The 65,355-nt window shown below is 34.5% G+C and overlaps 7 protein-coding genes across 10 annotated transcripts in view; 5 read left to right on the forward strand and 2 right to left on the reverse strand.

The window, feature by feature from the left end:
• The window catches only part of LOC125210921 (glycosyltransferase BC10-like), a 6,184-nt gene extending 4,502 nt beyond the window's left edge, over positions 1-1,682 (forward strand). For all 3 annotated transcript variants that reach the window (XM_048110554.2, XM_048110557.2, XM_048110555.2), the window contains exons 7-11: positions 60-140; positions 448-510; positions 625-747; positions 1,055-1,093; positions 1,173-1,682. In XM_048110554.2, the coding sequence (XP_047966511.1) occupies positions 60-140; positions 448-510; positions 625-747; positions 1,055-1,093; positions 1,173-1,301 (435 nt within the window). In that variant the 3' untranslated portion in view covers positions 1,302-1,682. The remainder of the gene's footprint in view (positions 1-59; positions 141-447; positions 511-624; positions 748-1,054; positions 1,094-1,172) is intronic.
• Positions 1,683-9,178: 7,496 nt separating this feature from the next.
• On the reverse strand, positions 9,179-13,390 carry LOC125216040 (oxysterol-binding protein-related protein 4C-like). The gene is made up of 7 exons (XM_048117642.2): positions 13,265-13,390; positions 12,234-12,404; positions 11,676-11,921; positions 10,780-10,876; positions 10,401-10,692; positions 9,980-10,082; positions 9,179-9,627 (listed from the first exon to the last, which is right to left on the reverse strand). The coding sequence occupies exons 1-7, from the start codon at positions 13,265-13,267 to the stop codon at positions 9,373-9,375; spliced, it is 1,167 nt and encodes a 388-aa protein (XP_047973599.2). The 5' UTR covers positions 13,268-13,390; the 3' UTR covers positions 9,179-9,372.
• Positions 13,391-24,612: 11,222 nt separating this feature from the next.
• Positions 24,613-29,264, reverse strand: LOC125197832 (protein SHOU4-like). 2 transcript variants are annotated; one of them, XM_048096350.2, is made up of 6 exons: positions 29,155-29,264; positions 29,016-29,053; positions 27,135-28,150; positions 26,264-26,419; positions 25,459-25,670; positions 24,613-25,255 (listed from the first exon to the last, which is right to left on the reverse strand). In XM_048096350.2, exons 3-6 carry the CDS (start codon positions 28,005-28,007, stop codon positions 25,063-25,065), a joined length of 1,434 nt encoding a protein of 477 aa, XP_047952307.2. In that variant the 5' UTR covers positions 28,008-28,150; positions 29,016-29,053; positions 29,155-29,264; the 3' UTR covers positions 24,613-25,062. The 2 variants fall into 2 exon arrangements, with proteins under 2 accessions (XP_047952307.2, XP_088925080.1); XM_089068954.1 differs by lacking the exon at positions 29,155-29,264 and having other exon boundaries at positions 29,016-29,154.
• Positions 29,265-37,569: 8,305 nt separating this feature from the next.
• LOC125197830 (uncharacterized) lies at positions 37,570-38,025 on the forward strand. Its single transcript, XM_048096349.2, has one exon. The coding sequence runs from the start codon at positions 37,645-37,647 to the stop codon at positions 37,846-37,848; it is 204 nt and encodes a 67-aa protein (XP_047952306.1). The 5' UTR covers positions 37,570-37,644; the 3' UTR covers positions 37,849-38,025.
• A 128-nt stretch (positions 38,026-38,153) lies between these two features.
• Positions 38,154-41,418, forward strand: LOC125216443 (histone-lysine N-methyltransferase ATX3-like). Its single transcript, XM_048118153.2, has 5 exons — positions 38,154-38,819; positions 40,305-40,387; positions 40,752-40,848; positions 40,942-41,041; positions 41,150-41,418. The coding sequence occupies exons 2-5, from the start codon at positions 40,382-40,384 to the stop codon at positions 41,226-41,228; spliced, it is 282 nt and encodes a 93-aa protein (XP_047974110.2). The 5' UTR covers positions 38,154-38,819; positions 40,305-40,381; the 3' UTR covers positions 41,229-41,418.
• A 4,032-nt stretch (positions 41,419-45,450) lies between these two features.
• LOC125212342 (SGNH hydrolase-type esterase superfamily protein) lies at positions 45,451-47,493 on the forward strand. Its single transcript, XM_048112477.2, has 6 exons — positions 45,451-45,663; positions 45,742-45,819; positions 46,225-46,368; positions 46,596-46,672; positions 46,775-46,939; positions 47,095-47,493. Exons 1-6 carry the CDS (start codon positions 45,565-45,567, stop codon positions 47,258-47,260), a joined length of 729 nt encoding a protein of 242 aa, XP_047968434.1. The 5' UTR covers positions 45,451-45,564; the 3' UTR covers positions 47,261-47,493.
• Positions 47,494-49,482: 1,989 nt separating this feature from the next.
• Positions 49,483-51,962, forward strand: LOC125210303 (uncharacterized). Its single transcript, XM_048109860.2, has one exon. The coding sequence runs from the start codon at positions 49,634-49,636 to the stop codon at positions 51,833-51,835; it is 2,202 nt and encodes a 733-aa protein (XP_047965817.2). The 5' UTR covers positions 49,483-49,633; the 3' UTR covers positions 51,836-51,962.
• Positions 51,963-65,355: the final 13,393 nt, after the last annotated feature.

Raw genomic sequence — 65,355 nt, forward strand, 5'->3', positions numbered from 1 at the left:
AGTCATCTCTAATGTATACGGTCAAGTTATTGAAACAGTAACTGTTTTGAACAATGCAGTGGTTCACAATGAAGCGGCAACATGCTGTTATAGTCATGACCGATAATCTGTACTATTCGAAGTTCAGAGACTATTGCAGGGTAACGGATTTAATACTTTGTTTGCATTGACGTTTTGATCGTATATAGTATGATGTTTGAAGAACTCTTGATATCTTGTAGAGGTCTTTCATTTAACTTTTACTAAACGTAGATAGATGGCTGCAAAATGGCCTTTGGTTTGGTTCAGGATTTTATCATTTTTGCTTCAGTTATGACCTTTTCTGATTACTACTTTATTTTTTTGATGCTTACCATTCTCATTATTTAATAGTAGCGCTCTCAACTGTTTAGAATATAAGTTCATTTTACTAAGTAACTTTTGGCATTCGCTTCTTTGATTGAGCAGCCAGGCATGGAAAAGGGACGCAACTGCTACTCTGATGAGCACTATTTACCCACCTTTTTCTATGTGAGAACTGAGAACCATTGTGCTTTCTGTCTGTAGTTATTAGTACTTCAATTTCTCCATCCTTTGCTTTTACTTCAACTTTTTGTGCTTGAGCATGTCCCCACTTTATTTCAGATGTTTGATCCAGTTGGGGTAGCCAACTGGTCAGTAACACACGTTGACTGGTCCGAAGGAAAGTGGCATCCGAAGTCATACAGGGCACTGGATGTGACATATGAGCTGATGAGAAATATCACAGTATGTCATGTTATTTTGAGATTTTACTCCCATTCTATTCAAGTATTAATCTTGACATCCACAACCCACTTTCACTAATGACTCTAGCATTCTTTAAGGTATTTTCTGCAGTCTAGTTATGATAATAATGCATTTTGTGAAAATATAGTTACAACTCTTCTGTTGCAACCTCAATTAATTAGGTTGGGTGCCTCAGCCTCTCACTGTGTACACTCTTCTGTAGATAGCACTGCTGGCTACTTTATTATGTACTGAAATTGGTTAATTAGTATGCACTAATGCTCTTCATTTCTAACTTCTGTTGCAGTCCATTTCAGACAGTGTGCACGTTACAAGTGAAGAAAGGGTTAGTTTTTGTATTGTACTGTGATTGCTAGTGCTGTCTATGTTCAGTTTTTTGATGATTATAAGTCTTTACTCTGCAGAAGCAAGTCCAGATTACACCATGTCTGTGGAATGGGAATCCACGTCCGTGCTATTTGTTTGCACGGAAATTTTTGCCTGAAACCCTTGACAACTTAATCCAACTCTTCCCCAATTATACGTCAATTTGAGTGAGAGATGACTTTAATACTGATTCTTTGTGGATTAGAGCGCATCACACCCTTTGTCTCCGCCTCAGTTTTAACTTTCTGCTCCGGGGTAAAGAAGCACTGGCTTCTTTCGGATAGCATGCAAGGGTAAAGGTGGCAGAAAGTGGTGGGAAGTCATCGGAAAGTAGCTGAAGGTGAAGACATGGGAAGTGTTGGGGACACAACTCTTTGATGTTGTTTAATTCTTCCCGCAATTTGGGATTTATGTTTACATTGAAAACATTGGGGACTCTCTAATGCTGACCTTTTGTAGAAGTTGGATTATCAAGTTGAAAATATGGCATTCGCAGTGGCAGATACAGATACTCTCTCTCATTCATTTATACATAATTGTTTAAAATTGTCAGGTTTCTTCCTCTCCTACTTAGTATGAATACCTTATTACAAATTTTGTGAGTTCAGTTCAGTCAGTGGCTTATGCCGCTTGGGTAAAGGTCAAAATACTCGCTTGAGAGCAATTACAACTTTTTTATTTACTACAACTAATTTTTGGCAATTAGCCTGTCACCTAATAGAATGTTAACATATGTAAACATTTTTGTATGCATGAACCGTCATTGGGTTCTACCTTTTAAATCTAGAGTTTAAGATTTTTAAATAATTTGTTAATTTGATGATCAAGACTTTTGCACTAAAGCAAAAAAAAACCATAATTTTATAAAAATTAAAATATAGAACTCTTTGATGCTTCACGGGCCGTTTTGCTTAAGTTTCCCTGAAGCATAGTTTGCTTATAAGTCTCTATTACTTCTTCCCATCGTTTCGGGCAAGTATCGCTTTTGTAGAAGAAGCTGAGTACATTTTTGGAGCAGGAAAATGAATCATTTATCTATGTTAAATGATTCTTCCTTTATCTTAGCCGACTCAATTTTTTAATTTACATCGTTTATGTTTCTGATTTTGTTTCTACATTAAATACTGATACTATATTTTAATCACATAAACTGGGAGAAAATCTATAATTATTCTTATTTCGTAGTTCGAAGATTACAAGACGATTCATATATGCGCAGTTTGCGCGGTGCAAATTCTAGCTTTCATATGCGCACCCATAATAATAATAATAATAATAATAATAATAATAATATTATAATATGAAAATCATGTTATAGAGTAAAAGTGCCAAGAAGATAGAAATATAATGTTGTAATAAAAAATTATTATTGTTACTATTAATAGTATTATATTCTATCTTTGGCCATTTTTAGTTCGTGGACGTAAAAAAAGTTATATTAGGTATTATTTACGTAGTTCACTCTTAGGGTATGTTTGATAACCCAGTAAATCTTAGTTAATGACCTATTTTCTTGGCTTTTCTATTGTTTGATGCACTTTTCCATTTTTTGAAGAAGCCCGCAAAAACACTTCAGCCCGCATAGGCCCAAGAGTGTAAACTGATTTATCAGTGGAAACTTATAGCTGCTTCAGCAGAGGTTTATTTTCCATTGCATCAAGAAATAAAATTGCATCCAAAATTAGCCTCAATCTTCCATCTTTTCTTCTCTCTTTCTCTCCGTCAGATTTACAGCTCTTCTCTTCCATCTTCTCTTCTATCTTCTCTTCTCTTTCTCTATTATTGAATTTCCGTCAGATTTATAGTACCAAACCTTCACCTCTGCCGTTTTTCACTTTGATTTTGGGTCAGATTTGTAGCACCACTCCATCTTCTCTTCTCTTTATTGTGAGTTTGTTAGATTGATGTTGAATAGCAGTTAGCTCTCAATTCAGTGTTATGATTCTTGAGAATATATATTCATCTCTGTATCTCATTTCAAGAGTAATGCGATTTCCTTTTCTCTGAAATTCCTAGTGTTCATTTTTCTCTCTCAATTCAATTTGGGCATTCTTCAAGTACTCAGCCCTAGCTTCAATTCTTCTGATTTTCTTGTTCTTGACAGCCAACATCAAGCACACATGAAATCGACTGGTTTATGTTTACAATGATCATAATTTGATACAAAAGGATCATTCTCGAAATGGCGATAAATTATACAGCATATTTCTAGTACTAGGGCACATTGTGGTATATTTGATAAAAATGGAAAAGATTAAGGGCAAATATGTCTACACAAGGGATATTTCATTCTTCTAGTGGTGTATCAAACATGTGCTGATTTTTAAAAAGTTTTTAATCGAGAGAAGCTTTACTACATAATTTGGTTTATTTTCTGAATTTGTTTATTCTCTTGGATTTTCCAACTTGGCCTATCAAACATACCCTTGGTAAAAATATGTGCTAGTTATTTACTATCAACTAAAATCCGTTTAATAGGACGGACTGTTGAAGAGAAATTAAAGATACAAAACTTTCAAATAGTAATATTTGACTGTGTTGGAATACATAGTATAAAAGAAAGTAAAGCAATCCATAACAACATTAATAGTTTGTACTTTCATACAGTATATTTACGCTCAACTTGATTCCTATTAAGTATAGGATTAACGTTTTTACTGTTTTTGACTACATATAAAATAATAAAGTGAAATCTGTAGCATGCCATTTGCCCTAAATATATAACATACTATAATATTAAATAGAATAGTTTGTGATTATTTACGGAAAAAATAGAATAGTTTAATCATTTTGGGACATCCCCAAAATTAGACCAAGTAACCAATTACCATTATTAATAAAGTAGATTTTATAATCCACTGACAATATTGTTGCATATAGTTGCAGTACATATTTAGCTAACGATATATAGATTTGATATCCAAGAAAATTTAAAATAGAGGTTTGAAAGATTCTTTGTTTTTGTTTTCCAAGTCAAGGTCTTCCAAATTGGCACTTTGTGCTCGCCGTAATCAACAAGTTAGGACACCATACAATCAGCAGCCAACAATTGGTTTTTAATTTATTTTGTATAGTAGTAATTAGTAATTATGTATTGTACCACTACTGATTAATTATGTATAGTAGTAATTAGCAATTATTTTGTGTGCATTCCGAATTAACTCTAAATTAAACTTCATTGCCGTTCGTCCTAATTATTAATTAACTAATTAAACTTTATTCAATCTCAATGACTTAATTATAAACCTATTAATCATATATATAACCCTCCTAAACAATTATAAATAGAAATTTGATTACGACAAATGTCTGGTGCATCTGGTGAAAGGAAAAACATAAAAAGTAAAAAATCAGATAAATATATTTTTCAAAACATGTGTAAGTAATTATTACTCCCTCCGTCCCAGATAATTCGACTCAGTATTCTATTTCGTGCCGTCCCACATAATTTGTTTCATTTCACTTTTACCATTTTTGGTAGTAGACCTCATATTCCTACTCACATTTTATTATAAAACTAATATTTTAAAAGTATGACTCACACTCCACCAACTTTTTCAACTAACTTTCCATTAGATTTCTTAAAATTCGTGTCAGGTCAAAGTGTCCCAAATTATCTGGGACGGAGGGAGTATAATCCAAGGAACATAGATTCTTTTCAAGAAGAAACCTTTTATTAACCTACTACTAGAATTTAATCGGACATTGGACTCTGTCAAACCATGTCCATGTTGATTAAAGTGAAGTGTGTGCCTTGCCTTCATTTTTGGGCCGTAAATCACATCTAGAAATGGATATGTGTTGTGTCTTGACCCCATACGACTCATTCAACTACACTGCTGACACGCTCTTCACTCACTATCTTAGTGATTGGTACACCACACTCAAAATTATTAAAAGTTATGCCTAATCTATTCACAATCTTATGTGTTTGGTACAACATAGACTGAATTAGTCCAATGAAGATAGAAATGAAGTGACCTTCTCATCAGCAAAGATTAAGAATGAAATATTAGGGGAAATATGCGTAATCTAATCTGTGGAATTAAAATAGAAATGAAATGAGTATTCTCATCGGTGAAGAATGAAATGTTAGTGGAAGTATATTCCCTAATGAAGAGTACTATTGAACTGTTCAAGGATTGAAAATATATATCAATAACTGAATATGATAACAAAAAATGCGAGTTTAAATTTTCTCATATTTTAGTAGTTTTTTTATTAGGATGGCAATGGTCACACCTATAGAATAGGCGAGCTAGCCCAATAGTACACAAAACCAAAACAAATAAAGCGTCTCCTTTGAGTAGGAATCAAACAATCAAAACAAGATACACACCAGAAAAGTAATTGAGGGGATCCCACGACTTGAGTCATTAGAAAGGTGGCCAAAACAAACCACAAAAGAGACCAGAAAAAGTAGACCAACATACTCCCTCCGTCCGTCCGCGAATAGGAGTTTCGTTTTTTCATTTTAGTCCGTCCGCGAATAAGAGTCTCGGTTCACTTTTACCATAAATGGTAATAGGGTCCCACCTTCCACTAACTCATTTCTCACATTTCATTTAAAACTAATATATACAGGTGGGACCCCTATTCCACTAACTTTTTTTCCACTCACTTTTCTTAATATTTCTTAAAACTCGTGTTCCCCATGAATATGACTCCTAATGATGGACGGAGGGAGTATATGTTAAGAAATCAACACTAGTAATCACTAACGCAAACCAAATTGATACAAGAACTGTCCACCATTTTCGCACGAGTAATCATGAACGCAAACGAAATAGATACAGTATTGTCCACCATTTTCGGTAAGATGTGTATCCAGTATTTATGTCTGGGACAATGCCAGACTAGAGATATCACTGTATAATTTTTGGAAAAAAAATTTATGATTAGACAATAAAAATATATTTAGGCAAAAGAAGTGAAGCATCTTGGTGAAATAATTTTCTTTACTCAATAAACAAATCTTGTGGTTCTATAATTTGTGCTCGACGACGAGTGCTTGTATATGTAAACTCTCTTTATCCATGTTTTAGCTATTGCATTTAAAGATTTTTACTATTATCAAGTAAGTCTAATTTTTCTTTGTAGTAGATTGTTCGTGGTCATGTTCGTCATAGTAGGTCATGAAACAATTGGTACTGCTTAAAAGAAATTGTTCTTTCATAACCTAGATAGGCTTTTACTATCTATCGCAAAAGGTTGCAGTGTCAGTCTACAAATTTTCTTACCTGAGGAAATAATAAATGACGCTAGTGTGGTATATCATTTAATGTATTTCGCAGTGAAATAAGTCTTTTTTGGCTATTTCCCAATGATTGTTATTTCTTAATCATTGTTGATATACTATTGAGCAGATTATTCAATACTTCGATGCATAAAAAGCTATGGAATTCGTAACCCAAGAATCCGTATATCTTGGGATTGTAATTACATTAAATTGTGTGTTAGATAATTCTGGTTTGATAATATCTTTAAGAGGTGTCCAGAAAGAAGTTTTGTTATTCAAAAAACCGGCCTGATAGAATTTATATCACAAATAACAAATAAAATTTCTGAACTAGACCTCCCTTAGAAAAAAAAATGTTAATTAATTAAAAGTCAAATAACAGATTTAGATAATTAATGAATATCTACATCTTGATTTAAACACGAGAAATAGTTAAATTAAAGTGGAAACACTGGATTAATCGTGATTTGGGATCGGACGGACATTTAATATTATTCTACTATAGTTGTTGATCATATTTACTTTGAGTTTGAATTAAATTGAGAAACAATTTAATTAGTGAAAGCTTAACTAGTGGCTCATGTCCAACCTCTCTAATACTTCCTCTGTCCCAGATAATTTGACTCAGTATTTCATTTTGGATTGTCCCACATAATTTGTCCCATTTCACTTTTACCATTTTTGGTAGTGGACCTCATATTCCATTAACTCATTCCTACTCACATTTTATTATAAAACTAATACTTTAAAAGTAGGACCCACATCCCACCAACTTTTTCAACTCACTTTCCATTAGATTTCTTAAAACTCGTGCCGGGTCAAAGTGTCCCAAATTATCTGGGACGGAGGGAGTAGTTAGTAGTTTTTCCCCCTTTGTGAACCCTCCAAACAATAGGTTTTATTTTGACCGTGCGAGGTACGTACTTATTTTTGTTCTTAATATTTGTTTTTAATTAATTCTTAATTTCAATTAACAAAAAACAAAGAGCATTCAAGTCTTTTTAACAAAAAAAGTAAAAACATTAGCTCTTTTATATTTTTTTTATTATTCTAGACTTGACTGGAATTAGGGATTGCCAAATTATATCATATCCCATCGTAGAAAACGTATACTCCATCCGTCCTAGATAATTCGATCCAGTATTTCATTTCGGGCCGTCCTAGATAATTCGATCCAGTATTCCTTTTTGGGCCGTCGCACATAATTTCTCTCATTTCACTTTTACCATTTTTGGTAGTGGACCTCATATTCTACTAACTCATTCCTACTCACATTTTATTATAAAACTAATACTTTAAAAATAGGACCCGTGTTCCACCAACTTTTTCAACTCACTTTTTATTAGATTTCTTAAAACCCGTGCCGAGTCAAAGTGTCCCAAATTATTTGGGACGAAGGGAGTATAATGTAACAAAGAATGGACTAGACTATCAAGCATAGAAAATTGTCTATATATACATTAGCATCACATGCATTTTCATCGAGAAAAATGGGGTGCTCATTGTCTTGCATAGTGCCAATTCCAAAGCCATCCCCACCAAAAATCAAGTCCATAAGGATAGTCCGCCTCAACGGCTCTGTGGAAGAGATCAACTACCCAATCACCGTCGCCGAACTCACCGGAAACCAACCCAAGGACTTCCTCTTCACTCAGGCCGAGCTTCTTGCGGCGGCGGCCACTCCCTTGAAGATGGAGGCGCCCTTGGAGGCTGGCCTCGTCTACTTCCTCCTGCCGGCTACGCTGTTCCAGTCGAACGTGTCGCCGGTGGAGCTCGCCCCCATTGTCAGGAAGCTCGCCTCCATTGCCCTAAACACCAAATCACAACCCAAATGCAGCGATCTGATTCAGCCGCTGAACAAGAAATCGAGGTCGTGGAAGCCGATTTTGTCGACGATTCGAGAGAGGTCGTTTAATCGGAGAAGTGAGTCGGATTTGCGTGGTGAAGAGGATTAGTAAATCCAATTTTTTTTTCTCTTTTTCTTTTTGGTTTCTTGTGTTATTTCTTCCGCCGACTGTCAGAGGACTAATCTCTCATCCCAATAGTCAGCACACTAAGCAATAGAGAACTATCAAATGGTTTGCTACATTCACGTGACCGAACGGAGATCGAATTCTAGTGGACAATCCACTTTTTATTTGTGCGTTTATGTTGTTGGATAAAAATCTTGTCATTCCAAATATATCAAAATATCAATTTTGATAATGTATTCATAAAAACAGAGGTGACACACTAAATACGTAATGACTAATGGGAAATTGTAATCAAGTAAATACAAATATAGAAATCAGTTTTTTAATTCAATACAAACATAGAAATCAGTTTTTTACTTAAAAATTGGCTATTATTTCTAATTTCCTTTTACAATATGAAAATTGGTGGAATGGTCCATCTTAACTCATTAGAATATCCGTAAAGATTGTAAAAATAAGTCATTTTTTATCCTAAAGTGTCATTTTTGCCGTGGTAGACTCCAATTTTTAAGTTGATTACGAAGATTCATACAGTCGATGTTTGAAAAAGTGGAAATGTTACATTAAGATCGATTGTGTTTCATTAATTCTAAATTCGTTTTTATTCTTTACTAATCTCACTCTAATGAATGAAAAACATGTACATCAAATATCACCCGATTGTATAGTGCACAAGCATGTTCTAAATAAATTTATTAAAGCATTTTTAACAAAAGTCAACTATTGCATCATTGAAAGATATTTTGTATTTACAGGTGAGATTATTTGTAAAAGTGTGTGTCACTCAACTATTGCTTAATTAAATCAAATATATTCTTCATAGTATGTATGATTATCCAAAAACATATTAATCTTTCACACGTGAAATAAAAATATCCATCATCACTTTAAGAGATCTATCATCACATTGAACTGAGACACACATCCTTTAAAATACATCTAAGGGAGAAGATTATTCAAAAAAAATTATAGAAAAGATAAGATCATTACTAAATCGATGTAGAACAAGAACGTGAATTTTAAATATTAATGATTAACAACAATTGGAGCAGGGGCAACACTGTTGTTTTCTGGTATGCAATCCCATCCACTTTCCTGGCTGTGGAACACCCTAAAATACTTGGGAAGCCACTCTTCCTCTTTGAGTTGTTTCTCTCTTGCTATCTCTCTGTGTTTCTCCTCAATCTCACTCTTGCATTCTCTCGCTTTATCCCACTTTTTCTCGAGTATGGCTCTGCTCACTTCACTCCATACTAAGCTCGACTCACTTCTACAAACCGCCTGCATTTACACACTCAAATACCTCAATATTTTTGTTTAGAACTTCAATTCCAAGTTCTACTACTCCCTCCGTCTCCCAGTGTATCTCCCACTGTGATCCGTCACAGATTTTAAGAAATATAATAGAAAGTGAGTTGAAAAAGTGAGTGGAATGTGAGTTCTACTTTTATATATTAGTTTTATAATAACATGTGAGTGAGAATGCGTTAGTAGAATATAGGATCCACTACTAAAAGAGGTAAAACTAGGATCCACTACTAAAAGAGGTAAAAATGAAGTGGGACAATTAATATGGGACAAACCAAAATAGAAAACTGGAATACATGACGAGGGACGGAGGAGTATATTTTACCTCTGGATCCACGACAACAGGAGTTTTCAACTCTGATAGTGCTTCTTTAGCATTGTAGATAGTTGTTTGCTGCCCCGTGGCAACATCCTTCCCCATTACGCTTCTAAACATCAAAAAAAAATTCTAGAATCGTAAATTACTGAACTTTGATCAAATTTTGATTCGCGCATCAACTTAAACATTAACTAAACTTTCAATCTCATCTGATTTCGCTAGCGAGTTGGATTATGCCCGAATTTAATGATGACATGACCCCTAAATATTCAAATAGTCCAAAGCATCATCGTGGTCAACCGAAGTTGCACACAATTAACTGAAAATGAGTTTGAATATTAGGTCTAGAATCAGATTAAATTTAAATGTTAAAGTACAAAATCATGCTTGAAGCAAATTGTACATACAGTAAATAAAATCAATTTACCTGTCCCAATGGCCATCGATCTCATATATGATGTGTGAAGTCGATGTTCTAACGATCTTTCCCTTAATCGACCTATGTAACGAGGGTCGTGGCCAAAACGAGTTTCCTCTGTAACAAAGTTGTGCTTCGAGGTCAGTTTCTTGGCATCGGATTGTTACATTTCCTATCCACTCAACGCTCGAAAAAGGCAAAAATCTTATGACGAGTTTGGGAGAGTTCATGGTGTATGTTTCGTGTTTGTCGAGCAGCTTTAGATGTCGTTTTCCGACCACTTCTGTCTCAATGCAACTGCCTGCGATGCATACAATTTTAATAATTCAATGTTTTTCTTTAATAGTGTGTTTGGATTTTCTTAGTGTGAGAGGTTTAGTTAGTTTACCACAAAATTTTGGTATGGGAGATTGACACCATATCATTTCGATGTTGTTCTTGTCATCACTGGCATGAAGTGCAGACACCGGTGGATGATGTGAAACCTTGGTATAACGTTAACATATTAGGCTTTTAAGACTCATTTATAAAGCAAACTCTGCATTCATTTTTTTAGGAAGCGTGGGGAGTGAAATAAAAATTATTCCGTCTGTCCACAATCAAATGTTTGCCATTTCGTTTGTCAGTCAATAAATATCTTATTTCACCTTTATTAATTTTAATAAGTGGATCTTACATTTTCACTAACACATATAACTCGTATTCCACTATTTTTTTTAAACATATATTTTACAAAGTTGAATAATTTTTTAAAACCCAAACTTGTAAAATAATGAGACTTTATTGTTGGACAAATGAAGAATTTTTAAGTAGTATAAATATCAAAAGTAATGGTAATTGCGCTTAAATACACATCACTTAATTCTTGCTTTGAACGTTTGTTGTCTTTAAAAAATTCTCTTTTGTCTCATAAAGTAGACGTCGTTGGAATCACGAGTTTTAATTCATAATTAGTAAAAAATAAGAGAAATAAAAATAATAATTGGAATATTGTTTGTAAAAAATAAGGTTTAATTGAGGACCAAAATAACAAAAATAGTCTTTAATTGGATGAAGTGAGTAATACTCCTACTTTGTTCTGAATTCTCAAATATATGAGCTTCAAATTACGTATATTTTAAAAATAAATATCTAATTTTCACGAATTAAAAGTAGTGAAAGTTTTACTGGCTGAAGTACTAACAGTCGAGTAGTAAATTACTGCTGCAAACCACGCAGCGTTAATTATGAGACAAATATATGAAAACGAAAGAATTAAATGTAGTTGGTTGAATTTGCAGTTACCTGCTCCACGAGTAAATTGAGTGATCCGACGGAAACGTGGTGCGTCTCCCCGAGAACCGGGTTGTAAGGCGCGACGCCAAAGGGCAACGGCCGATACATGGAGACGCACCATGCCACGACGCACACCATTCTGCCGAGTGGCGTCTCTTCCTTGCTACACTTGCTCAACAAGTCGGAGCTCACGCAATATACCGACTCCCCATACACCTGCAGCTGTGATTTCGGAATATTGAACTGCGGCGGAAGCTGCAATATTCAATTCCCGAACACAACAACTCAGTTGATAAAACGTCTCAACTTAATGGTTCAAAGATTTAGAGTTATTGTGTATATACTCCCTCAGTTCACCATTTAAAAAATCATTTTGTCATTTTGGTTTAACTGTCCATGATATATAGAACCCTTTACTTTATTTCTCTTTTAGTATGCAGACCCCAACTTTTTTCTTTACAAAGTCAAACAATTTTTTAAAACAATTGCCGAGTCAAAAGGGCTCTTTAAATGGTGGACGGAGGGGAGTATATATCTTTATACTTATAAAGCAGAGAAAAATGTTACGTGGAGGCACGTGAGATCAGAGCCGGGCTTAACGGCAGCAAGAAGGCTGAGAATCCGTTGGATGATGTTGGGAGTTCTGTAGTCGGAGTCGGAGTCGGATTCGTTGCCGTCAAGCGGTAACGGTGCAGTTAGAACTACTCCGCCTTTTCTTTTCAAACTCTCATTCTTTCCCTGTTTTTGGCCATGAAACTTGGATTATTTTCGAAAATACTCTATGTTTTAATATGGAGTAAATATAGTAAAATTGATTAATCGGAACTCAAATACATGTACATGGAAAAACAATTGATAATACAATAAAGCTGGAAGATATAAATTAATAAAGAACCCAATCTTTTTTTTTTCTTCTCATTATTTATGTGGGATGTAGATTCGGCATAGTGGAAAAACATATGGAAAAGCAAAAATATGATCCTATTTTTTTCCTGAAGTGCTTTTACGTGCAATTGATAAGCGTAGGAGAAATGGCCAAAAGTTAATACTAGAAGTATTGTTAGTGGATTGAGATCCACATAACCACATTATCGGCCGTGTTTAGTTGTTTAAATATTTCTTTATTTAGAACTAATATAATTTTGAGTGATTATTCAAAATGGTAAAATTAGTTTGGTCTATTATATTTTAATGGGCGGAGATAGTATTATTTTTAACATAATAAAGTGTTTTCAAGTTTTTACGGAAAAAATGTCATTTTTCACAGTAGTTTAGTTCTTATATATTTTCATTTTCCACGTATGTTAAACTAAAGTCACTGAAGAGGTTTTCGAATATACTAAACCGCGAGAATACTTCCAGGAAACGACTCTAATTTTAATCATGCCATTAGCATTACCAGCTTAGTCATCTATAAAACCACATACTAATAAGATTTTGAAACTAAAATTTTGACCCCTTTTTCTTTGCATGATTCGAAAATCAACCTTGGAGAATAGTATCAAACACAAATCACAGAAATAAGAATACATGCACACCTTGTATCACATATGAAAATCAAAGAGACGATAGAGGAGAAGAGAGAAATTTCGACGTACCATTTTAGAAGACTGCAATGATGTAAGTAAATACAACTTAGAGAGAGAGAGAGAGAGAGAGATTTGGTTTTGTTTAGGAAATAGTGATTGTGCAATTCGAATATACGATTGCCCCTTTTTAAGCCGTTGCATTGTGCTTTCGTTATATTTCAGCTACTCCCGGCTCACCTAATTAATATGTGTACCTTTGAACTTATATCCACGGGTAACTATATCATTTATGTAAAAATGTTTTATTCTAACTTTTTATTATTGTAAAATGTTTGAAGTTTTCATATACTCCCTCCGTCCCGCTTTAGCAGTTCCATTGACTTTTCTGCACTCGTTTTGTAAAAATGATAATAAATAGTTAAAGTGGAGAAATAATAAAGTAAAAAAGAGAATAATGTAGATAAGACTCTTCTCTATATTATTCTCTTTTTTACTTTATTATTTCTCCACTTTAACTATTTATTATCATTTTTACAAAACGAGTGCAGAAAAGTCAATGGGACTGCTAAAGCGGGACGGAGGGAGTACATGATAAAAAAAATTTATATACGTTTTACTTTAATGCATTCCGCCATATGAATGTGAACATGTTAACTCTTTACCTACATGGTGTACAAAATGTAAAATAATAACAAAATTTTTTGTATTGATATAAAACATTGATAAAACTTCTTCTACCCACTTGAAACAATGATAAAATGTTGTACTTCAAATCGAGAGAGAGTTAATGAATAACAAAATGTAATAGAATGAAATACGAATGAAATTTTAAAATGTAATAGAATGAAATAAGAATGAAATTTTTACATGATTATGTAAATTTTAAACTATTTGTACCAATATGAAATAACGATCAAATATTTTGTATAAGCTGTATAATTACTTCCCTATACCCACAAATGAAATATTTCATCCATCTCACCAAAGATAACCCACTTTCCTTTTTAGTTTGTCGCACCCTAGATGATTCATTACTGAAAATAAAAACCTCTTTTTATCGCTACTCTATTCCATTTCTGATACTTTATTCTCTTTACCTAACACACAAAATAAAACTGCATAAATCTTGTGCCGTCCAAAGAAGATGTCATCTTCTTTGAGACGGAAGGAGTAATTTGGTTACTCCCTCCGTCCCACAATAGGAGTCATTCTTATTGTGGGCACGAGTTTTAAGAAATGTAAATAATAGTGAGTTGGAAAGTTAGTGTGACTTCAGTTGTGGGCCGGAAGGAGTAGAACTTTTTTAACCGTTGAAGAAAATACTCAATTAGGAGTAGGACTGTTGTAAGTAGAAGCGGACGCAAAAAGAATACAAATAAAGATTATATTTCCTAAATTATTTAACAATAAAATTTTGATAATTTAAAAATAAGTATAGGATGTTTGCATAATAATTTATATAAAATTTAAATATTATTTAAATATTTTATAATTTTTGTTAAAGAATGACAAGCACATGCATGTTTATCCGAGACTATAGTGTCTCTCTCTCCTCCAAATCAATTTCAAAGATTAACGACAGTCTTGCTCGCAGGGCCGTAGCGCAGTTGGCAACGGAGCGACAGATCTTGCTGCAATGAGCCTGGATTCGAATCCTACTGCTATCGTATAGTTGCTTACCTCTCCCAAGCATAAGTGTGAGGTCTTGAGAGATGGGCTTCTAGCAACTAGTGGGTTAAGGTCTCCCCCTTAACGGACTACTGCGTACCCTGATTTAACCCTTCATATAATGTCGGGTTGGAGTGTGGGGACCGCTAAAGCGGCAGCATCACCTTTTTTGCTGCAAAGATAAATGATAGTCTCTCTCTCATTGATTTGCAGTTGACCATATAGTACAGTATATATTAATAAAGTTGTGTCATTTAAATTAGTACCGTGGTTAATTTAAATATTTTATTAATACTAAAATTTATTATATTAAAAAAAGAAAAATTATACTAAAAATAATTTCCAATCCTTTATAAATGAAGATTAAATTTAACACTGTATAATTTTATACACCTTTTTTCTCCACATGTAATCCTTCTTTATTACAATTCCGTATTTCTTTAATATCATTTATTTATCTTTAGTTTCATAATTATGTTTATGGTTTGTCTGTATATATTTTTAAGTATTTCATTTTTGTGGGTTTTTTAAAAATATTATAATAAAATTGTATTTAAATACAAATAGTAATATAAAAATATTTATAATGGTGTGGCTGATTATTGTTACTGTAAACCACTGGAAAACATTCTCTAAAAGTGATCAAGTGGATTTGCCAATGGTTGTAAGAAATAATCATGGAATTCGTTACAGTTTAATTTCTTAATATTCAATTTCATTGATTAATGGGTATTACGCATAATTATAATTATGTGATACGCACTTACCGGAAACCTATCCATATTAGATAACGCATAATAATATTGATTGATAATTAATGCTTGGTATTTGGCATACTCAGCGAAAACACTAATGCTCGGTAAATTATTGACAACATGATAAAAAAAATAAAATAAAAATCAAAACCATTTTCATTCTATGAATAAATCCACGCACACTTGTTGTGAAACAAATGAGATATTCCAAAGTTTGAAGTTGTCATAGTATGAATATTTTGAAAGTTATTACGAAATTCGCATTTATGATCCAGAAGACCAAATATCATCGTTTATATGAAACGGTCATATGTTAATTAAATTTGTGTTTAAAAGTAAGTTCTAAAATAAACCTATAACAACCAACTACACTATACCAATTAAATTAAAGGCTGATTTAAATGTGAGAGTGAAAGATGTTTACCCTCTCCATTCAATTAGTCAAAAAAAGGTGGTGTATCTACCAATTAGCTGCACATGGATGGGCCATCCATCTTAAGTTGGGTGTGACTCTGTCGTACATTGTCAATTTGAGATTGTTGATACGATCAAATTTGGAACTTGATCTAGCCTTGCCTTTATAAGCCATGGCCTGTTCCTGTCAATAATTGAACATTCACTCATGTTTGTCGACGAATGGCGACCGCAGCATGGGATGATCATACAATGCAAGCAACTCCAACGGTAAGTTTATAAATTCTCTACCAGAAACAATCATCTCTTTTTGTGTTTTAAAAAATATACATTACCCTAAAACAGGGGCAGATCTAGCTCATGGGTCTATTCATTTCTTTATATATTTATACATGGATTTTTTATTGTATACTTCAGCTACACTAAATGTCCCTTTTTAAATATTTAAATTTTTTCTATGTATTATATTTTTGTCCCTCCTTCAATAAAATTCTGGCTACGCCCCTGCCCTAAAAGACTTTAGCAAGAAAAGTTAACGCTCAACGTTGTAACTCACACTTAGTATATACCGACCACTCTACAAAAATTTACTGAGCACACAATAGTACTCCCTCCGTCCATGATTAAATGTCCCATATTTGACCGGCACATGTTTTAAGATATTGATTGACTTTGTAAAGTAAAGGGGTAGAAAAAGTTAATAGAATGTAGGGTCTACTTTTATATATTGGTTTTATGGGTCTTGTTAGATTGAGATTATTTAGCTAAATTGAGAAATTGAGATGCAATATGGGCCAATAATGCACAAGATTAACAAAATGTCAACAAATACCACATTATATCAACAAGGGGGTATAATTGTCTTTTCATTAAATTGTGTTTGAAATCATTTTCTAAAATCATCTCTAAAACTCTAGCTGCAAAGTCTTCAAATCTTCAACATTCATATCTTCAAATCTTCAACATTCAAATCTTCAACATTCAAATCATCAAATCTTCAAATCTTCAATATTCAAATCTTCAAATCTTCAACATTCAATAAAATAACACTTATAATTCACATATCAATACCGAGAATATTGAATGTCAACAACACGTATTAAAATGTCAAGAACTAAAAAATAACACTTACAATTCACATATTAATACCGAGAATATCAAATGTCAACAACTCGTATTAAAATGTCAACAACTAACAAATAACACTTACTGTTCACATGTCAATATCGAATGTCAACAATTCGTATTAAAATGTCAACAACTAACAAATAACATTTATAGTTCACATATCAATAGTGAGAATATCGAATGTTATCAATAGTGAGAATATCGAATGTCAACAACTCGTATTAAAATGTCAACAACTAACAGATAACACTTATAATTCACATATCAATAGCGAGAATATCGAATGTCAACAACAAACATTCAACAACAAACTTTATTTATGTCAACTACGATGTCAACAACAAATATTTTCATGTAAACGACGTATATTATTTATGTCAACAACAATGTTTTACTTATAATTCATGTCAACAACAATGTTTTACATATAATTTATGTCAACAACATTTTTCATAAAATACAACCTAAACTCAACCCTTCTCACCATCACCCACAGCTCCATCTCATCCACAACTCCCACACCTTCCACAACATGACTCTCCACATCTTTCTCCACCACCAATCACACTATTTCTATTCAATTTTTACAGTAAACAAACACTTCATTTATTGCTCAACATATGAACACAACAATCACTTATTATCTCTTTGCATCATCAACAATCATATACCACAAAAGTAGATTCTCTTTGCATATGTCAACAACTAAAAAATAACACTTAGAATTCACATATCAATACCGAGAATATCGAATGTCAACAACTCGTATTAAAATCTCAACAACTAACAAATAACACTTACAATTCACATATCAATACCGAGAATATCGAATGTCAACAATAAACATTATTTATGTCAACTACAATGTCAACAACAAACTTTATTTATGTCAACTACGATGTCAACAACAACTTTATTTATGTCAACTATTATGTTAACAACAAATATTTTCATGTCAACGACGTATATTATTTATGTCAACAATAATGTTTTACTTATAATTCATGTCAACAAACAATGGATTAGTAAATTTCTGTGTGATCTAGCCATCATAAACTAGGTTTGTTCAAGAACATGCACAATGAAATTTTCCCTAGGTATTTATGTTAAATCCTAAATCTATTCTTTAAATTAAATAAAAAGAAGAAAACCCTCGAATGAAGATGATGAACAATCCTCACCTTCCCTAGTCAGTCGCTGAATCGTTCAAATGTAGACACTTAATTAATTTAAAACGAACTAAGGGAATCCACAATGGGACGCCCTAAGCGACGCCCTATGCACAGCCACGTCAGGATTTTATCCTCCTCCCATTGCACCTGCAGCGGGGCAGACTATAGTCCGCCATAAGCGACGCTCTAAGCATTTTACTTCTATTTTGTGTTTATATTTTTATGTTTGCAAATGTAAATAAAAATAAACATATAAAAATAACACAATTAAAGGGAAATTCTAAATTTACTTAATTAAAAAAAAGTTACAAATTAAGAAATAAAAAAAAACAATAAATACAAAAAAAGAAGGCTAGTCTAGAGTAGTCCCAACTTGCGGCTGAGGCCATCGATCATCTGCTGGATGCCTTCGATTTGAGCCGGGTTGGTCGCCTGCATGAGGGCGGTGTGCGCGTCCAACAACGTCCTGTAGTCGGAGGAGACCGCCAAATCCGAGTAGGCATGGGCCGCAGTCGAAGTCGCGGAGGGCGTCGAACTCGGGGTCGGCGACGGGCCCTCTTCAGGCGGCGCAGCGGAGCAGGATGTGGCCTTGGCCTTGCCCTTGGCAGCCTTGACGCCAGGGGGACGCCGAGAGGACATCGGTGTGCCGGAACTCTCATCCTCGAACACCGGATTGTTGAGGTCCATTGGAGACGCGCCGCTATCGCTACTTGTATAATCAGCGAAGGTGCGCTTCGACGCCCTCCTCCTCGCCGCCGTCGATGGGGGAATCACACCACCAACGAACTTCCGCTTGTCCCTCAAGAGCGCCCAGCACTGGTTAGTGCTTGAAATCGCCTTACAATGAAATGTACGATTGCATCGCTTTGTCCCGCACATCTACGAGACTCTCGCCACTGCACTGCTCCCTCTCGCACTTCTCGTACTCCCCCGCGAACAAATTTACCAGCTTCTTTATTTGATCCCATTGCTTGCGGAGCTGCTCCCTGTAGCGCTTGTAGGCGTACGCCGGCTTGGTCGCGTTGTATTTCTCGACGATGAGCTCCCAATACACAGTCACCTTCTGGTTGTTGGCGTACACCGGATCCTCCAAAACATCAATTCAACATCTCGTCAAGACGATGGATTCGGTGTCGGAGTAGTTCATCCTTCCCGGGGCGAACTCTTCACACACCTCCGTTGAAGGCAACTTCTAGGCTCGTGCCTTAGTCCGCTTCTTCTTGGTGGCGGAGGGAGTGGTGGGGAGAAGGCTACATGTCGGACAGCCCGTACGAGTCGGTGCTAAAGTCGGGATCGTACTCGGTGTTGGTGTCGAATGGCCGGTATTCGTCGGGTTCTGTACCCGGCCATTGTGCACCACCAAACATCGGACTATTCGGATTTGGATAATCTCCAGAATCCATTTTGCTTGAAATGTAGAAAATGTAGTGTGAATTTGAGAGTGAATAGAGTGAAAAATGAAGTGAAAATGAGAGGTATATATAGGTTTTGAAAATTTAATAAAATTAAGAAAAAAGGAATCGCATTGCATCGTCTGCGTCGTCCACAGTGGCGGACGATGAGACGGACAATGGGGTATCCTCCGCGCATCGTCCGCGGATGATATATCGGGCGCGGACGATGGTTAACCCATAGTCCGCGATGCTGCAGTGGCTAACGATGCATTGTCCGCACCATTGCGGATGCCCTAATACATAACAAACAAAATCCCAACGATACAATTTTCAAGATTTGTTTCATCCCCAAACTATACTACACTAATTTAAATTACTTAAGCCTATACGCATGCAATTTAATCGAATTCAACATATATACAGAATTCCTTAATCATGAGCCCTAAATAAGATTCGGGCAATTAGCCCCAAGAACAAATCCAAGCAATTAGGATTCGCCCCCTTTTGTTTGAACAAGCAAAATAGAAATCCAAGCAAATGAAGAACTACAGTAGCGGATTAAATAAAAAGGAAATTAGATAAAAATTATTATTGTTTTGCAAAGCATTTCAATTCTCCTCTGAAGTATTTCATATATTTATCTATTGTATTTATAGTGCATATATTTTTAAAATACCTTTTAAATTCATGAAACTTTTCGTAAATAAGCCAAAAGATATTTTATAAAAAATAACGCACTTTGCCAAGTTTAAATAAACTATCCCTATTATATAAATAAAAAAAAATTATTTTAGAAAATTATCCTTATTATATAAATAAAAGAATTTTCATTTTAAACAGTGAAAGTCGTTTAAAAAGAAGATATTGAAACTCTATCGTTGTGAATTGCTCAAATTGAATTGTCAAACTGATCCAGCTAGCCAATGGGTGTCCTTTTTACCTGCGAAAATTCGGTAAGTGGATCCAGTGAAATTCAAACTGGTCAACTTGACTTAATCCGACTTAGAGTGAGGTGAATGGAGGAACTCAGAGGCGTTTCAAAACCTTAACCCATAATGCTAGTAACTAGTATAGGGAAGTAAGGATCGATCCCACAAAGACGATGTGTTTTACATTTGTTGCGGACATGAATGGGAATAGCTGCTGCCACGCTTTACGGGGTGGGTTAAGTTAAACTATATGACTTGAGAAAATAAACTAACTAAACTGATCCACTTGCTAAACACAACTAAAATCTACTTGATCAACTCATCATGCAATTCCCAGAAATGGACAAATAGAATAAAGTGGACGACTGTCGCCTGCAAAGTGTACAATAAAGTAAAACTTTTCTAACAATTTCATCTTCTTCACAAAATCAACATGAAAAACAGAGCATAATCAGATCTGAACAATTACGAACAACGAAACTATCATAACAGCTTGTAAATTTAAATCTACCCCTAATAACTAAACTGCACCTACGTAAATAAGAAACTAAACCATAGTCATGCAGAAATCACAAAGCAGCCTAGATCTAAAATCCTAAAACATTTTATCCATAATTTTCCTTGCTATCAAGCAGAAACATCAATCGAAAGCTTAAATCCAACCAAATCAAACCGTAACAAAACGTTTTAGCTAAAATATGCATCATAAATCAGAAGTCGAAAGTAAATTAGAGCATTCATGCATGGTAAACAAGACATTACAACGAGAATCGAAATCATAATACTAAATTTACTAAATCAAAACATCAAGAGTCTGCAACATCAACCAAAGAGAGAAATTGTTTCATCGCCTCTTCTCGAAGCGGAATTACTGAACCCAAATGATTAAAGTGATAAAAACCAACACCAAACCACGACTAAACTAAACTAAGATAGGCATCAAGTGTGTATGCAACGAAAATTAGAAGTTTTGAGTGTTGGGAGCCCCCATTTCAGCCCTAGAAGAGATCTGAAGTCTACTGAGTGTCAAGAACTGGAAGCTGCCTCCTTCCTGCTTCTCTATTTCCATTTATAGGAAGCCGTGAGGTCTTGATCCCTAGAGCAACTATCCTTTGAAAAGTCTTTTTTACCCTTCACCCTTGGGGATCTTTCTTGTGTAACACTCAATCTTCTAATAGAGTGCTCATGTCGCATGCCATTTGATCCAACTTGAGCTGTTTGCACAGCAAATAACTCCTTAATCTGTTCGTCCGCTCAACTGATCCACTTGTTTTCTGAATATGGCGGACTTTCACACACACCTGGCTCAAAGTTATGCGTTAGATTACAGATTTGAATGTAGTTTTATCACCGAACACATGCATGAAAAGAGCCTCATCAGGGTGCATGGGTGTGAGAGCATGGTTTTTAGCGGAAGAGCTAGCTCATAGTACTCTCATTTGTTTCTCTTCAATTGAAACAACTTTGAAAAAAAAAATCTTCAATTGTGATGATATTTTTCTCATTCTAAAATGTTGAATCACTTAACAAATTTAGTTTCAGATTGGTGGTCGCAGGATGACGAGGAAGCGATCGACTTTATATTTTGCTAGTAAGAACATTTATCAAACATATACTCCCTCCTTCCCCAGAAATTGACAAAGCTAATGTGCACTTGGTAATGTAAGAGTGAGATGGGAAAATGTAAGAGAGATAGTGGAAGTAGTGTTAGTGGAATGTGAGACCCACGTTATTAGTAGTTCAAAACTTTCCTTATTTAGACTTTGTCTAATTTTTGGGACGACCCAAAATGAAAAAACTAGTATATTCATGACCTATATGTTTTTCTCATGTACTCCATCCGTCGCAATGAAGATTAACCCCTTCGTTAGGTGGCACGAGGTTTCATACAACTTTGTTTTATGTGTTAAGGAGAGAATAAAGTAAGATTGAGGGAATAAAATAGAGTAAAGTTGTTTTTATTTTCAATAATGAATTATCTTGGTTGAGATAAACCAAAAAAGAAAATAGGTCATCTTCGATGGGACGGAAGGAGTACTATTACGTGCATTAGGATAGTGATTTCTTGCAACATATTTTTCTCGTATACGATACATTTTATTTGATAATTTCCCTTCGTTATTTTAACATTCATCATGATTTAGTATTGTTTTGTTGATTTATACGTGTTTACATTATCATATTGTCATGACTCATTGATGCATTCAAAGTATTTAGATATTGATACCAATTAACTCTCTTTATATAAATGTAACATTGTATTGATACATTTATATTTTGATACAATCAAATTATGTGGACATATTCAGCCAAATATGATGATATTTGACTATCCTATAATTAAGTACGTGGAGAGTGTTATATTACTAACTCAATTCTTAATTATTAATTATAATTAAATGATAGCCAATAGATATTGAAATTAAGGGTCTAGATCATAGTCTCGGAATGTCAATACGATAAAAAAAATGTCAATAAGGGTATTAAAGTCAATTTACAACAAATTAGTTATAACTGACTTTTAAAAAATATCTCATAACTTTAAAATTCATATAACTTTCTCGATTTAAATTATGTTTTTGCACAACATATATCAAATTAAAGATAATTTCATAAGGTTTACAACGAGATCTCACTTGCATATGTTCCGATGTCAAAATTTGAAAAAAAATTTAAAAAAAATTCAATTTTTTCGTACAGCAACAAATGTCAATATAGTATATAAAATATGTCAATATAAGCAATGTGTTAACATTCTCAAAGCATTTTGTTGATATTTTCGAAACACTATATTGACATTTTTATCTTTTTCGATTTAATTAATAAAAATGAAAATTACACGTGGCAAAATTTAGACCACAAGATTTCTATAATCCTATGGTCTTAAATTAGTTGTAGTTAGCAATAAAATGATGAGTTGGCAATTGATCACTCCCCCTAAGTACGTATTTATTATATACTCTCTCTGTCCCATTAGAAATAAAACGTTTTCCTTTTTAGTTTGTCCCATTAAAAATGAAACGTTTCTTAAAATGAAAACATTTCTATCGCTACTTTTTCATCTCTCTTACTTTACTCTCTTTTTATTAACTCACAAAACAACACTATATAAAAACTTGTACCAATTCCCAAATGTTGCATATTTAATGGGACGGAGTGAGTATTTGTTGTATTCATATATAAAAAAACGTCCAAATAAGGTTATAATCAATTGCTAACTAATTAGCAATCCCAAATTAAGATCAAATCTTAGTCATTAGATTAGTAGATCTAGTGGTTGAAATAATATCATGGATTATATTTTAAATTTAAAAAAATTATTAAATAAACTTAAAGGGTATTAGAGTCAATTTTGTGGTTAAAATTAACCACTTTCTCTCTCCTCAAAATACTTTTAAAATTTTAAATTTGAGTAACTCTCTCGATATAATTTTTTTTTTTTTTTAAAATATATCAAATTAAAGGTAATTTCATAATAATTCTAACGAGATATCAATTACATATGTTCCGACGATGATCGGATGATGAAATTTTATCATTTTTATTTCAATTTTCGTATATGTTCATAAGCAGATTTTATATCAATAAATGCATCAAAGAATCTCAATATAATGCATGTACAATATCAATAAAACTGTGTTGATTTTTCTGTTACTTAGTGTTGAGATTCTCACGTCATTGTGTTGATATTTATAATATGTTCATATAAAAAAAAATTTGTGAAAATTATTATTATGTTATAACAAATTAACCATTTTACCCTTTTGTTGATATTTTTATCCACTATATATTGAAATCCATGTACTTTCAATCCCATCCACTCATTTTAAGATCTAATAGTATAGGATTGGTCTTAGTTGTGGATTGGATGCTATATGCATTTTAACATGACGCATCCAGGTATTTATATTTTTAAATGTATAATCAAATCTGGTGCGTTGATTTCAGGATCCAATATATCATGAACAATAATACATAGGAGTACTTCATTTCCAACCAAATGCAAAAAAAGTGACCTAAAAAGGCCACAGAGAATATCTCAAGCCAATAAACATTCATGAGCAAAGGTACACTTCTAATTGACCAAAGCAACTCTAACCAAAAATTAAGGGAAAAAATGATGAATGAAAATGAAAAATGAATGTTCAACTTGTTAATCGCCCAGTTTACCCTCCACTGTACTATAATAATTCACACTGATGACATACCGAGATATATATAACCCCTGGACCCGAAAGAGACCGAAAAAAACACACACGGAAAAAAAAGAAACGCGAAAAACTATACATCTGGTCAAGACTAGACTCACCTTTGATTTCCATCCATTTGATGAGAAACGATATTTCTTTTGGTTGTTTCTTGTTTTTCCTCGTAACGGAACGAACCAACTCAGTGAATGTCAAACTGCTAAACTGGTATGACATCTACCTTAGATGTGTCCTCACATCTCAACACGATCCCTTCTAGACTGGCTGGAAGGATGCATTTGTTCCACTGGCATCCTGTTGAGAAGGGTTCTGATGGGGGGACTATCATTAATACATTTTCGTTCCGTTGCACGACTCCCATAACGCTCACAGTGCTACCTTCTTTGATATAACTAATCATCAATCAAGAAAAACATTGGAAACTATGAGTGAGATTCTAAGAAGTAGAATCCAAATAACATGCTTTGGCTGCATAATCGAGAATATTATTTTGTGTGGCTTGTCACGTGCGATCAGTGTGATGTGTACATAGAAATATATTTGACAGAGATAACAGGATAAGCAAGGTTGTTGGGAGGTATCGTAGGATCGTTACCCCTCTTTGAGACGCATTTGGCGAACATCACTAGAAAGATTTCTTCCTCCTAACCATCTGACAAACTCAGGAGACATGTCACGGTTAGATGGATTGATGTCGACCACAACAGACTCGTCCACATATGGAGTTACCCTGGCACCATAGCCAGTCTTGACCAATGCCCGCAAACCAGATTGGAAGTCAGAAATATAGAAATCAACAACATGCCTCTGCAGCAAAGATTGCAACAAGTCATATTTCATTATCTTGGCCTGACCCAAACAGTAGGGTTTAACAATTCATGACAGTACGGTTTAACAATTCACGTAGTCAACTTTAATCAAATGTCACATGCAGGTCCTAAAGTCCCATAGGTTCAAAAAGGGCAAAATGTGAACTAGTAAACTGTAAACACAAACTATTTGCAATTAAAATGAAGGTTAATTATCAATATACAAGAAAAGACCTTGGGCTTTCATATGCATAAAACTCGCTAAGATTTTACACTCGGTTAGATTTAGCCTCTTTTATTTTTTTCTCTCATGCAATGATCTCAATTTCTCAAATACAATCAAGAGTAAAAAATGCTATGCCCCCTCCTTGCATGTTATTTAAACCGTTTTGTGCGATTAGTTGAATAACGACTAAATGTAGAGGAAAGCACTGTAATTGGACAAGAGAATATCAACACTAAAGAAAGAAATATCGAGAAAGGTATCACTTAAGCATGATATAAACAGACGAATTTTGTTCATTGAAGAAGGCAACAAAAGCTTCAAGAACAACTTAAGCAGCATGTAAACAACAACGTATTCCTCCTCACCTCTAATGTCCGGAGGCCCCAGGTAAAGCGACGATGTGTCGGGTTTGCTGCTTTCGAATCCCATCCCCGATACTCATACAAGCTTGTAGATGTATAAACACATCGAGGAACTCTCTGGAATGATGACTCAAGAGGAACATTTCCGCAGGTGACAACCTTCAAAAGGAGAAAGCTAAATTTGCTACGACAACACTGAGGTTTTGAAGCTAAAACAAGCTGCATCAATGCTCTATTTCTGAACAAACATTACTACCATGAGGCACATACGTTGGGCAAATATTCTCCATACTAAGGATAGGAGATAATTATGCTCACTCACGTTTATAATTAGACAAACACATTGCTTCACCTATATTAAAAGTTGTAAACCATATCACATTTAGTCACCCAAAATCGAACTTTAGAAAAGGTTTCTTGATTCATTTTCAAATTTTCTTAGGATTTTATCTATTCACACGTTTCACTAAGATTTTCAAAAAAAAATTAAGTGCAAATACATGACTTGCAATATCCTTTAAATATTTATATTCATCCCAATACTTGATTGAGAGTAATCTAGTTTCCTAGTTAAAAACAATGCAATGCAACATGAAACATGATGATTGGGAAAGACAGATCTTAGCCTCGAAACCAAATTTTAAACCAAATGCAAATGCATGCATAAAATGTCTAGAATGACATAAACTATAGCATCATAGCAAGTATTGTTGATCTCAGGACATGTTTCTTAGGATTCCATAATTGCTTCAACAAGAAACCCATAGTTCTCACTTCTCAAGTTTTTATGCATTCTATGAATGCGGAAGAATCTTCGTGTAATGCACCTGAATAGTCAATACTGTATATATTCTAAATGAACATATTGACATACCCCAGAAACCTTGACAAATTGGCCATCTTTTGCAGTTCGTAACTCTGCATCTGGATAGCTAGCTATAAAACTAGTAATAGCTCTTCTTCCCCAGCACGTATTCCAGGTGAATACAGAAGCAACTGCAGCGAAAAGAATAACAACAACAACAAGTAGAATGGGATTGCGAACAGCTCCAAGGATAAAGCCACCAGCAATAAATCCCATCACAAAGAGGAGAATGATGGCCCAAAGAATTGGCTTTGGGAAGCTCTTGCGAAATGAATATTCATCATCCTGGCTAAGATGAGTAACAGCCTGGTTATTGACTAAAGAAGCATTATGCATCTTCATTGAGCCTGTAGAATCCAAAGGACCAGAGGCTTTGCGTGGAGCACCCGATGAATTTAGAGGACCTGACGTAATAGGCCCGGACGTAATGAGGCCAGTGGTTGGCAGAACTGGAGGAATAGGACCCGAATTTTGGCGAGATGCAGCAGTTCCACCTCCCTGCGGACCAGACGACTTCTTCAATGGCTCACCGTGTTTATTAAGTGGGCCAGAATTCGTTTTCTTTAATGAAACTGATCCAGAAACCCCACCAGCTGAAACTGAGCCACTTCTCACGGAATTCAACTGCCCCGAGTGAGAAGCTGCCCCACCAAAAGAACCTGACCTTGTTGGAGCATTGTTTATGGGACCTGATTTGCGGGACCTAGAGCCATCCGTAGGGATGTCGAACATTTTACCTAGCTCTCCAGATTTTTTAATATCACCTCCAGTATACGGCATGGCAACTGAGCTCATTGTTGGAGTCTTCTCTTTCGGCTGCTCAGGCCTGCCCGATACATAAAGACCATTGCTCAACTGATGAGAGGGGAATCGAGAGCCCATATCTTAGGTTCAGTTCTCCAAAGAAGCCACGAGATCCAATACCCCGGCAACGAACCAATATATAAAGACAGCCACCAATGAGGACAATCAGAAGTACTTAACTCACTAGATCAATCTAGGGATGTCAGGCCAGAATCTTATTCCTACAAGACACCAAATCCAGTATTTAAAAATGTGAGCAGCAATTCACTACAAAAAGTGAACATGAAAGCAATTCACTCTGCCTTCTTACTCCACCACTAGTATGCTACTTAGCAGCCATTAATTTCTCACTTATACACATAAAGGTTGGAACAATTTTAAGAATCAAATATCAATCAAACTAAGAAGTAAACCTAGAACTTCAAATTGTGAAAATTAACACTGATTTAAGCTGCAGAAACAACAAAAACTCATCAATGGCAAGCAAGTTTCTTTCAAGAAGCTACGCTGAAGACCAAACACTTCACTCACAGAAATCTTTGACTTTCCTCACTAAACCACCAAAAGCAAGAACCTCAGAAGTGAAAACAGTACTGCCTAAACCCAGATCTAAGAACCACCAATTACAAACATTGTGCACACAGGAAAACCAAAAAAATAAAAAAAAAAGTAAAGACTTCTACAGTTCCGCACTGACAGCACTGATAACATTCACGAAATTTCTTGAATACCCACACGAAAATCGAGCCTCACACTATCAAGCACAAACAGAACTCCACAGATCCAACAAAATAGAAACTTTAGCACAAATAGTAGGCGTTCAGAAGCAAAGGCGTGAGATCAAAACCCTAATCAGACATTTATGTTTTGAGAAAATGTTTAAGAAAAAGGAAAAGAGGAGAAAGATCCCTTCATCCGAATCCCCGAAAAAGAAAAAAATCCCCAAAATATGAAATTGTAGAAGAAAATCTGGAACCCATTTTGAGAAATCAAGCAAATGGGAGAAGCCACATTTCCAATTTTGACCAAGAGTCAACAAAACAAGAGATCACAATACCCAGAGATAGAGGGAGTGAATAAGCGAACCTGAAGATAAGACATTTTGGAGATCATAGGTTGAGAGCCTGGTGAAGAAAAAGTGGGCAAATTAGGCAGGTACATTTTGCAGATTGAGGGAGAGAGAAAACAGAGAAGCAAAACTGTGAAACGGAAACACACACTTCACCTTCCTGCTTTTTGCTGCTATGCTTTGAAATGTTTTTTATTCCCTTTCATCTTCCATGTATAATCCTCTCCTACATTTTTAAATTTATTTTTTAAAGTGAACTTGGATGGAATTTGGTGTACGTTATTTGAACTTTGCAAAATCATAATCTTGAAAGCATATTAGTATTGATCTTTAAAATTATGTAAAAATATCACTTAATGTTTTTTTTTAGCTATGAGTCTTAAAAAAGGTAAAATGTCAAATTCATTACTACTACTTTTTACTGTATATACCTATCGACCTCCACCAGGGAATGAAGATTTGTTACATAATTAAAATTATTTTTAGTTGAGGATGTCATATTTTTATTATTTATATTTTTATATATTTATTTGGATAGAAAATATCTGCTACTATGTTTGAAATAATGGAAAAGATATTTATTTAAGAGTACAGGCTAAAACTGGTCCTGAATATATGCTCATTTTACGATTTTGGTCCTAAACTTTATATTTTGAATTTTTTGATCATGTACATTTCAAATCGAATCATAATTGATCTTCTGTTAACAATTCTGTTAATTTTATAACAGTCAACGGGGTTTAACCCAATTTTAACCGATTAAAGCAGTTAATTATGCTTACTTACACCCTAATTATGCTTAATTACACCCTAAATCCCCAAATCGTCCACGGCGGCTGTTGCGTCTTCATCCACCAACACGACCACTGGAATAGGACGGCTCGCCGCCGATCCTGACATCGGCTCATTGTGATTCGTGTTTCTGTGCCCGTGGTACTAATTTGCATTTCCAGCTCTCGCTCTTTTATGCTGATGTTTGTTCTCTGATTTCGATTTTGCTTCAATTTTGAGCTGAATTAAATTCATATATGGCCATCTGATTTGATTCTGGCATTTTGCAGATGATCTTTAGTGCATGATTGGTAGCAATCTTGGGCTTATATTCATTTCCCAGATAACGATTTCCCTCAAATGTAGATAGTTATTATGGGCTTTAATGGTGTTTGGTAGCAACCTTTTTAGGCTTAATCCATTGTTTGGTAGTCCAAAGTCAGTTTACTGGATCCTCACACTAAACATTGTGATGCCCAATTTGGCCTTCCTTTTACAAGACAAATGACCCCCTTGCCCTCCTTCAACCTTGCGTCTCTGCACAATTGGCGCAGAGTATTTGCCCATTTCGCAGTTACAGAACCACATAGAATGCAATCGCAGTTACATAATCACATCAGATCGCAGGAGTGAACTATCAATATTCATCACCTAACCCTCCATCATCCTCGACAAAATCAGAAAATGGCTTCGACCCTCCATCATCCTCGACAAAATCAGAAAATGGCGCCTACTTTACCCTGATTCGCGCCAACTTCCTTTTCATCTAAACTAACGCCAATTTCTCTATCCATAACAGTCAAATCTTGCAATCTCCATCGAATTTTGACTCTCCAATTCAACAAGAGCGGCAAACAACCCCCAACGAATCAACATTCCAATTTCTATCCCTTTTTTTTCTACGATGACGACTAAACTAGAATGAAATGCTTCCACTTCACCACCGCCGAAGGGGACGACGACGAGGAGGTCTCGTGGGCGCGCTCCCTCAGCGTGGCGTCCACCAGGCGATCCGAGTTCGACACTGAGTCGCGCCGCGACTGGGCCGACTCGTCCGACCTGTTCCAGGATTTCTTAACTCATGGCCGCGCTAATCATCTGCAGGTATTCTCCTTAGCCGACCTCAAATCGGCTACCCGCGGCTTGAGCCTCTCTCTCGTCATCAGCGAGGGCGGCTTCGGCAGCGTCTACCGGGGCCTTCCGGGCTTGTTGTTTCTGGCTAGCTGCGTCTACAGAGTGGAGTCGTTGGAGGGCAAAATAGGTACACATATGCACTTCACTTTATCGGAGATCTTGGCAAAAACTAATACCACAAATCTTTGAAGATAAGGAATTGCCAATATCGCAGAAATCAGTACGAATTTGTCGAAGATCCAACATTTTTCTTCCGGGGTTGCTGACTAATTCAAGATCTACCAAACAGGAGAGAAGTTAGTAAAAAGGATGTCTTTTTGGGTTTTTTTGGGGTTTTATGGCTTAATAAGAGCTACCAATCATGCCTTTAGTGTAATGTCAATTTTTATTTTTCCGATTAGCCAGAAAAAAGAGTAATTCGGTTAATATCGAATTTTGTGCTGAATTGAATCAATCATTGTTGTGGATTTCGTGAAATTTCCATTGATTTGTTGGTTAATAGCTTAATAAACAGTCACTCTTTACGATTACGATTTCCTAATTCCCAATTTTCGTTGCGTGATTTTGATTTGGAGTTCTTTATCTTTGTTAATTAAAAAAAATGAAACATATCTTCTGTAATATCATTCAGATTTCCATCTCTGCAGGTGAACTCTATTCAATCAAAACTCTTAAAAAGGACATTTCCTTGTAGAAGAAAATCGATCCGGACGCTGGGGCGGCGCTGGCGTTTGGGGGGGTTGGATGCGGCGGCGGCGGCAGTGGTGGGGCTGTCCACTGGAGGGGGGTCTAATTAAAACAAATAATATCAAATAATTTAGAATAAAGTTAAAAATCATAATTAGAGCTTTAATTGGTCCAAATTGGGTTAAACCCGTTGACCATTATAAAATACGGAATTATTAACGGAGAACCAATTGTGATCTGATTTGAAATGTATAAGACCAAAAAATTCAAAAGATAAAGTTTATGACCAAAATCATAAAATGTGTATATGTTCAGGACCAGTTTTTACTTTTACTCTTTATTTAATACTCCATTTGTCCCCTAAAAATAAGACTTTCGGAATGACAAGTGTTTTGATGCGAAATTAGAAAAGTATGAGAAAGCTTGTTAGATTTTTGAAGTGAACTAATTTTGTGTGACAGGTTAAAATAAAGAGTGAATTACATAAATGGTACTACCTGATCTTTCACTTTCGCACATAAATGGTACTCCCTCCGTCCCATAAAAGTTGAGTCGTATTCCTTTTTAGTCCGTCCCAACAAAGTTGAGTCATTTCCTTTTTTAACAAAAGACAAAACATCTAATCACTCTTACTTTATTCCATCATTTACTTTACTCTCTCTTATCTCTCCTACTTTTTTCATCTCTCCTATTTATTTAATATAAATTTTTAATCTCTGTGTCCAAAAGTTTTGTATCAACTTTCATGGGACGGAGGGAGTACCTGATCTTTATTTTATATCGTTTTTTATATTTATTAATCACATTTTTAATATCTGATAAGATTTTCACCCCAAAATGCCCTCAAAACAAATACATTTTCCCATCTGTGCCATGAAGAATATTTTGAGCATAAACAAAACTAGTACCAAAAGTGATATTATAATATCTTCTTTCATTCTAATCACTCTTTATACTAGTATTATTATTAATTAATATTAATATTATTATTTTAATGTTATAAATTAATAATTAATATATTTTTTAATATCATTCAAATATACTTAAATATAATTATAGTTATAAATTAATAATTAATTATAGTTAAATATAATTATAGTTATAATTATATTTACTTATTATAATAATATTATTGTTATAATACTAAAAACTAGTATAGTAATTAATAAATAATTATAGTATAATTATTTAAATTATGAATTATATAGTATTAACAATAACAATTATTATTAATATTTATATTAAATTAATAACTAATCCAATAGTCTTAATAAAAATTTAAAATTGTGAATTGTATTTGTAATAATATAATGAGTTGAATATTTTTAGTTAGGTGTTTCAACCCTAAAATGTGTATTAAATAATTTAATAAAAAATATTCAATTGATTAAATTTTCGTAACTCTCTCAATTTAAATTATTTTATCGTAACTCTCTCAATTTAAATTATTTTTTCGCAAAAAATATATCAAATTAAAGATAATTTAATAAGGATTCCAACGAGATCTCAATTGCATATGTTCCGACGATGTCCGGGTGATGAAATTTGATAAATTATATTTCAATTTTCGTACATATTGATAAGCAGCTTTTATCAACAAATGCAACAAAAAATCTCAATATATTGTAGGCAAAATCTCAATATTATGCATGTCCAATCTTAATAAAAATGTGTTGATATTTTCTTGTCCTTGTGTTGATATTCTAATGTCATATTGTTAATATTTGTAATACACAATGTTGATATAAAAAAACACTCACGAAAATTATCATATGATAACATAATGACGATATTACCCTTTTGTTGATATTTTGTCTACTATTCATTGAGATTTATGAGCTTTAATCCCATCCACTCATTTTAAAATCCAAGGGTGAAGATTTAGTCTTGATTTTGAATTAGGGTGCTAGAAGCATTAGAATAGGACCCTATTATATATATTCATAAATTATTTAATCTATTTATATACTACTACATAATTATTTTAGAAAATTAAATTACTATAAAATAACATGCTTTTGAAAAAATCTTTTTACATTAAAAATACTCCTCTTAATCTCAATAAAATAATTATTGATTTTTAAATATGATATAAGAAAACTTATGTGTTTTAAATTATGCATGTGTTTTTAATTTAGACAATTATTTGTATTGAGTATTTCGTCATTTGGATCTATAAGGCATTATTTATTCCAGTTCGTCATCTGTATTTAAGTATTTATGACTATGCTTGATATTGTATGTTCTAATTATTAATTATTACTTAATAAGTAGTTGTAACTTGTAACTAAATAATTTACACATCCGAAATTTTAAAATATTTTATTTTACAATATATTTGTATATCTGGATATCTGAAGTTTAAATCTGAATGCACGATCTAAAATTATTTTTTCTTTAAATTGCTGCTTATATATAACGTGGCAAAAAACGATGATCATTAAAATGATTTTTTTAATAAAAAAAGGCATTTTTTCTGCAATTACATAACCTTTTGAAATTTTCTTTTTTTTTCTCGAACTTTTGAGATTATAATTTCCTCCAAACCTTAAAACATTTTATTTTTCGCACAATAATAGATATTTCTCTTAAAACATTTAATGTTCAATACTTTGTTTGAAACTAGGGTATAAAGGCATATATTTTCAGTATGAGTATAACAAACATACGTACCTCAGTAGCGAGATGAGTTTTCAGATTGAGTCGAATTCAAAACTTAAGTTATTGTATTTAATCAATGCACATGTGCCCATAAATCATAATTCTCCTATAATGAATTGTAAATGCGCTAAACCAAATTATTTTGCAAGACAAAATTCACAAATATCTCATAAAATTTGTCATTCATTCAAGATACTACTAGACACATAATTACATGTAATTTACAAAACAATTTTTATCTAGAAAACAACAAATCAATACATTTCAGAAAACAACTAAGTTAGTATACAAACAGTTTTAATTTGATCCAAAATAGACCATTGGGAAAGAATCAGAAAATTCCTAACTAAAAAATATTCAACTCTTTATATCATTATGAATTCACAATAATTTTTTAATAAGACTATATTGATTAGTTGTTAATTTAATATAAAATAATACTCTCTCCGTCCCAGTTTAAGAGTCACATTTTGTCATTTAAGTCTGTCACAGTTTTAGAGTCACGTTTAGAATCAACCATATTTGGACATAAAATTTAACCTCATTATTCATCAAATTTACACTCAAATGCCATTACTTTCATAAGAATAAAACAAAACAAAATTCTAAACATACAAAAAGTCAAAAGAGTCTCACTTTCCACTATCGCACTTCAATTATTACATACTCCAACAACCACTACTACCTCACTTCATTTATTACACACTCCACCAATTTCTTAAAACTCGTGGCATAACTAAATCTTACTCTTAAACTGGGACGGAAGGAGTAATAATAATAATATTATTATTATTATTATAATTAAATATAATTATAACTAAGTATATTTGAATGATATTTAAAAATAATTAATTATTAATTTATAACATCAAAATAATAATATTAATATTGATTAATAATAATAGTATAAAGAGTGAGGAGAATGAGAGAAGCTATTATAATATTCCTTCCGTTTTTTAAAAATAGAAACATTTAAAACAGCACGGGTTGTAATGCACAATTTGGTAAAGTAGGAGAGGAGAGAAAAAATTGGTAAAGTAAGAAAGAGGGAGAGAAAAATTGGTAAAGTAAGAGAGCGAGAAAAAAAAAATAGAATTAATGTTAGTGGATTATAGGGTCCACTTTATTAGTGGTATAAGTAGTAAACAAATTGATGTATATGGGTGTAAAGATTTCCTTAAATAGAAAGTTTGAAAATTGCTATTTTTAAGGAACGGACTAAAATGGAAAGTGTTGCTATTTTTAAAAAATGGAGAAAGTATCACTTTTGGTACTAGTTTTGTGCATGCCAAAAATATCATCTATGACATAAAAGGAAAAATGTATTTGTTTAGAGGGCATTTTGGGATGAAAATCGCACCGGGAACTAAAAATGTGATTTTTAGATACTAAAAATGATAAAATAAAGATAAGGTATCATCTATCCCTTTTAAGTTTGTCACAGAATGTAAAAGAAATTGAGTAAGAAAAAATAGTGAAATGTGAGACTCATTTTTATTAATTTTATTATAAAATATGAGTGAAATAAATTAGTAGAAAGTGAACCGAAACTTTTAATGACAGGCGGACTAAAATGATAAGTCAGGACTCCCAATAGTAGATAGAAGGAGTAATAAAAAAACAATAGTAAATGGTGTATCATAGACAATGACGAATCTAGGCGGGATCAGATGGAGTCGACTAATCAACTCCCTCCGACCACACCACCGGCCCGATGAGAAACTCCATTAGTTCCCGTCTTTGAAGTCGCCGTCAGCTCCACGACACTGGCGGATCCAACTAGTAACTAGGGGAACAACTGTACCCCAAAATAATTGTCCTTAATATATAGTACTAACAAGGAAGCATTTGACAAAAGTGGTAACTAGTCCACTGGTTTCTGCGTCACTTTTCCACCGATTTGAGCAGAGTTCAACTCCCCCCTTGTCTCATATTCATTTCTTCTTTTTTTCTTCCTATTTAGTAGGTTTATCATTTTAATTTTTATATACTTAATCTGTTTTATATATATTAGCTATGGTTTTTAAATTTGTAGTTTTTGTATGTTCTCTTTTTTTATATATTTTTAAAGTATTAGGTAATTTATATTCCTATTATATGAGTCTAGTTTTTTATCTCATTTATATTTTAATGGGTGAAAGAATATATTTTTCTATTTTCACTTGCATTTTAGGGAATACTATATTCTTTTGTTTTGTGATTATATTATAGTTAGTTTTTTAGCGTAATAATACAATATTTTGTTTAATTGTGATATAAAATGAGTGTTATTTGTATTTTAATAAGTGACTTTAAAATTGAACCTTGTTTTAAGATGCTAATTTTAATATATTATGTAGTTATTTATTATAAAATGTGCACTCCAATTCAAAAATGTCTGGATCCGCACTGCCCCACGGTGTGTCGGGGCAGAGAAGATAGCAGATGCGGTGTTTGCGTTGATATAAGTTTGAGCAGAGAAAATAAGGCATTTATTGTTAAATTAGTTATTAGAGTAGTATAAATGTAGTAGTAGTAGTAGTTCATATGAGTAGTATTTTTCAAAAAATAATTGATTCGTAGCTATGGATATACTGATATAGTATCTTATTTCGATGGCATCTAATAAAAATAGATTATTTCAAAATATTTAAAAGGAATAATGTTATGCGAAGTATTAAGAATTTGTTACCTGATTCTAATTGAAAGTTGATAATTAGGACACGTGATTGGATAAAATGATTTTAGCATTAGTTTAACTTTCAACGTTAATAAACTTGTTCATTTTGTCATTTTAAACTAAAAGAGTTCTTATTTTACTTTATCAATTTCAAACTTTGGTAAGTGAAACAAAGAATGAGATGTTGCTCGATAAGAATATTGATTCATAGTCATATGCCATATATTTCGATGAGGTATTTAACCCGAAAAAAAGTTTACGATGACGATATTATCTAAGGTACATAATTTAATTACTTCGATTGTAATAATAAGGGCAATATATAATAATAACAAATGAAACCACGGAGAAAACTTCATGGGTATCAAAACACAAGAACAATACTCTTCGCTGCGTCTAACTCCATGAATTTCATTTTCTGATTCTGTCGTTGATCATAGATCATACTCCATCACAGATATAGATACAATGATAATGATGGAGATTTTCCAAAAAATAAGTGGTGTAAAACGTAAATCTGATTAAAATTCAAACAATAAGCTTCCACGTGTCTAGCAGGATGGGCCCCACGGAAAAACATTTGACTGAGCTGAAACCAAGATTGATGGTTCTGGAAGCAGCCACCAATGCACCGAATCTTCTCGAAATCCGCACCTCTTCTGCATATAAATGCTTCTCTGCGACAGAGAAAAAAATCTGAATCTGAAAGATCAAAAAGATTGGTAACTGTATATATGTGTTTTCTAGGGTGCGACAAGGTCGAGACGGAGGTGGCGCGGCAGCAGGCCCCGGGATTCTGTCCTTACTGCGGCGGAAAGGTGCAAGCATTCGACCTCATTAGCCGCTGCCGATTTTGTTTTCTTCCCATTGGCTTCAGATTCAAGCGCAAGTACTTCTGCTCCCTCTGCTCCAGACGCCTTGTCTTGTACCATTTTTAGCTCGAAATTGTTTGGGTTCTCTACAATTTTGGATACTGTAGTTTTAGTTTTAGATATACACGTTCTCTATCTATCTTTATTTTAGTGTTTGAGTTTCTTGCGAAATGAGTAATTGTATTTTGTTTGTACATCCATAGATTGTGTTATATTGTTAATCTACTCATAAATTGCTAACAATAGTTAAATTTTCATGTATTTATATTAAAAAATTAGAAAATAATAAAGTTTATATATTTATAGACAAATTACTTTTTATTTTGTATTTAAAATAAAATTGTGGTAAAATGTCATATCTTGATTCTCTCGTGAATTCTAAGGACATATGCAATGGGGAGAAAGGGGGGTGCTACGCCGCTACCAACGTCCCCGTGGGTGGCGCGCTCCATTGCCAGCAAGGGGAGCGTTGGGAAAGAGCATAAAAAATAGGGCACATTTACCATTTTTGGCCGTTCACAAAAAATAAAACACATTCATTTATAGAAAATTTTCAACAAATAATAACCCTACCACTACTATAAATCCTTTATTTAAAGCCGCTAAATTAGCAACGCAAAAGTTAGCGTTGTAAATTAATAAAGAAATGTTAAAATTAACGACGCAGTCAAAGCATTTTAAATTTTTATTTGGGAGCTCAATTATATATTAAGCGGTCATACCTTTTTCTTCCCTTCACTCCCGCTCTATCTCATTGCTCCCACTCCTATTCAATTTACATTTTTTCAAATTGGGCGAATTCACTTCATTGATCATTAGTATATCTTGCAGGTTTGTATAATCAATTTAATCATCTGCATCTCTTGTTCAACATTCAACAATTTGATCGATTAAGGATTATTGAATTAGATAAAGTGATCAAGTGGTGGAATTGTCTAAATCTCTCTTCACCGATGGAATTCTCTCTCTCCCTCTCCCTCTCTGTTTCCGTGAGGATAGATGTTGAAGCTGTCGAGGCAGCTCCTCCGCTCCTCAAGGTAAACTCTATGTTCATGCCAACAATTTCTCCTTTGATTACTAATTTAATTAAGCCAAATCGCCCTTCAATATCCCAACTCTAATGCTTATGTCCATTCAATTGGATCATCGTTGTTTAGTCCTGTGCTATATCCAATCCAACACGAATCTAGTTATAAATTGTCCAGAATTTGATTACTTATTATATACTCCATATATTGTTTGTAATATACAAGTTTTCTATATGTTTCTTAGGTTTCATTTTGGACTCGATAATTGAACTGAAATATTTTGTTAACATGTTAAACTAATTCCGTCACTCACTTTCAGTTTAGGCAGTCTGAGGGCATTGTTGGTTGAAGGAAGTCATTCGTAGGTTTTGTGATTATAGATTAATTGCTTGAAAATTTTTCATGTTTTCTTATATATTTATGAAGCATTAATACTGAAAAAGTATATTAGATTCTTAAACACCAGATATCTTAATACATCACCAATAATTGTTCGCTTTCTCTCTCATAAACTCACAGACTCACACACACACATATTTATAGACTTTCAATACTTTCAATATCATAAATAGAAAGGTTTGATGTTTCCAAGGGACTAATAGATTTTTTGCTATGTTAGCAGAAAATTAGTTGATGTAGGATCTTTTTGTTGGCTCTCACTTGCTATAGGCATCGTGGAACTCCTCATCTACATCAAGTTTGGACACAGTGAAGGAAGTAGGAACTTTACCGATCAAATGTTCATGGTTCAGCTGAATATGAACGCTATTTACTTTTCATACAATTTGTTTTGTGAATTATTTAGCCTATGTTATGTAACTTTTTTTTTGATATAGAAGTAAAATGCTCGAACTAGCTGGGGTAGTGAGCAAATGTTCAGCACAACTAAAAAACAAAGCTCCGCAACAAAACAAACACAAGCAAAGAAGCTAAAGCCAACACACCTCACAAACTCCTAAAAACTTATGTCGGGGGCACCCCGACACACCAAAAGCACAAAGGGAGGGGAGGAACATAAACAAAACACCCAAGCGGCAGCAGAGCCAAAAAAGTCAGCAACAAAGAAAACCCCTATTCTCGCACAACCTCATGAAGAGAAAAACATACCCGTGAGGATACGCTCGCCGATCTCTACCCCAACTAAGAGTATTCTGTATAAAAATTCGACACCGATTGAGGATACAAATTCACTCTTCTTCTTCCTTTAAAGATTTTCGGGTCTTGTCATTCTCTAATATCTTTCAAATTTTCCACCATTTGTCCCGGTGAGAAGGGAAAGTTTGGACTCCACCCACGTAACCAAGTGCCAAGACGCCACACCAACCTTTTTTCCTCGAACTCCCAATTTGGTTTGAATCCTTGGAATGTGATTTTATTCCTGATGTCACAGAAAATGTTACATATAAGTCAAATGTTATAAATGATTTCTGTAAAGGAGTACCAGGTTCAGTTTATATGTGTACACATGGTGGATAATGATTGTTCTCCTATCAGGATATGAGCCAACAAACTCAGTACATGGGTTGATTGCTAAAGATCTACATGGAAATGAATGACAATCAAGCATATGTATGGAGGTGAGATACTGTGTTTGTATTCTAATTAGTGTTTAATCATGGAGTCATTGGTGATGTGGATATCAGGGATATACTCTGTTTTTTTTCTAATGTAGTAGTATTAGTTTTGTATGGTCTGCAATTCAAAATCTTTGTGTCACCTTAACTACTGAGAATCATGATGTTTGTTTCAGAAACAAGAAAAAGAACGGTAAAGTTGCACTGCCAGACAAAGTTACTGTTTTTTGATGTGGTGTTGAGGGAATTTACTTTCCAATTCTTCATCTGTAAATACTGATTACTTTTCTAGTTTCATCTAATCTGGACACTTTACATATCCTTTCATTTTCTGAAAGAAACATTGCCATATTTTTACCTGTTGTAGAGTTGTTTGCAAGTTTGGGTCTTGCGAATGGAGAAGCATGCACTTGGTAAATGGAAATGGCACACAAGTCGAAGCAAAAGTTGCTATATCCTACAAGGTTCTCTCCTAACCTTAAACCCTATTATATCTCCCTGAACCCTCTATTCAATACAAACATGAATTATAACTTAGTTATTTTCTGACATGATAGAGCACTATGAACCTGTTTGCGCGAAATGGACAACAGAAAGATGTGCAGTATGTCGATGGGTTGGAGATTGGGACTTAAAAAAAATTATTATTTGTATTAGGTATGTGTCTTATTTGACTCCATTTGTTTCTTTTAACAACGTGCATGTTCGTAAAAAATACTCCTTTACGTGATGAATACGATGTTAATTTTTCATTGTTACTCTCAGGTGTCAAATTGTTGTTCATCAAGAATGCTTGAAGCAAGAAATGTTAGCGACTTTGCTTCATGGGTCTAAAGAGCACTAGAAACACTTGATTTAGAGAGAGAATGTTGTCTCCGTCCTGTGAAAGGTGTGGATCTTTTTATATGTTTTCCCTTGTTTAGGATTTAGGATAAAATCCTAATATCAGACATACTTGCTGGTTTTTGTATGTTAATATCACATTGTCACTTATATAATGTTTTGCCTGTATTGGCCTTCTTTATGAGGTGGTATTCAACTCCAGTGTAATTACTTTATGGAAAAAATTATGCTAAGTGTTTGGTTAGTAACATTCACCACTTGGTATTGAACTAAATTAGAAACAAAAGTTCATAGAAGGAACGGAACATTAAAATAATTTTGATGTCACAGTCATATGATATTCCTTATTAAAGTTGAGTTTAGGATGCTTTTTGAAAGTGTCTCTAGGCGGTTTTAGGAATGTTTTTTAATAGCATTTCTAAGCATTTAGGGACGCTTTTTTTAAAAGTATCTCTAAGAATTTTGGGGCGATTTTTAAAAAAGCGTCTCCAAATTAATTCACCGACGATTGTTATTTGCGTCCTTAATTTTTTTTGGCACACCAACAATAAGGATGCTTTTTGAAGCGTCAGTGAAATATTTAGAAACAAAAAATTGTGTCCCGAATCAACTAAAAAAGTGTCCTTATTCGTATTTTTTGTTGTAGTGTACACATCATTCCACTAACACTACTTCTCACTTACTTTTACTCTTTCTCTCTTACTTTACCAATTCTACATTAAAATTCGTGCTCTATTTTTTGGGGACAGAGGGAGTATTTCAAATTCAAAATTCTGTGAATAAAACTCTATTTCACCTTCATTTTTATATACTATCTCTAAATGTTCTCTCTAAAATAAATGGATGTGATGCTAAACGGCGATAATATCTTAAAATATTTTATGCAAATGTACACGAAGGTTGCGCCACTAATGCAAAGAGAAATAGAAGATGTACAATTGTTCAACAGAGGTCGGTCGCTACTCCACATATTCTGTGAACTAGGCTGTACATTCTCTAAGACTATGAGAACGTTGCTTTCCGTCTATTCCAAGATTATTTTGCTGCGTTGAGTGAACAAATGTTCAGTAGATGGTTCCGAATGCACCGTCCGTTAATTCTGCATATTGCAGATGCATTGGTTGCTCTTGACATGTATTTTAACAGTGCTCTATGGAGTTGGACAAGAGGGCATATCAAAGTTGCAGAAATGCACAATAACGATTAGGAAGCTCACATATGACCATATGTTTGACGAATATCTCCATGTTGGTGAATTAAAAGGGCGAGAACGCATGGGTAAATTCTGTCATGGGTCAACTAGGGTTTTCAAGACACTTATATGAGAAGGCCAACCATCCGAGACTCCCAGAGGTTGATGGATATGCACAAGAGGGTTCGCAGATTTCTTGGGATGCTTAACAACATTGATTGCATGCACTGGGAGTAAAAATATTGTCTTGTAACATGGAGGGGTGCATTCACCAGTGGTTACACGGGCACACATTAGACAATCATGCTTGGTGCAATTTCCGACCAACGTTTGTTGGCATGTTTACTTAAGAGTCGTTGGGATCAAACAACGACTTGAATGATTCCCCTCTATTCAACAACATATGTGCTTGTGTGTGTAGGTAGAGCACTGAAGAGCCGAGCCTGTAGAGTGATGCGTGCGGTGTGATATCTCTCGATCGAACAGGTCCAGAGGATTCGACTAGACTTCAGAGGCTAGAAGATCATGAAACTATCAGACAGGGGGGTCGTTAGGTGCACTCTATTTCTTCAAAACCTCAACCCACTATACTACAACTAGCACATGGATTTAAAGGATCGATCCCACGAGGACGAATGTGTTACGAAACTGCATTTGAGGATGTTTTGGGAAAAAGGGATTGGCTGCTGCCACACAATTTTGTGGGTCGAGAACTTAAAACTACTGGGTCTGAGAGATAATAAAAACTTTACTCTACCTACTGGGTCTAAGAAATGAGAACGTACGGAACATGCATGACTTAGAGAAATGAGATATTTTAAAGTTCTAAGACAACTGGAGTTAACTTAACTAGACGGACTTTCCTAATTTGGACGAACAGAGATAAAGCAAAAAGTGGGGACAAGTTTCCTTAAACTACCAGGGTCTGGAAAAGCATGCAGAAAAATAAAAAGACAATGCAAACAGTACTGACAGGGTCTGGAGGACATGCAGAAAAAGCAAAGTACATATGCAGAAAATACTGACAAAAACAGATATGGTTCTAACTACCAACAACTTCATCTTCTTCGGGAATCAAACGAGATTAGCAGATAAAACAGAGTATTAAACACCATGAAAACAGAGCAAACTTCATATCTAAACTTAAAACGAGAAATTAAAGCCTAAACTAACAGACAGGGCGGATGCAGCTCATAGCTAGCATGGGCAAATGCCCCACCTCAAATTTCATCACATATCTATAAAATATACATTATAAAATTAATTTGTTGTAATTTCTAACTATTTGCCCCTCTTGAAACTCTTAAATTTTATCTATGTATAATTTTGCCCCTCTTTATATAAATTCCTGGCTCCGTCCCTGCTAACAGATCTATGCTACTGGACCTAGAGAATGCAGAAACAGAAAGTAAATAGCCATAATCATGCACAACGTAAACAGCAAACACCAGATACATGAAACTCCAACTCAAATCCATCACGATTCAAAAAATCCAGACATCTACATACGCAAATCCACAACCTCCATCAATAAACCAACAGATCTCAGCTCCAAACATCCAACAATCAACAATAACGAATGCTAAAAGCAAGAAATAAACATCAACTCAGCGAGATCCAACAAAAACCAATATGAACTTCCATAATAAAGAGAAATAGGTTCAAATCCAGTAGATCAAAGCAAGAACTAGAGTTATGAAACTAAAACCAACAAGTACTTGAAACCGAAAGTAAACTAAACAAAGCAAGTAAACATTGTTTCTTCGCCTTCACAAGGCGGTGTTACACAGCGGCAAAACAACGATGAACCACCACGGTAGCCGGAATCACTCCATCTCCAAGTGCACAGCAAGTGAAATGAGAAATTTGAAGTGTGGAACTAAGGAATGGAACAAGAGCTTGAACTAAAAGCGTGTGTAGAAGTGGTTGTCTTGTTCTTCAAGGTTGAACTCTTTATATATGTGAGGCTCTGATCTTTAGGGTATCCTTCTGGTAATTAGACGCTTTTGCCCTTGAATAAGACTTTTTAAAATAATCTGCTCATGCTCTATTCTGCTCCTGTCGCCAACTTTTAATTCTCCCAGGTCCAAATGACGACATCTGATTTTCACTTCAATTTCATCTCTTTTGCATCTGCCAGGTCAGGTAACAACAACTCCTAGGTCCGACAGATTTACTACGCACCTGAACTCAGAAACACAGATTAGCGCCCCAAATGCACATAATTTTAACCCAAAACCAATACATGAAACGAACCTTATCAAGCACCGACCATAGAGTTCACCGCCAATGGCAACCATTTTAAACTTACAACATGGGTCATTACTTGACAGATGTGATCTATCTACGGTGGCTTATGTTCGTGAAAACGGTCATGTGCCCAACAATTTGAAGAGGAGGTTGTTTGCTCAAAAGCAGAAGAGCATTTCCACATAGGCGGTAAATGAGAGATTAAGAGAAAAAACTACTCCTCCTCTATTTATCTTCTCAACATAAAGAGTATTTAATTAAGTATTACACCTTCTTAAATTTTAAAGAGACATTTTTACCTCTCTTCTATATAAAGAGTACATAAGGTAATTATTTTGTATTATCTCGACAACAATGATCCAAACTGGTATATCTATTTCAGTTTATCTTCTTCTTTTAGAATTATCACTCCTCTGTCCTACTTTAAAAGTCACAAATGAATCTGGCACGAGTTTTATGAAATGAAATAAGATAGTGAAATGTTATTCCCATTTTATATACTAGTACCACCGTCCGTGAGATAATGTCTCTTTTTGCTATTACGGGACGTCCGACAATTTAAAGTCATTTAAAGTCTCATTTACCTTTTTCAATTATAAAGAAATAGATTCCACCATTCATCTAAATTTAATTTTTGAGGTCCACCTTCAACTAAAGATCACAATTCATTTCTCCACCTTTTTCCATTATAAAAAGTGGGATCCACCTTCCACTAAATTCATTTCTCCATTTTTTAAAAGCTATATTTAATTTTTGGTGAAATTTATAACGAATGGCAATTTAAAAGAACACAGATTAATGCCATTAATTTGCATCGGGCTTAAATAGGTTAAGGAAGAGAGTAGAGAGAAGTTGTTTGCATAACTTAACGGCGGGGAAGAGAAGTCAAGTAAGAATGAGGCCTCAAATAGTGTTGTTTGGAGACTCCATTACGCAGCAATCTTTCAGATCAGGGGGTTGGGGTGCTTCTGTCGCTGATACATACTCAAGAAAGGTTCAATCTTTCTACTGTTCGTCTATTTATATTGATACATATAAACTGTTTGATGAATTGCCCCTTTGAAAACAACAGGTTGATGTAGTCCTTCGCGGCTATAGCGGCTATAACACTAGGTGGGCTCTCTTCTTGTTGAATCACCTCTTCCCTCTGGTAAATGTTCATTCTTGAAAACTTTTTTTTTTTCTTTAATCGATATTGCCTTCATTTGATTTTTTGTTAGGTTATTCGATCTGTTTCTTGATCGCCTTTTAGCATCAGCTGAATGGTTTTGTTGAATGATTGTTAGCTTCTATACATAATTTATCGTGAAGAATTGCAGATTAGGTTCTAGCTATACTGCCTTTATATCTTATTTGAATGTGGCTCTAATATGAATCCTTTTCTCCATCATTCGATATTTTTTGGGTGGAATTCAACAGATAAATCGAAAGATCCGTGTTCGAAATAGCTTAAACTTAGAAATATTATGTTTGCAAGTGACTGCAGTTGGAGCTGGCTCTCATATTGTCTTGCACTTTGTTGAATCGTTGATATATTTTCTGTAATGACACGTAGGTATCTGAAGCGCCTTCTCCTGCTGCGGTTACTATTTTTTTCGGGGCTAATGATGCTGCTCTTCTGGAGGGCACTGGAAAAAGGCAGCATGTACCTTTGGAAGAATACAAGGAAAACTTGAGAAAAATAGTTCAGCACATCAGGGTATTTTTCCTACCTTCTGTGCTTTGTATTGGCAACCTTCTGTTTAGATAGAATTTCATGAAATGATTCCATTGGAAGTCAAATACAATGAAGAGTATCAATATCTTACTGAACTAAGATTCACATAGAGAACTGATTGTACAACTCTTCAGTGATTCCACAAGTGTTAGACTGGTCCAATCATCTTTTGCTATAGCATTTTAAATGGTTTTAGATTAAATTTGCAGAATTGTTCCCCCAAAACGCTTGTTGTGCTTATAACTCCACCTCCTATTGATCTGGATGGTCGTCGAGAATATGCCAGGTATAACTATTTTTTGGCTTGTTAGTGCTTTTTGTCTCAATTTAGGTATATATATATGTTTGATCTTACAAGGGTTATCCTTTTACTTGTATGTGAAATTAGGTCCATGTATGGTGATAAGGCGTCGAAAGTGGCTGATAGGACAAATGAAGTAGCTGGGACATATGCCGAGCAGTGTGTTGCTATAGCCAAAGAACTTGGTCTTCCTTCAATCAATCTATGGTCCAAGATGCAAGAAACCAATGGTTGGCAGAGAACATTCTTGAGGTTAGTTATCGAATCAATTCCATTTAGAGCACGTTAATCTAATACTCAAAAACTGTATATTATGTTCTTACAACAAGCTGGGGATTCTCTGAGTGAGAATGTGAAGCTACTGTATGTTGTTGAACTCACATCTAGGTGAACTTATATGTACACAGTGACGGTCTGCACTTGACACCGGAAGGAAATGCAGTTGTTTTTGGGGAACTGGTCAAGATTCTTGATGAAGCAGGCTTCTCAGACCTGCCATATGATTTCCCCCAACATTCAGAAATTGATGAAGAAAACCCTGCAAGTTCCTTCGCTCAGGTGTGCGTCGCGTGATGATTTAGTCTTGCTCGTTGCAGCAAATTTGAATTTTTTTTTATTATAATGAATACACAGATTTACTGTTGTACACCATCACAATATTTCAGCCCAGTAAATTCCTTTTTGCTCCTCTCTCAGTAAATTTGGGAGGCCTATTAATGCTTGATGAGAACAGATTTTGTAAAGTTTGAAGGAATTATTTACAAACAATGGGTAATCAATAAATATATCACTATTTTATTGTTGTATAGTCACTTGATGCTGAAGCAGGTGCCAAAGGAATCGCAGACCTGGCTACCACAAACTGAAGGCTGCCGGTATTTGCCACTACCGGAAAACGTTTCACCAACACTCTGATTCATCATCTCCCATACTCTACTTGTTTACTTGAAACCTTTTGTGCATCTCATCATACTTCAACTCTATGTATATTCTGGCACTCGGAACCATCACTGCCGTACGACATAGAGTGAAGAGCAAGAGGAGCATGGTGACAGCAAAGGCAACTTGCTCGACCCAATATGAACGGAACACAGCATAATAATATGAGCTACTATGTTCAACAAAATTTCATAATTCTCCATGGATCTCAAAGATGTCATGAAATTACTCATAGCAGTCAACATCAAGTCTAGACATATCAACTAAGTTATAGAAATCACTTAAAATTTTTCATTCTATCAAGTTATATGCTTTCTTGTCCCATAAAAGTATGCACTTTTAATTGGGCATAGATTTTAATGCACAATAGTAAAGCAAGAGAGAGATGAAAAGAAAAAATAATTAAAAAATACTGTTATTGGAGAATGAGTCTCATCTTAGAGATAAGAGTTTTCAAAAGTTGAAATGGCACACTCTTGTGTGACTGATTAAAATGAAAAGAATGCATACTCTTGTGGGATGGATTATAAGGAAAAAAAAATGCATGTTCTTGTGGGACGGGAATGGGAATGAACAATTATTTTTGTTTGCCTTTAAGTTTGCCTTCTTCTCTTGGAGCTTGTTACTCCCTCCGTTCCAAGATAAGTGGCTTGTATTCCTTTCTGGGGTGTCCCACTATAAGTGACCTATTTCCATTTTTAGCAAAAAGTCATATCTCTTACTTTATTCTCCACCTACTTTATTCTCTCTTCTCTCCTCTACTTTTCCCTCTCTCATACTTTACTCTCTTCACTTTAACTTATTTAAATATCATTCCTTAAATCTCGTGCCCAAAAGAAGTAAGTCACTTATCTTGGGACGGAGGGAGTACTTCTTAAGAAAGTATAATTACCTTTTTAAGAATATAAATAAGAAATATACCTTCTCAAATTTACTTTTCCCTTTAGAGATTTTTCCCTATGTTCTTACAGTTATGTGAGAAATCCTATATGAATATTAAAAGTTTTTAATGATCAAAATAACAGTAGATTATGATCAATACAAAAATTACCAATTTATTAATTAATAGATTAAATTATCATAATTATAAAAAATTTAGAGTTTTACTGTAGTACTCCTTCCGTTTGCGATTAGGAGTTCTGTTTCTCATTTTCATCTATCCAGGAATAGAATACCAGTTCATATTTAGGCCCCACATTCCACTCACATTTTATACAAATGAGACTCACACACTATTAACTTTTTTTCATTCATTTTTCTTAATATATTAATATAAGCATAATTTAGTAGGTGTACCCAAATCTCTTGGGTTTCCGGCTACTCAGAAATTTTACTAGCTTTAGATATCTAGCTTGTGAATCCGCTGCCATGAAAACTGTGCATACTTTCACACTCGATTATCCAATTTCCTTGATCATAAGGTTTACTATTGAAACCGTGGAAAAAAGGATCGATATTGGTATGGAACGGGTGATTGAGAGGTGGTGAAAATCTTGATAAGATGATGAGATCGAAGTTGTCTCCGTAGAAAATCATGGTCTATCTCTTCAACTTTGGAGTGAATTAGTGGTATGGGAGGGGCGTTTTGAATATTTCTGAACCTGGTGCAATACTGATGTTAAATTTGCAATTACATCTCAAGTAAAACGTGTTAAATGTGATAGGGTTGATCTGGACCGTTGAACGATTTTATGTGTATAAGGAGTAATTCTTTTGGTAAAGCAAAAAAGTTCAGCAACCATACTCAAATAAAAGACGTGGCTAATTTTTATCTTTAAATTTAGTCTAACTCAAATAAATACTCCATCGTAAGTGAGTCCAAAATCTAAAGAAATTTGGAGTTTAAGTAAGACTTGGACTAGAAGAGTCGACCAGTCACTATTCAAAAGGAACAAGAAGGGAAGAAATTTCGGAGGCAACCGTAGATGACGACTTGTGTAAATATGACCAAGACTTGATACTCCATCACAATCTAATTTACTCAGCAAAATCAAACAAAGAATTAGCATGGCTTCATCTTCATCGGATTGCTCCCAGTTATTCGAGGAGGTGCAAAACAAACTTGATTCAACTATGCCATGGATAGGATTGTATGTTGCAGCTGCTACTGCCTTGTGCACTCTTGCTATGGCGGCTGATGCTTTCATTGGACTTAGAAGCAAAAGGTATTGGCTCCCCTCAAAATGTTTCTCTCTCAACGCTTTCTCCTTGACAATATTAGCCGTCACCATGAAGCTTCCTGTAGATCTTACAAGCACTGATATTAGCTCCATGGATCAATATGCTCGGATAAGCAGCCTTCTTTTCATGTCTACTTGTATGAATAACTTCATCATATCTTTGGGATCCATGGAGAATAATGAAATTGTACTAAACATAGCAGCTTTAGGCGTCCTAGTCATCACTATCACGGTAAATATATGCATTCATATTGTTCAAATGCATCCATTCACTTCAGGTGTATTCTATATGTTGCTCCCACAGATAGCCTCTCTTGTCATCATGCTCTTCTTCCTTGTAATGTCATGTTGTATGTCCTTGATGCTTCCAACCGCCAGAAGATACCTGGAATTGAAGTATAATGAGATGCACAAATTGGTTTCAAATAGACAACTTGATGGGAGTACTGATGAAGTTGGAATGTTGGTGAAAAGGTATTGGGTGATGGCAGTAACCAGCGACCCACAGTTTGTGTTGGCAAGATCTGCCATTTCTTCTATTTCAGCTCTCTTATGTATTTTAATAACCCTAGTCTCCATCCAAGTTAAACTTTTGACTTCTCTCCAATTATCCAATTCTACTGTGATCTATTATTGTGTACATAACACTTCAAGCTATAGCTGGTCCATTGAGTGGATTCTTAAGATTCAATTTCTTGGAGTGTTTGTTGCAAGTATAGCTCCTATATCCAGATGCTTCACTGCTTTGACCATCAAGGTCGCTCAGACGGAACAGAAGAGCTTCAGAGATGAACTCAAGGTTGACAAGTACTGGACTTCGAAGCTTGTAGAGTGGAGGGATACATCACTTCCATTTCAAGTTCCAAACCGCCTCTGCAAGAAGCTGTTTTGTGATCTATTAAGATTTGTTCTAAATTTCTGCATTGTATTTCAGATTCTCTTCGTGTTAGCTGGAAAACTACTTTTATTCCTCTTTGCTATATATGGGAGAAGATTTTATTCGGTTTTCTGCAAGAATTCTATAGTGGGAGGATCTCAAGGTTCAAGGGATGGAGCACAACTGGATTTTAGCCAATATGCTCTTCTAATTGAAGGTGAGCCAAAATTTCCTGGTTACATCATCAAGAACATATGCAATGAGGCTGATAGGCTAATAAAGAAAGGTGAAGAAAATCAATCCACGAATCTGATCCGACTTCTGAAAGCATCTTCAAACTTCAATGGGGTGGGACTGTTTGACAGCAACCGAGTTCCAAGCTTACATTCTCAAGAACCTCCAAACTGTTGGTCTCTACCCATCGTGACTTTGACTACTATTACAGTTGCACTTACCAACATTGCAGATGATAAGGCTAACCAGTTATTGACTAGTGTTAGAGAGGGCTTGTCCATCGTGAAAATCATTGAGGGAACTCTAGATGGAAATGGGGAGTTGGAAAGCATCAGAAAAGCTGCAGATGTGGTTTGGGTTGGAGTTGAAGTATATAGAAAATGGGATTATAAAGATCTTGACAGCACGAGCTTCAGAGGTGCAACGCACAGGGAAACGCTGAAAAACCTCTCCATTGTTGCAGAAAAGATTGTGACAGAATTCATGGCTCAAACAAGAGATGTTCTGATGCAGAGCCCTCTAAACTGGCCTGTTAGAGTTATAGCTGCTAACTCAATGTACAGAATTGCTAAAACGATCTTGTTATGGATGACAAATGGCGAGCACCAAAGTGATGACGAGCTACTTGAGGGTATATCCATCACCATCTCGGATATAATAGCAGCGTGCCTCACCAATCTAGTGCAGGTCATAACACTCAAGTGTCATATACATGACATCAGAGAAAGGCATGAGAGTGTGAGACGAGCATTGGTTCTTTTTGGTGAGAGTAAAGAGATTATTGAAATTCTACGACAGCGTGAGGTTCCGAGATTCGATGTGGTGAAAGTTGCTACTATTGATGACTGGAGGGCGTCCATGGCGCTGGATATTGAAAGCCCTCCGGAATCAAGTGACGACGCAACAATAGTGGGGTAGTAATTTTAATATTGTTTACATAGCTAATATCTATGTTTCTCGATCGTATTTGGATGTCAATTACTACAAAATATGACTTTTAAGAAGCGTGATTATAACTTTTATATGTGTCGATTTGGTTAGTGCATTTGGTTGTGTTGCAAAATACTGTTATTATCAAGCGTGCAAATTATAACTTAAACCATAATTGAGTCGACCATTTTCTCTCCATATTTCTCCCAGTTCTCATTCTTCACTTCCACCATTCTAGTTCAAAGCCTATTTGAACCATTCATACATCCACATTCCATTCCTTGCTTGGCAAATTTTTTTCTTACGAATCACCATTCCATTTAAAATTATAGAGGTAAAGGCAAATCAAAGCAGGGAGAAACTTTAGACAGAAAACGTTGGTACTTTTTATTGATCAACATATATTACAAACTAAATACATAGCCACATCTTTTATAATGTTTAAAATAACTACTTTTCCTAACTGACAGAAACTGCCATCCATAACTGTCATTATCCTAATCTAATAATAACCAACTCCTAACTTATCCAATATTTACAGAATTAATTGAATCAACTTTCAACACTCCCCCTTGATTCAAACTCACATACTCCTAACTTTGATGTGAAAAACTGATGTTTAGCTTGCGGAAGCGATTTGGTGGAAGATATCAGCGGTCTGCTCATTTGTACCACAAAACTTCAATTGAATCTTCCCATCTGCAACCAGCTTGCGTATGAAGTGGTGCTGCACATCTACGTGCTTTGTTCTTCCATGAAAAGCTGGATTTTTAGCCATTGCGATAGCAGACCTGTTGTCACAATATATAGCTGTAGCATCATTGTGATCAAGGGGAAAATCGGTAAGCAATTTTTGGAGCCACAAAGCTTGCCGTGCTGCTGATGTAGCTGCTGCATACTCTGCTTCAGAGGATGATAGTGCTATCGTGTCTTGCTTCTTTGAACTCCAAGTTACAGCCCCAGAACCAAGGCTGAAAACATTTCCTGATGTGCTCTTTCTATCATCTAAGCACCCTGCCCAATCACTATCGGTATACCCGACCAATTTGAAGTCTGAAACTTTAGTGTACCATAATCCAAATTTTAATGTACCAGCAACATAACGTAGTATTCTTCGAGCTGCGAAGATGCTGCTTCGTTGGATTATGCATATATCTCGACACTACACTTACTGAAGAAGCAATATCAGGCCTTGTATGAGTAAGGTAGTTAAGTCCTCCAACTAGACTCCTGTATATTGTACCATCAGCATGTTCGGTTCCATCAACACGCTGCAACTTCTCGTTAACATTCATAGGTGTTTCTGCAATTTCACAGTTGCTCATATGAAATTTCTTCAAAAGGTCAGTAGCATGCTTCACTTGACTCACAAAGATTCCATCCTTGCTTTGCTTCACCTCAAGTCCAAGAAAGAAACTTAACAGACCCAAGTCTGTCATCTCAAACTCATTCATCATATTAGACTTGAACTCATCGACCAATGATTGAGATGAACCCATATAAATCATATCATCCACATATAGACAAACAACAAGGAAATCTTTGTTACCTTGCTTCTTGAAGTAGAGAGTGGGCTCATTATCACTTCTTGTGAATCCGCTTGCTCGAAAGAAAGAGTCAATTCTGCTATACCATGCACGTGGGGCTTGTTTCAGCCCATAAAGAGCTCTCCTTAACTTGTAAACTTTGTCTTCTTGCCCATCGATAGCATAACCTTCAGGTTGTGAAACATAAACTTCCTCTTCTAACTCACCATTGAGAAATGCAGATTTCACATCGAACTGATACACATGTAATTGTAATTGTGCAGCCACAGCAAGAAACATTCTTACTGTTTCGAATCGAGCAACGGGTGAAAAGGTCTCTTCATAATCTACTCCATGTTGTTGTGAGTATCCCTTCACAACTAGCCTTGCTTTATGCTTTTGAATACTCCCATCAGAGTTGTACTTTGTGCGAAACACCCACTTTAGCCCTATCAGATTCTTATCTGCAGGCTTTTCAACAAGCTGCCATGTTTCGTTCTTCTCGATGGCGTCTAACTCAGCTTCCATTGCATCTTGCCATATTTTGTGTTCTACAGCTTCATCAAAAGAAATAGGATCAGCAACATATAATGCGAAGTTACATGTCCTGTAAATATTTCGAAGTGAACGAAAATGCTTTGGAGGTGTTCCATCTGAGGAGGAACCAGAGGATGAGTTTGATGCTGGTGATTCTGTGTTGCTGCTCGCTGAACTGCTGCCTACTGAACTGCTGCTTGCTGAGTTGTGAGACAATGTATGATTGCTCGAGTTTTGAGTCGGGCTGTCTGGTAGTGTAGAGTCAGATGATGACGAGCTGCTGCTACCATTTTCCTCAGGTTCTTCATGCCTAGGATCTGGAAATTCAATAAATGCTCCTGGTTGCTTCTCGTCAGTATTCTATATCCACCTTTCTTCCTCATTAAATCTGACATCCCTGCTCACTGTGACCTTGCCATTCACCGGGTTATATAGCTTGTATGCTTTGGTTTCAGTACAATAGCCAATGAATATATATTTTTCAGATTTGCTATCAAGCTTACGACGTAAGTTAGACGGAACCAAAGCATAAGCAACACAACCAAAGACTTTCAAATGTCTTACCCGAGGCTTCTTACCCCTCCATGCTTCAAAAGGAGTCTGATTCATGACTGCCCTTGTTGGAGATATGTTCAACAGATATACTGCAGTTGCAACGGCTTGACCCCAGAACTTCTTTGGTAACCCTTTAGACTGCAACATACTCCTCGCCATTTCAACCACCGTTCTGTTTTTTCGCTCAGCCACGCCGTTTTGCTGAGGCGTGTAGGGTGCCGTTAGCTCTCTGCGTATCCCATGCTCCTCACAGTAGCTTGTGAATCCATGACCTAGAAACTCACCACCACGATCGGTGCGAAGAGCCTTCAAGTTCCTGTCACTATGATTCTCCACCAACACTTTAAACTTCTTGAAATGTTCAAATGCCTCAGATTTTAATTTCAAGAAATATACCCAACTCATCCGAGTGTAGTCATCTGTAAATAGCAAAAAATATCGACTTCCACCAATAGATTCGGTTTGCATTGGCCCACATAAATCAGCATGTACTAACTCCAAAATATGTGACGCTCTCCAAGCCTTTCCAGAAGGGAAGGGCTGCCTGCATTGTTTACCATACACACACCCTTCACAAAAGACATGTTCTCCAATTTTTGGCAATCCAACAACCATCTCATTTTGACTTAGGACCCTTAGACTATTCACATTCAGATGCCCATAACGAAAATGCCATAGTCTAGTTTCAATGTCACTTTTAGCCACTAGTGCACTACCAACATCATTAGACACATCAAGAGGAAACATTCTGTTTTGTGTCATTTTAATAAGAGCGATTGTATGACCTGATTTTTTATCATTAATGGCGCAAGTCTTATCATTAAAGACAATAGAATATCCACTAGCCATCAGTTGACCAACACTTAATAAACTATGGGCTAAGGTAGGCACATATTGCACATCATGTATAAGTTTGACATCACCTTGGACAGTTTTGATAGCCACTGTACCTCGGCCTTCAATAAAGACTTGTTTGTCATCTCCAAGACGCACTTCTCCCTTTTGCTTCTCATCAAGATATTTGAATAGAGACCTTGACCCAGACATATGATTTGAGCACCCGCTGTCCACAAACCACATTCTTTCATTTGCATCAGCAACTATATTTGTGTGTGCCATGAATAGATTGTTTTCCTCTTCCACTTTCTCTGTGAAATTTGCTTTTTGGTCATGCTTATGCTTGATCCAACAGAAAGCTTCTTTGTGCCCATTCTTCTTGCAATAATGACATTGAATATTGTACTTGTTTTGACGTCCTTCATCATGGCGTCCACGTCCTCTGCCACTGCCTCGGCCTCGGCCACGAAATCCACCGCGAAATCCGCCTCTGCCATATCTACCTCCAGAATTTTCAATCTTTTCTTTATAAGAAGACTCTCCTTTTACTTGAAAAGCCTTCTCTTCCATTTTATCACAAGGTTTTCTCACCCTGGTTTCATGAGCCAATAGAGAACTCATCAATTCATCAAATGTGTAAGTCGACAGATCCTTCGACTCCTCAATGGCAGGAACAAGATAATCAAAACTTTCATTCAAACTTCTTAAAACTTTACCCACAACTTGTTCATTACTAATATTTTCTCCATACGATCCCATTTGACTGACAATTTCAGTCACTCTCGACAAATAATTCTGTACAGTTTCTTTCTCACCCATCATCAATTCAGCGAAATTGCGACGAAGCGTTTGCAATCGAACCTTAATTACTTTCTGATCACCCAAATATTCCTGCTTTAGTATTTCCCATGCTTCATGGGCTGTATTTGCTGCCGAAATCCTTGGAAATATATCATCTTCCAACGCTGACTGAATGAAGAACAACGCCTTAGCATCTTTCTTGCGATTCTCCCTCAGTTGCTGATCGGGCACAGCCGGTGCCGGATTCGGTTCAGTAAAACCGTTCTCCACCAAATCCCACAATTCTTGAGATTTGAACATAGTCTTCATTTTAAGACTCCACAGATGATATTTTTCTCCCTTGAAATTTGGAATCTGGGATTGAGAAGTAGATGTTGTTCCATTGCCTGCCATTTTTGTTACTTTGTGTTTGGATGGGGATCGAACCTGAAATTATGCTCTGATACCACTTATAGTGGTAAAGGCAAATCAAAGCAGGGAGAAACTTTAGACAGAAAACGTTGGTACTTTTTATTGATCAACATATATTACAAACTAAATACATAGCCACATCTTTTATAATGTTTAAAATAACTACTTTTCCTAACTGACAGAAACTGCCATCCATAACTGTCATTATCCTAATCTAATAATAACCAACTCCTAACTTATCCAATATTTACAGAATTAATTGAATCAACTTTCAACAAAAATGACCATTCCACATTCCACATGGGAATAGTCATTCCATCTATTTAGCTAAGGAATGGCCATTCCATTCTCATTTTCCTTTTCTTTTTAGTTTAAATTTTAAATAAACTCTACTACATATTATATTATATTTAAGTTTAATATCACTCAATTTAATAATTTTTAAATTTAATAATAAAATTAAAATTTTAGAATTATTAATTATTAAAAAAAATCCATCCTACACACACTACACACACTTCATACACTATGTACAAACTACACACACCACACACACTACACAATTCCATTCCATTTGAATTCCTTACATTCACCAAGCACAAGAATGGTCATCATTTCATTCTCATCTCCATTCCATCCCTCCTTATTCCATTCTATTTTATACCAACAAGCCTCTAAAGCTAATTGGCCATAATGTAGCTAGCCATAAATAACATTTCAGTAAATATAAGTATTTTTAGATATTAATAATTTAATTATCTCATTTAATGCTTAAGTCAATTGACAATATAGGCTACTTGGTAAGGTAGAATGAGATGGAAAAATGGATTGACATTCCTATCTTTATTCCATTCCTTTGCTTGATATTTTATTTCCTTAGGATTGATCATTCCATGGAATAGCATTAGATAAGGGATGACCATTCATCCCCCCCTCCCCAACACCAAAACACACACGCACGTCAACACATCACACACAGCACCAACAACACACACACACGCACAAACACCACGTATACACACACCCCACCACATATATACACACACATCTACACATACATACACCACAAGCACACGCTCATAAGTGTATAGTACAAATTTATATGATCCAAAATATTGACAAAATTTTTAATAGAATCAACATATTAATTATTTATATTTTATTTCATTCCATTACTATATTATTTGTAGTTAATAAGCATATGAATGAAATCAATTAAGGAATTACAATTCCATCCCATTTGTAAATCTTACATTCACCAAGCACATGAATGGAATGGAATTCCCATTCCATTTTCCATTTTTATTCCATTCTCATCTCCATTCTATTCCCTCCTCATTCAATTCCATCATACCAGGCCTTCTTGGTTTGGTGAAATGGAATGGGGAATAAAATGGATTCCTACCTCCATTCCATTCATTTGCTTGGTATTTTTATTCCTAAAGAATCATCATTCCATTTGGCATCACCATTCCATTCCACACGGGAATAGTCATCCATTCCATTTAGCTAAGGAATGAGCATTCCATTCCATTTTCTCTTTTCTTTTTATTTTAGAGTTTAATTAGTACATATTTAAATTTAATATCACTCAATTTTATAATTTAAAAATTATACTCTCTCCGTCCCACATAATTTTACTCACTTTGACCCGACACGGGTTTTAAGAAATGTAATGGAAAGTGAGTTGAAAAAGTTGGTGGGATGTGAGTCCTACTTTTAAAATATTAGTTTTATAATAAAATGTGAGTAGGAATGAGTTAGTGGAATATGGGGTCCACTACCAAAAATGGTAAAAGTGAAATGTGTAAAATTATGTGGGACGGAGGGAGTATAATAAAACTAAAATTTTAGAATTTTTATTTATTAATAAAATTCCACACTACACACATTGCACACTACATAGACATAATTTACACGCACTACTTAATTCCATTCAATTTTTTCTTACATTAACCAAGCACAAAAATGGAATGAAATAACCATTCCATTCCCATCCTCGTTCCATTCTCATATCCATTCCATTCCCTTCTTATTCTATTCCATCATACCAAGAAGCTTATGGCGAAATGAAATGAGGGAATGGAATGACATTCCTACCTCCATTCCATTCCCTTGCTTGGTATATTTCTCATTAGGAATCACCATTCCATTCCACATGGAACTATCTATTCTTTCCATTAGCTAAGGAATGGCCATTTCATTCCATTTCTCTCTCTCTCTCACACACACACACAAACATGCGCGCGCGCGCACACACACGCACACATACCACCACATATATACACACACATCAACACATACAAACACGACATATGCACACACTCATTTACGTGTATAGTACGAAATAATATGATCCAAAATATTTGGAATAAATATTTTTAAATAGATATTATTTTGGTAGAATCAATATTATTAATTAAACATATTTCATTTCATTCCATTTCTTATACTTCCTCCGTCCGCCATTAAATGTCCCATTTTTCCTTTTTCATCCGCCGCCATTAAATGTTCTATTTCACTTTTACTATATTTGGTTAGTGGACCCTACATTCCACTAACTCATTCACTCACATTTTATTATAAAACCAATACTCCCACCGTCCGCGATAGGAGTCCAATTTTTTCATTTTAGTCTGTCTGCTAATAGGGAGTCCCGGTTCACTTTTACCATAAATGGTAATAGGGTGTCACCTTCCACTAACTCATTTCACTCACATTTCATTTAAAACTAATATATACAAGTGATACCCCTATTTCACTAACTTTTTTCACCCACTTTTTTTTACATTTCTTAAAATCTGTGCCATCAATAAATGAGACTCTTAATGACGGATATAAAAGTAGACCCCACATTCCACAAACTTTTTCTACCCACTTTACTTTATAAAGTCAAACAATTTCTTAAAATTCGTATCAGTCAAATATGAAACATTTAATCATGGACGGAGGAAGTATTATTTGTAGTTATCAAGTATAGGAATAGGATCGATCAATGAATAACAATTTTATTCCCTTTATATTCCTTGCACTTACCAAGCACAAGAATGGAACCATCTCCGTTACATTCCATTCCCTCCTTATTCCATTCCACCATACCAAGAAGGCACGGTCAGTTTTATTTGCACAAGAAAAAGAATGAATAGGCAAATTCTATTGAGTAAATGTTTTTCTTCACGTTTTGTATATTATATGATATGATGTGGAAAATATTTTAATAAGTATGATTAATAGAAAAACGTATGTGGAATGCTCTCCCCTCGTCGGGCCATGCCCTGCCCCAGGCGCCTAACCTCTCTCCTTGCTGAGGCGCCAGTCGCCGGGAGGAGTGGTGCGTCCCGGGTTTTTTCCATCGTAGATGCTCCTAGAAACTGTGCATTAATTGGTCCCATGCTTTGCTAATAATTAATGCCCCTTCAAAACTTGTACCAATGCTTCTGATGCATTGAGCTACTCTTCGACAGTAACACACATTTTCCTACCAACTATAATTGTCACGAAAACATTTTCTTACAAAAAGTTATATTGGCCCTTAGCTAAATCCTTCGATTAAAACGAGCAATCTTTAATAAGACACGAGACCAGAAAAATAATGGACAAAGAAACAGCCACTGCAGTTAGGGATGTTAAAGCAGTCCGTAACTCGTGGACTGACCCGAATTGCCCGCTAAATTTTAGGATTAGAGTTTGGCTCCTAATACGACATTTTATTGATTATTTTTATATATAGACAAATAAAAATAAATAACTTTCGATTTATATTCGACATATAAATTATGTATTAAACTTTTATTAATATAATACTCCCTCCGTCCCAAAAAAGTTGAGTCATATTCCTTTTTAGTCCGTCTCAACAAAGTTGAGTCATTTCATTTTTTAACAAAAGACAAAACATTTAATCACTTTTTTTTTATTCCATCATTTACTTTACTTTCTCTTATATTTCCTACTTTTTTCATCTCTCCTATTTATTTTATATAAATTCTTAACCTCCGTGCTCAAAAGTTTTGTCTCAACTTTTATGGGACGAAGGGAGTAATAGATAGATAAATTAGAAACTTTAAATTTACTAAAAAATGTGTGAAACATGCTTTAAATCTTCTTATGTTTATGTTTTATTTTGCACAAATTTTAAATATTAGTATTTGATCACGTTTATGTTTGAGTTTAAGCATATATTACAAATTTATCATAATTAAACGGTTTACATTTTATCAATGTAACTATTTTTCATCATTATTTATAAATAAATAACCCGCTCGGCTAGCCCGAAACCCGACCTTTCAGGGTTAGTTGAACTTTTATAACTAGAAAAAACCACAACATGATTAGCTTCCACCCGATTGACCCGCATCCCGAGCAAGATTGGCCCGAAACCCGCATTCTTACCGGCAGCTACTCAAAACATTGTGTTTCACGACTGACTCTTCTTTGCTTTTCGATCTCAAAATAAAATAGCGGCCTACACACTGTGCAGCAACATACATTTTACTTAAATTGATTCAAGTATTTTCGTTGGGATATTTATATAAAGAATAAATCTATTTAAGCATCTTCATTGGGATAATTATATAAAGGATAGGGTTGTGATGAATTGGTAACTTCTTAAGTTGCTAACTTGCTAATTCATCAATGCAGTTTATTAAAAATGTCAACACATAATTTTGTTGAACTTCAATATAATGGGTTGATATTATGTGTTAATAATTTAATGTCACCGTGTTGACATTTTTAATACACTGCATTGATGAGTTAGCAGAGTTAGCAACTTTAAAGGATAAATCTACGTGATCGTATTATATTGGGATATTGGCACCTAAACTTTCAAAGGGTTTTTACTCAAAATTTTAAAATTGATAAATAATATCATAAATTTTACCATTTGTTATCCTCTCACTATTTTTGGCCCACTAAAGAATTAAAGGAGTCCAACAAGAGTTAATACACAAACGCACTTCAAATCAGATATTAGAAAAAAGGGGCTCCTCGATTTTAACCACCGATCAATCTCTCTTGATTTCACTTCGTCCAGCCACGGCATCGCCGGCGTGCGCGAGACCAGCTAAGTCATCACTTCCATCTTGTGCTCGATTTAGGATTATTTCTTTTGTGGATATCGCAAAAAGGACTACACTACTTGTTCAGGTTTTTCGCATGTTTCTGAGAGAAGGTAACACGAGTTGGTTTGTTAGCATAATTGATTGATAAGCATGTGATCTTCTAAGTCTTGACATGAATGTATGCAATGTTTTAAAAGTCGGATAGGTGGACGAACCGGCGTAGCTATTGGTTTACGGTTCAACTGGTCCGATCGGTCGAACCAGAATACTGTAGCAACACACACACTCACATATATATATATATATATATATATATATATATAGAGAGAGAGAGAGAGAGAGAGAGTTGTAATCAATGTCGAACTCTTCTTAAAGACCGAACTAGAGACCAAATCTGGGCTATTAGATCTAGTTTTTTTATGAGATATGCTGCTGTGTAAATTTTTTTCACTCTTCATTACAAGCCAATTTTACTTCATTGTATAGGTTTATTACTTCATTCTGTACGTGATACATTGAAATTACAACATGTTTTTACTTACTTCAAGTAGGTTTTGAAATGATTCAACATATGCTTCATTCGAATTCATTGACATGAGTTTTTACTTTATTCATATTAAAAAATGCAATTTATTCAAGTGAGTTTATTACTTCATTAGAAACGTTATTACTTCATTGGATAAGGTTTTTACTTCATTCCAGTAGTACTTCAAATGCTTCTACACATACTTCATTCAAATAATTTATTATATTATTCCATGTGTTTATTACACCATATGAGCGCCGTAGCGGTGGTGATAGATATTGTAGAGAGAAAGAACGGCACGCGACGGCGAAACTGCATTACGTACTACAATGAAGTAATAATCCTATTAGAATGAAGTAAAAACCTACTGGAATGAAGTAATATATTTTGGAATGAAGTTAAATCTTCGTAACGTGTTAGTATGACTTATTTACCTTCGGATGAATTAAAATAGACTGGTGATGAAGGAGAAAATAATTTATAAATTTGTGAATCTTATCCATAAAAAACTAGATCCAAAAGCCTTAATTTGGTATGGTTCGGTGGTTCGGTCTTTAAGAGTGGGTTTGTGGATAATGAGACTATATATATATATATATATATAGGGTCCTATTCTAATGCTTATAGCACCCTAATCCAAAATCAAGACTAAATCTCCACCCTTGGATTTTAAAATGAGTGGATGAGATTAAAGCTCACAAATCTCAATAAATAGTAGACAAAATATCAACAAAAGGGTAATATCGTCATTATGTTATCATATGATAATTTTCGTGAGTGTTTTTTTATATCAACATTGTGTATTACAAATATCAACAATATGACATTAGAATATCAACACAAGGACAAAAAAATATCAACACATTTTTATTGAGATTGGACATGCATAATATTGAGATTTTGCCTACAATATATTGAGATTTTTTGTTGCATTTGTTGATAAAAGTTGCTTATCAACATGTACGAAAATTGAAATATAATTTATCAAATTTCATCACCCGAACATCGTCGGAACATATGCAATTGAGATCTCGTTGGAATCCTTATTAAATTATCTTTAATTTGATATATTTTTTGCGAAAAAATAATTTAAATTGTGAGAGTTACGTAAATTTAAAGATTTGAGATGATTTTGAGGAGAGAGAAAGTAGTTAGTTATAACTACTACATATAGGATTTGACATTAATACCCTTTTAATTTAATTAATAATTATTTAAATTTAAAATATATTACACTTGGCATTATATCAACCATAAGATCTTCTAATCTAATGGTTAAAAATTGGTCTCAATTTTGGATTGATAATTAGTTAGCAATTGATCACATCCCTATATATATATATATATATAGAGAGTCCCATTATCCACAAACCCACTCTTAAAGACCGAACCACCGAACCATACCAAATTAGGGCTTTTAGATCTAGTTTTTTATGGATGAGATTCACAAATTTATATATTATTTTCTCCTTCATCACCAATCTATTTTTATTCATCCGAAGGTAAATAAGTCATACTAACACGTTACAAATATTTAACTTCATTCCAGAATATATTACTTCATTCCGGTAGGTTTTTACTTCATTCTAATAAGATTATTACTTCATCCTAGTACGTAAATGCAGTTTCGTCGTCGCGTGCCGTTCTTTCTCTCTACAATATCTATCACCACCTCTACGACGCTGATATGGTGTAATAAACACATTGAATAATATAATAAATTATAGAGTGAACTACAAAAATGGTTCCTGGACTATGGGTTTATCTCGCCCATAGTCCCTGGACTTGAAAAATATCACCAGTAGTCCCTGGACTAAGGGTTTATCTCGAAATTGGCCCTTTTGGCTTTTTTTGTTTGTACGAAAATACCCTTTGATATTATTTTGGGGGGTTTGGGCAATTTGGTCTTTTTACACTTTTACATTTTAAATCTGATATTATCTTAGTTATGTACTAACTTTGATATTATTTCAAAATTATCATTCTTCTTCCATTTTGTTATCCTTCACTGAATTTGTTTTTTTTTTTATTTCAATATTAGATTTAATTTTATAAAATTAAATTTAATATTTAGATTTTAAATATTAATAAATTTTTTTAATGAAAACTATTAATTCATGGACATTATAAATATTGATTAAAACTATTAATTTTTGTTATTTAATATAATTCAATTTAGCCCCCGTTCGGTTGTTATAATTGCTTGTGATTAAATATTATGAAGTTGACTAAAAATTTGATCCTACTAAAAATTTTATATAGGAGTATTTTTGTTGAAATTTTCTAGTAAATTTTTATTGTTTTCAAATTAATAAACGAAAATTATAATAGTCTTACATTAGATGCATATTTATTTTAGAATAAATTGTGTTATATAATCTATTTATAATTAAAGCTACTGTATTAAATATTGATTAAAACTAAGGCGTTGTCATACCTTATTGATTACATAGTACTATACACTATCAAATATTGATTATAACTATTAATTTTTGCTATTTAATAATTTTTATAATTAAAAAAATTTATTGATATTTAAAAATTAAAATTTAAAATTTTGTAAAATTAAATCTAATATTGAAATAAAGAAACAAAGTGAAGGATGACAAAAGGGAAAAAGGATGATAAATTTGAAATAATATCAAAGTTAGTACATAGTTAAAATAATATCAGATTTAAAATGTTAAAAGTGTAAAAAGACCAAATTGCCCAAAACCCCCCAAAATAATATCAAAGGGTATTTTCGTACCAAAAAAAGCCAAAAGGACCAATTTCGAGATAAACCCTTAGTCCAGGGACTACTGGCGATATTTTTAAAGTCCAGGGACTATGGGCGAGATAAACCCATAGTCCAGGGACCATTTTTGTAGTTCACTCTAAATTATATGAATGAAGTATATGTAGAAGCATTTGAAGTCCTACTGGAATGAAGTAAAATCCTTATCCAATGAAGTAATAACGTTTCTAAATGAAGTAATAAATTCACTTGAATAAATTGCATTTTTTAATGTGAATAAAGTAAAAACTCATGTCAATGAATTCGAATGAAGCATATGTTGAATCATTTCAAAACCTACTTGAAGCAAGTAAAAACATGTTGTTGTTTCAATGTATTACGTATGAAATGAAGTAATAAACCTATACAATGAAGTAAAATTGGCTTGTAATGAAGAGCGAAAAAAATTTACACAGCAACATATCTTATCAAAAAACTAGATCTTATGGCCCAGATTTGGTCTCTAGTTCGGTCTTTAA

This window comes from Salvia hispanica, chromosome 3 (genome assembly GCF_029641045.1).
Source record: "Salvia hispanica isolate PSC_SH4W2 chromosome 3, Shi_PSC_v1, whole genome shotgun sequence".
NCBI classification, from domain to species: domain Eukaryota; kingdom Viridiplantae; phylum Streptophyta; class Magnoliopsida; order Lamiales; family Lamiaceae; genus Salvia; species Salvia hispanica.

Coding starts and splice junctions, on each gene's coding strand:
- LOC125210303 (XM_048109860.2), top strand. CDS start 49,634: ATGGCTTCATCTTCATCGGATTGCTCCCAGTTATTCGAGGAGGTGCAA.
- LOC125212342 (XM_048112477.2), top strand. CDS start 45,565: ATGAGGCCTCAAATAGTGTTGTTTGGAGACTCCATTACGCAGCAATCT. Junction 46,369..46,595: donor AAATAGTTCAGCACATCAGG/GTATTTTTCCTA, acceptor TTAAATTTGCAG/AATTGTTCCCCCAAAACGCT. Junction 46,940..47,094: donor TGGCAGAGAACATTCTTGAG/GTTAGTTATCGA, acceptor ATATGTACACAG/TGACGGTCTGCACTTGACAC.
- LOC125197830 (XM_048096349.2), top strand. CDS start 37,645: ATGTGTTTTCTAGGGTGCGACAAGGTCGAGACGGAGGTGGCGCGGCAG.
- LOC125216040 (XM_048117642.2), bottom strand. Junction 11,922..12,233: donor CTGATCTCACGTGCCTCCAC/GTAACATTTTTC, acceptor TGAATATTGCAG/CTTCCGCCGCAGTTCAATAT. Junction 10,083..10,400: donor ATCGATGGCCATTGGGACAG/GTAAATTGATTT, acceptor TTTGATGTTTAG/AAGCGTAATGGGGAAGGATG.
- LOC125197832 (XM_048096350.2), bottom strand. CDS start 28,007: ATGGGCTCTCGATTCCCCTCTCATCAGTTGAGCAATGGTCTTTATGTA. Junction 25,671..26,263: donor GGGGCCTCCGGACATTAGAG/GTGAGGAGGAAT, acceptor TCTTTGCTGCAG/AGGCATGTTGTTGATTTCTA. Junction 25,256..25,458: donor CAAATGCGTCTCAAAGAGGG/GTAACGATCCTA, acceptor ATTGATGATTAG/TTATATCAAAGAAGGTAGCA.
- LOC125216443 (XM_048118153.2), top strand. Junction 40,849..40,941: donor AAGTTGCTATATCCTACAAG/GTTCTCTCCTAA, acceptor CTGACATGATAG/AGCACTATGAACCTGTTTGC. Junction 41,042..41,149: donor AAAATTATTATTTGTATTAG/GTATGTGTCTTA, acceptor TGTTACTCTCAG/GTGTCAAATTGTTGTTCATC.